This window comes from Papaver somniferum, chromosome 4, assembly GCF_003573695.1.
Source record: "Papaver somniferum cultivar HN1 chromosome 4, ASM357369v1, whole genome shotgun sequence".
Lineage (NCBI taxonomy): Eukaryota > Viridiplantae > Streptophyta > Magnoliopsida > Ranunculales > Papaveraceae > Papaver > Papaver somniferum.
This window is the reverse complement of record NC_039361.1, coordinates 36,071,516-36,143,604: the sequence shown is the minus strand read 5'-3', so window position 1 is coordinate 36,143,604 and position 72,089 is coordinate 36,071,516. Positions and strand designations below refer to the sequence as shown.

The following is a 72,089-nucleotide window of genomic DNA, read 5'->3' as shown; positions in this document are numbered from 1 at the left end:
CCACAGGAGAATAATACCACCTGCCTGATGTTGTAGTAATAATATTGCGATAAGTAAGGGTTTTCGTTGCTCGGACTTGAAAAGATTTTTAAAACAAAAATATATACAAAATATTTGTCACAGGATCAAGAGACACTGGGACACAGGATTCCACCATTAATCATTCACACAATTCATATATTTATTCGAAACAATTATAGCTCAATCATAAGGAATCTCATTCTTGCCAAGGTAGATTTTTAGAATATTTATTGTATATCACTAGCATGAAGCATCAAAAGCACTACGACCAAGCATGCATCATCATACGATATCACAACCAATTAAGAAAAATCATAAATCGATTAATAAAAAGTGCAAGTAGTCAAAAAAGAAAGAATTAATATAATTATCATATGCGTAAAGAACGTCTTCCTCCATCATCCTAGTGTTGGGGTTTAGATAATCATAATAATCATGTTCTCAAAATATATATTTGATGCTCAAGGTATGATTAAAAGAGTCAAAAGTTACAAAACAGTGGTTCTGTGACCCACAAAATACGTCCAGAAAGAAACGATACCAGGGAGCTGCTGTAAAACAACGACACACCGCTGCTGCTGTTGACGCTGCAGAAAATAAGACTGCTCTGTGCAGTCCGTTCTTCGTGTTCTTCAAGGTCCTCTAATGGCAGCAGCATCAGCAGGTGGGAATTGCTGTTAATCCTTCTTCTTCGCTCCTCTGCGTCCCAAACCTTCCCCCCAACTCTTGATCCCCCTGGTAGTCGACCCAAGGAGCCTTTATATACTCACATGCACGCTGAAATCCCTCACAATAACTCGAAATAATTCTTCTTTACTCGGGCAGTGAAGAGAGAATATTTTGAGATATTTTATTTCTCCACGCGTTTCCAGCTCTGATTCTTCCCTTGTTTAGACTTTATACGCATCAAACAATAGTTATAACTCTCCCAGATCATCTCAGCCATATGCAAACACAAGAAATCCCGTGAATAATTCTTCTCTGCACGTTCTCCCCTGTTTCCATTTCGTGGCTTCCCTAGCCAATTCTAGCCAAATTTAATCGACCACAACACTTGCAATAGATTTCTAAATGTCCCAGGAACAATACCACAAATTTTCAGCGATTTAATCTCCCTATAACACCTTCATTTTGTTGATTGAAAATCTGCCAGAGAGTAAAAATATTTTCCCGCCAAAAAGTTTATTTGAATTTGAGAAGAAGGAAGGGTGTCCCCCTATCCTAAACTGGGATGCGAATAGCAGGTGTCCAACTGAGGTGCCCCTTAACCAATAGTGAGAGTCCGAATAACAATTGTCCTTCAAGGTTGCCCCGGGAACTTTTCGAGCTGATTTTTCCAAAATTGTTTATTTTCAAAAAATACCTAAAAACACACAAAACACCATAATAAGGACAAAAACAAGTACTAATAATACGAAACATTGAGGACGAATTAGACACAAAAATGCGTCTATCACCTGACCATTGGAAGGAACATAACATCTATTTGGTAAGCCTAAAAATCTTGTGAGTTGAGAGATTCTATTATCATTAATTTTGGTTTCAGCTAGAAAGATGATGTTTGGAGAGTGCAGTTTATTCAGGGAATCGAGATGAACCCTAGTGTCTTTACCAAGGAAACCTTGGCAATTCCAGCTTAGTAGTTTCATGTTTAAATTCAAAGAAGTAGAATGAAACTCGATACTCAAGTCAAAAACCCTATTATACATGGAAACAGTCAAGCAAAACAATAAATGAGCGGAAATACTTTGCAAGTATTTGTAAAAAATTTGGGTGCTAAACTTAATAAGGATTAAAAAATAAGAATTATGAAAATAAAAAATAAACTGAGGTTGAAGAATTACAAGAACAACAGCAGCCTCATTCATCTCATGGGAATCCTCTTTTGCTTCTCCTTCTCCTTCTTGTTCAACAAGATCATGTTCCATGTCTTCCATTTCAGAATTGGAGGTTATCTTTTCAGCATTACTCTCTGTGTTGAGTGCAGTTTTTACCTAATCTATAGTGATTCACACTAAAAATTTGCTTAAAAAAATTTGAGCCCACGTACATGGAAGATAGAAGGCTTCCAAAACAGTACAATTATCAAATTATCCTTGCTATTAAAAGTTAAACCAAATCTAATTGGTTTTCCCTATTTCCCATCCAACTTTTCCTGTTCCCTATAATTTTTGTTCCACTAATACAAGAAATAGGAAAAATAAAGATTGGAAACACGGAAAACCATTTCCTCCCTCTCATGATTTATAAAATCAATTTATTTTTCAATTTTGTTTTTTTTATGTGCCACCTATAAAAGTCAAATAAGTTTGACTATGACTACTACCACTTGTCTTCTTCTTCATTAATTTACCATTTCTCTTAAAAGACTATCTAGTTAGAAACAGTAGGTAGGTTAGATTTTTATGTAACCATAATAGTATACTTATTCTTCTATTTTCATCATTTGATTCATCGAGAGGTAGATGAATTAATGACCATCAGTTTGATAAACCATTAGAGTCGAAGAATTTGTTATTTGAAAAATCTAGGGAAAATATCCAAACCCCATATGAATCAAAGTACTAAAGTAGTTAGTAACTGATGTTGCATTTTTATATTATTTTTCTGATTTCAAAAAAAACAAAAAAAAAAAACAGTCGACCTATTACGGACGACCATGAGTGATCTCAGTCGTCCAATGGCGGACGACTACAATCTATAAACAACTAACTAGCTAGTTATCACCAACCTCGATCATAGTTTAGCTCCATTTATCTGGCCATCAGCAAGCTTAATACCTAGCCTCCATGACACTTCCAAACTCTCCATAATTTTGACACCCCTACCAACACTCTTCCAAACTCTCCGCAACCAGCAAGTACCAAATTTAACATAATTGTTAGTGGCCTACTTAGGAAAGTTCATGGATCCTAGAATGTATCGCACATTATTTATAATCTGATTCAATAGTTGTGAACACTAAAATAACGAGGGTATCTTCGCGTTCACAATCACTATTCACAGTATTGGATGAAATTTAATAAAGCAAATAAATGACTAATGCAAGGACAAATAAAGATGTACGATAATATGTATAGGCACATATCATCGTACCATAAATTAGAGTAGAACGTATTTGACGAGATAATCATGGTAGGAATGGATAACGAAAACAAGACGACGATAGTAAAAGTGCACAATATAAATGAGACAATGATTTAAGTAGTTCAACACTAAGGCCTACATCCATGGGGTGTTGAGAGGTTTTCACTATGAGTTTAAGGTGATTACATAGTTAAATCAAAAATGACTTTGAGTGGAAGGAAAGATAAGAATATCTAATCGGCGCCCTCATTCGATACTTACTTTCTCTCCTCTAGATACTCTTCTTAGTCTTAAAATGCTAACCCCTTGCCCTTTGGTGAAGTTGGGTGTATATATGATCTTCGTGTGGGTTCCTTTTCATACAGTTGTCGTCCACTCTCTTAGTCTGTGTGCCCGAACCGCGGGTACTCGTCGTGTTCATATGATGCTTCATCGGTGTTATACTCTTACTACGACGGTCCACCGCTAATTCAACAATCCAGACGCTTCCACGTGTTATACGTCAGTTGGTATTTAATGTGGGTAGTTGGCTTATCCCACGCCTAGACAGCTGTACTGCAGACTTTTCTTATCGATGTCAGTTGGACTGATCTTGGCCATTGATTTCAAACTTGTCTCGAGATATGTTAAAGTAAATTTAGAGTTGTTATTGTAGAACGCGCGTGCACTATTTTTCTGTATCAGGCTTCCACTTGTCGGTCTTGATTGACACGTGTAGGGTGGTAAATCGCTACATACTATTTTCCCCCCTTTTTTCTTAATTCGGATAGGGATAAAATAGGAAGAAAACTCCAATGACTGCACGATTTCCACTATCTGCAATATCTTCTCTTAGATTTCCGCGGTAACTTCCAATTTATTGTAGTTATAAATAAGCATGGCTAAATTGGGACCTATAGAGATTAATTGGGGCCTATGACTAAGAAAAAAGGGTCATTAAGAAGTATTAGTTAGAAACCCCTTATCCTCCTATTTATGTTAATGGCTAATATGCCCTTATTCAGTGATGATTAATTAAGTTAGTATTAGTTAAATTAATTAGTGTTTGAGTTTGATTATAGTGTTAGGATTAGAGTAGAAATTCATTTCCTCTTTTAAGGGTAGGGAAAGAAGAAGTAGAGGGAAAAAAAGAAAAAACTAGGGTTTGTGCTTTTCTTAACAAAAATGAAACTTTATAGTGACGATGAAGACTCTAGTAGTGATCAAGAAGTGGGTGCATCAGTTAATCATGATTTCGATCCTACCGAATTGGATAATTTGTTGAATGAAGAAGAGCATGACAACCAAAGAATGCTTGAGGATGTTATTCAAGCACAAGAACAGTATCTCCGGGAAGAAGAAGGTGATAATGCTTCAAATAGACAGGTATGAGTTCTAATGATCCACAAACATGTATTTGCATGTCTAGATCGCTCACAAAGGGAAAAAAATTTCAAAATAAATTCCCAGAATCAATTTATTCGATATCTCCACAGAAACCGATTCTGGGTAAAATCTCCAAATTGGGTATCATAATCGGTTGTTGTTCATCACCATATAATCCGATTGTAGTAAATTTTTGGCGCGATGGGTACGTGACCAAAATCGGTTTTTATTGGTGATGTACATACGCCGATTCCTTCACTTGGATGTTCAAGTAAAATACACGAAGTTCACAATCGGTTCATTTGCATATATATTTAATCCAATTATGGAGACGAAATGATACAGAAAAAAAAGATGAGCAAAATCGGATTACATGTTATGCAACTGAACCGATTGTGAAATATGGAAAATTTTCTCTGAAATCATCAAGTCCTTAATTAGACTTTATAATCGCTCGTATAATCCGATTCCTGACAATCGGTTGTCTCGACTGTGACACATAAACCGATTCTAAATCCTCAACTTGTCAATATATGTTGTAGATTGTTTTGGAGTTCGACGAAGATCAGCCCAAAGCCGTATCTTTGCTGGATCTTGATACCCTTACCCACTATTTCACCTATTTGGAATGGAAAAAAAGAAACGATGCAAAGCAATGGTTTATAGACAAGGGCATAGATATCAAATGCGCATTAGTTTTAGGTCGTCGTTCAAGCCAAGATCTTTTTGAACTTGTTTGTGAGAGAGGTATGAATGCAAGAAAGTCACTGGGTAAAGAACATACCATATGTGAAGAAGACGACAAGGGAATACATTACTAAATTCAAGAAGTATGATTTCATGTTTAAGATTATAGTTAATAGACCCAGTGGGCCCAATGGTAAGGTATACAAGCTCTATAAAGTGATGAATGGTTGTCATAATCATGATGATCCGGAATCTCTTATTGGACACGCGTCCGTTTGTGGGTTGGAACCACATCAATTGGAAACGGTAAGGTCGATAAAAGCGTGTAAACCAGTGACATCCTTAGGAAGATTAGGGAGGATGATAAGGATAACTTGTCCACTTTGAGGCAAATTTACACGGGAAGAGCAACCTTTAGGAAGAGGGAATGGGATGGTAGATCAACACGGATACACAATGAGGAAGCATCTATTGGAAGGAAAAGTGACTCGTATTTTCTTGGCGCATCCGTAGATGATCAAGTTGGCCCAATGCTTCTATCAAATTTTGTTAATAGGTTGTACGTACAAGACCAACAAGTACAACATGTCGTTGTTAAACATAGCTTGACATACTTCTGACAAGCAAACTTTCACGGTAGCAAGGGGGTTTATGGATCGGGAGAATGATGTGAGTTTTACTTGTATGCTAGAGACCTTGAAGGAGATATACCGTGGCGATCAAACTCCTAGGATCAGAGTAACAGATAAGGACCAAGCACTAATGAATGCTATATGAGTGGTTTTTCCGGACGCTAAGCATTTTATTTGCACATGGCACATACAATGCAATATTAGAAGTAATTGTAGGGGTCATATCCAAAGGCCAAAGCCACAAAAAGGTACCGCTCGTGAAAAGGAGGAAGATGAGCGTATTCAAAAACTAACTCCGGAACAACGAGAGGAGGACAAGAAGAAAAGCAAATCAGAGTATGAAGCGAATGGGTTACTATGGAAGGATTTTCAACATCATTGGGATTTAATGGTACACTCAATGTCCGTGGCCGAGTTCGAATCTTATTTGGAGAGTTTTATTGGGCTATGGAAGAAGGATTACGAGAAATGTGTGGTTTATTGCTTGAAGGAATTTTTGGATCCGTACAAGGAAAAATGTGTCTATGCTTACACCTATAAACATGCATTACAAGAAGGAGGCGACAAGTATCGCTGAAGGATCTCATGGAAGTTTGAAGAGCTTGCTCCGAGGGAGCCAAAACAGGGTGGTTACGGTACAACAAGCCATCCATGAATACACCGTCTGATATCCTCAAGATAACCGCGCAAATGGAAGAGAGTAGGATGAAAATCATCACAAGCTACAAGGATTACCATTCATTGATTAGACGTTTAAACTATAGGGTGTCTCACTGGGAAATCATTTCTATGATCAAGGATTACAAATATTATGTGGAAAACGAGATGGGGAGAAGGAGAACTGTATGTTCATGTATGACGATGACGGCCTTGAGATTTCCGTGGCGTCACATGATTTCGAGGTACTAACAAGGAATTCCTTTTGAAATCATTGATTCATTTTGGAAGCAACTAACTTTCAAACCACCCCCAACCGAAGAACAACTCGAATCCTTTGTGGACACGGATATTGGAAGAGAAATCATCGAGAAATTCGCAAAAAAAAAAATGGCTTGGCACGACAAGTTTTGATGTATGACACGACTTAAAACTAGCCGCTAACCCCCATATGGTACCGATCGGAGAACCAACGGTGCTACCGCCGACGGGTAGACCACCTACCAACATGGATAGGAAGGAAGAAATGAAAGAGTTTAAGGTTGCAATGAGTACCGGAAAAAACCCGTTATTGAGTCATAAAAGAAACTTTTCTCAACATGAGTATGAAGACGCTAAATATGAAGAGGCGCAGGTTCCAAAGAAAAGTGGTCGACCAAAGAAAGGGGAAAGAGACACAAGTAGCGCACAAGCCAAGACAAATGTTCCAAACATTCCTTCACAAATTGAGCATGAAGAGGCACCGACTAAGAGGAAAATGGGTCGACCAAAGAAGGGAGAAAGCGGGACAAGTAGAGCACATATGGTCCTTTCAAATGACCAATCGCTCGTACGCAACATGAGGATCCAATCGATTCTTCTCAAGAAAGTCAAGTGGAAACAATAAAGGATGAGCCAAACGATCTAATCGTTCCTTATCAAGAGAGTCAAGCGAGTACAACACGAGTATCAAGGATACATGCATGGAAGGGACAAGCAAGACAAATGGGTTCTACGGTGACTCTAAGGTCCGCTCATGGTGATGGAAGCACGCCTAGGGATGAACGAGGTAGACCCCATCAAACGTGTTACACCATATTCGAGGAGTATTATTCGAAACTTCCTGAATTTATTAAGCCCTATGTATTATGTACCGACGATGTGGATGCGAATGGGAATTGTGGTTATCACATTGCGTCGGAACAAATAGGTCATTTAAGTTTGGCGGACGATGAGAACCTAACCCAATGCCAATATTTTAGAAAGACGATGGCCTTGCGCATACAAGAAGACAAGAATTTTTACATTTCAATGATGAAGGAAGGATCAAGAAAGGATAAAGAAGTGAGATTTGATGAAATGGTTTCTAGTGTACAAGGGCCAAAGGTGAATGAACCAATTACCCCAGAGTATTGGATGAGCATGCCTCTATGTGGTCATCTTCTGGCAGAAATGTGGAGTTGTGTTGTTCATTTATTTGGTCAGGGAACATATTTTACATATGCCCCCAAGTACACCATTTGGGATGAATTTCTTAAGGATCGGAGAATTGTTTTATTCAACCCTAACAACATATATTATATGGGTCTCAGGCTACATGAAAATTATCCATTACCACCGTTGTGTAGGTTACATTATGACTCAGAGATCACCAAGAAATGGCTTGAAAAATACGAGCCCAACATGAAGCGTTGGGAAGAGTTAGTCGAGCCGGATCAAATGAATGGTCTCCAAGTGTTGGAATGAGTATTTTCCTTTTGTTAAGAACTTGAACTATCAGATGTTTATATTTTGTCGCTTTCGTATATTTTATATTGCAAACTGAAGCAAGCTTAATGAATGAAAGTGATTTGTATTTTTTGGGTACGTTGGACTCATGAAATTTGTAACGTAATCGGTCTTCTAATACGTTTTTAAAGTCCGATTATGGAGGTAGTTTGATGCAGCTTTTTCAGAATCGGTTTATACTATAACTGTTATAAACTGATTTTGAATTCAATCAAGAATCGGTTTAGGCATGAACTATTATAAACCGATTCTGAACAAAACTTGTCTGGGATTCTTTTAGAATCGGTCTTTGAGGACGATAATGTAATCCGGTTTTGGGAAAAAAGAGTTACAGAAGAACACACAATTTTTAACTCAATAATCAGATTACATGTGGTTTAACATGATCCGAGATTCTTTCATAATCGGTCTTTGTGGACGACAATGTAATCCGATTTTGGGAAGAAAAAGTTACAAAAGAACAGACAATTTTTAACTCAATAATCGGATTACATATGGTCTAACATGATCCGATTGTGGACCATTTCCACTTTTCATAAACTTTTAAAATTCAAACTATCACGGTTCTATTTCTTAGTGTGAGCTTCAACTATCAATGCCGCTTCAAAATGATAAAACAGCTCTCCTCTCCAAGCGGTATATTCATCCTGTGCCGCGAACCTATCTCCTTTGTGTCTAGCGACAATCTCATTGTACTTGAGGCATATCCTAACATGATGTGTCCTTGAACAAATGTGGGTTGGTTCATAATTATAGCGTAGTTTCTTGCTTGTCTGTTTAACGAAAGGACCCCAACCAACTTGAAGCCAACATATACTTTGATATTGATGTTCTTTGGGAAGATCCTTGACTATGTAATAATTTTTAACCCATTCGGTCTCTTCCTCAACATCTTTCATTCTTCCCATTAGTTGGAATTGCTCTTGACCTCGTTTCTTTGCCTTGAGTTTCTCTTCATATTTTGTCGCAGCCGATGATGATGATATGGTTTCTTTTGTAGTTATTTGTTTTCTTAACACTTCTCCATTACATTAATATATTTATTAGGTGATGAAGACGAAGTCGCTTTTGTAGCTATTTGTTCGCTTCTTTTGCGTATCTCTTCTTCCATTCCCGCAATTGATTTGGTTGTTCGCTTGCATCTTCTAAGTATGTGTTCGATTGAATTGGTAGTTGATGATGATGGACTTGACATCTTCTAAGTAGTGTATGACAGAGAATAGGCTATCCTATTTATATACACAAAGTACCAATGACTATAATTTCAATTTCAAAAAATAGTCGTTAACAGTCACAATCGGATTATATAGATGCACTAATAATCCGATTCTTGATTTCTGCAAATTCAAACTTGAACCCCGAATCGGTTGATGTGTGTTTTAGCGTAAACCGATTGTGGTAGATGTTCACCCAGAATCGGATTAATATGGTGCACACATAAACCGATTCTGGGTGGATTTTCAGAAAATTTGATGAGTGATTTCAAAGATTTAGAGGTAAATCATTGTAGAGTACCTCTTAGAAGGAATGAATTAAAGGGATTTAACTCAATCACTTGAATTTTTTGTTTTTGAGTTTTTTTTCAAGACCCAAAAAGAAATTAGATTTCAATTGTTGTTTGTGACATGATTAGGTTTTAGTTTTGATTTTGATGGAAATTGAAAAAAAATTGAGTTTTGATTAATCATTTTTTTATTTGTTAATTAAGTGATTTGTATTTGTATTTGTATTAGAATAATTAAAGTTTCTTTCAAGGTTAATTTAGTATTTTTATCATCATTTGGACAGTCCATATCCTACTCTCTTTAGGTTAGTTGAAGTAATTCATAGGTCCCAATTTATCCAGGTAAATAAGGGAAAAGTTAATGACTGAGAAACTTTACTTTCGTTCTCTGTTTTTTTCTTCCAACATACGTTTTCTCAGAGAAATAACTTATCTACTCTTGGTCAGGCCTTCATTCTTTTTCTTTGTTTGTTTCTTCTTTACTACTTCCTTGTATCATCAAGGATTAATTGATAACTTTTGTCTTCATATTCTACATCTCTGTTGGCGTGAACTTTCTTGATTCCGGAACTTTAGATCTTCCAGTGGTGTTAGGCTGAGTCTAATCGTGGTGCAAGATTCAACTTTCTTGTTGAATCCACGTCACCAAAAACCAACGCCCAACCGCAATAGAAATCCAAGATTCTACGTCCATACGCGGTTTGAAACTGCGCGACACGCAGTTAGAAACGGCGCATCATTTATCAACCATTAGATCTCCAATAAGACTAGGAATCAAATGGTGTATATGGTACTGATAATTGAGTTTCTATAAAGTAGTGACAATACGCATTTAGGAACCGCGTATGAAGCTTTTTTGATACGCAGTTTCAAACCGTGCGCCTGGATTACTTCCATCTTGGATCCAAGCAAAACGAAGCACTCTCTGGGAATCAACGAAACTGTAGCACTATAAACGACAGTTCAATAGTGCGTAATCTTGGATCTTGGACATCATTAGATCCATCCTTAGTTCTCTGATTCTACCATTGTTACAGGTATGTAAGAGCTTTTGTATTTTATTTTTCTTCGATCTCGCTGTGTTCTTATCATCTCTAAAAAAAAAAAAAAATTTATCAATTGCATATGTACACAATTAAAATCCCATTTCATGTTCAATTTGACAAAAATATAAGCATAACAGTCATGTTGCTAAGCGATCTCTCTTCTTAATTGACCTTCGCCAACTATATGGATCTAGCTAGAGCTAGAGAATTTTAATGCTAAGGTAATACCCTAGAGCCATTACTAGTGCCAAGTTTGTACCCTCTTAGAAAAGCCAACCTCAATCCTGAGATGGAGTTGGTTACTAAATTCAATCGAGGAGCATAAGGAAACTATATAAATTGAAGGAGAATCTACAAACTGGTCATAGTATTAGGACACGATTCACGAAACCATTCTACTACAAATTATTAACAAAATGGTTATACTTCTATAGTACAGAGTTAAGTGGTGACTCACAATTAAATATGTTAATGAAACCTATGTATCCTTCCTATTTATCCCTCCATACATAATTTTAAATTTTGTCTTCATTATAGTTGTTTCGACGGTGGTGGTGTCGAATAGCGTACATATCGTTAAATCGCGTTCAGGATCGTTACACCGAATTCATACCCAAAGGTTCACCACTTCCTCTCCAGGGTTTAGCGAAATATCTTAAGCTTCTACCACCATATCACCACCACCTTAACCATTTAGTTAAATGAGGAGTGTGTTTTGAGGAGCGTATTTTGAGGAGGGTATTTTAGGAAAAGTTGACACTGTATTATTCAAAAGTATTAAATCGGGTGGAAAATGATCATTTTGTAAGTTTTAAATTATGATAGCTCTGCAAACCAATTATAAAAAGTATGACTATTTTGTAGAGAGAAAGGGTACATGGACACTCTTAGATGCACATTATCATACATGATTTGCGTCATTTTCTCCACAAAACCAAAACGACAATGAATTTAAATCTAATATTTTGATGATACGGTCGTATTATAAGACTCTACATTCAACGGTTAACTTTTAACGGTTGATACTCAAAAGGGTAGATGGTGGTGTTATACGTATCGAATTGTGCTCATTTTCTGGCAGGAATGCAGAGTCATATAAGAGGAACGTATAATCAAAATATTAGATTTAATTTCATTATTTTTTGATTTTTGTGGAGAAAATGACGTAAATCATGTATGATAGTGTGCCTAGAGTGTCCACGGATCCTCCCATTTTTGTAAATGGCCCTAAATTGAAGTATGTGCTAGAGATTGAAATCCTCCGGTCTTCCCTGTGGTTCATGATACATCGATCCTTTTTGATGGAGCGCTCTCCAACGAGGAACGCAACATCATAATTATGTGCAGGCAAAGAAGATGGCAAGTTCTTTAGCTCCTCATTGATACATAAGTGTCCACACCATTTCATAACCATAAAAATTACTTTAGTGGATGTATAAGTATTTTGGTTTTATATGGGTTTTAAAATTCCCATGACTGCTAGACTTGGAAAATACAACAAAGGATGTGAGAATTGGAAAATACTGCTCATAGTATTAAAAAAAATTCTTTTGCTCAGTGTGTGAGGAGGAGTTGAGGCAGTTTCGCTTACGGTAAAAAGACAAATATGTGGGCTAAGTAGTGTGCCTAAAAGTTAACTTAAAACACTGTTTGTTTACCCAAAAAAGAAAAAGTTCCCTGATCGTAGAATTTTTCGTTTCATACGCAAAAATGGTTGTCTGGTGGTGGAATAGTGGGGTTGCGTGTTGTCGTTAACTTTTGTTTGGTAACCCATCATAAAGGAGTTAATGGTTTCTGTAATCTTCGAAGGAGAAGTTGGAACTTGGAATACCAAAGCATGGCATGGCATGGCATTAAAATGACGTTAGGAACGATGAGACAAGATTTGACTACTGAATTAATTTGGTCATGAAAATCGAGGATATAAAGCCAGCCAAATCAAACGTACTGTATCAGTAGCAGTATAAACTAGAAACTTGTAAAGTGGAAAGAAATATTGAATGTTAAATCTCTTTCTCAAGGAAAGAAATGTCATTTTGTGTTTTTAATTTCTCAAGGAAAGAAATGTCATCATAGTCTTGGTTTCTCTATGTTTTTAATTTCGGGTTAGTGATCGCTTTGGTTATATCTAAATATTTGATTCATTTGTTATTGTTGCTGATCATCACATCAGGTATCGAAATAACAAAGAGCAAACCTGTAACCCACAGGTTTGACAAAACAACATGAAAATTACGCGTTACCAGGTTTGTAGTCAAGACTTAAAATACTACTATATTTTACACAAAAAACAGTGCCCTGATTCTGCAATTTCTCGTTTCATACGCAAAAACGGTTGTTTGATGGTGGAATAGTGGGGTTGCGTTTCGTTTGGTGACCCATAAGAAAGGAGTTAATGGTTTTTATAATCTTGGAATAAGAAGTTGGAATATCGAAGCATGAGCATGGCATTAAAGTGACGTTAGGAACGATGAGACATGATTTGACCAACCAACTAAGTTTGACATTAAAATGTAGTAGTACAAGTACTGGTAGTAATTTAGACATCACTTGCGGTTAAGGAAATACATATCGACTGCTGAATCTCCATCCCAAGAGAAAATAAGAAGCGAAGAATGTCGTTTTGGGGTAAGGTTTAGTCCTACTTTCTCTTCTTCTGCTTTCTATTTTTGATTTCGTGTTTGTGATTTGTGTTTCGACTATCAAGAATTGAAATAACAAACAGTAAGCCTGTAACTCATAAGGTTGAGAAAGAGAATGGGAAGTTACGCGTTACTCGGTCAGTACGTAGCCAACTAAAAAACAAATAAAAATTGAAAAATAAAAAGGATTGATGATGATATTTGTTTGTGGTTTATGAAATATTTTGGGGTAATAAGTTCGCTGATATTGTTGCAGGATTCATGTAGATTAGTACCTTCAGAGTATTATCAACGTTGTTGTGTATTGTGCAGTGTTGGAGGTAAAACTCCGATAACTTTATGCATGTTGAATTCTTCGACGAATGATTCATGCCCTCTTGACATTGAGTTCAACGAGAAGGAAGTGGTTTTCTCAGTTGATTACAACCATAGTCAGGATACAAAAGTTCATCTCAGTGGATATTACATTGAAAAATGTAGTAGTTCCGATGGTAAAGACCATAACGGTAAGTTTATCAGGAGCTATTTCTTTTGTGTGTACTTGGTAATAATTGAAATATTGTATTTCTTCTTGTTGGTAATTTGCTCATCTAAAGTCAATAAGATTAATGAACTGACTGAACTAATGCAGCTACAGTAAATGAAATTGAAGATAAGGAATCAAAAGCTGGACTTGTTAAAGTACGAAAGACAGTTAAAACGATTATAAAATATAGGAATTACTATTTAATCCAGTTTTTCATGACCCAGTTAATGGCTAGTACACCCGTGAAAAACATTTACTCCCTAGTCCAAAAACATGTTTTTGGACTAGATTATTTACTCGCTAGTCCAAAAACTTTGTGGAGATTATAGAGTGTATTTTCTAAATGCCTAAAACACCCTTCCAGATCTAATTAGTATCAACACATGTAAATGTTACTAGTAGTATGTTACTACATACTAGTAGTATCAATATGGTGATACTACATATTAATATGTACTATATTAGTAGTAACAAAAATATGTTATTAGTAAATTAGGTAACTACTTTACTAGTATACTAGTAAAGTAAACTAGTATACTAGTAGTAATATGTAGTAACTAGTATACTAGTATACTACTAGCAGTAATATGTAGTATCAATATGTAGTAACTAGTAGTAATATGTAGTAGTAACTAGTAGTAATATGTAGTATCAATATGTAGTAACTAGTAGTAATATGTAGTAGTAATATGTAGTATCAATATGTAGTAACTAGTAGTAATATGTAGTAACTAGTATACTTCTAGTAGTAATATCAATATGTAGTAACTAGTAGTAATATGTAGTATGTAGTATCAATATGTAGTAACTAGTAGTAATATGTAGTAACTAGGATACTAGTATACTACTAGTAGTAATATCAATATGTATTATCAATATGTAGTAATATGTAGTAACAAGTAGTAATATGTGGTAGTAATATGTAGTATCAATATGTAGTAACTAGTAGTAATATGTAGTAACTAGTAGTAATATGTAGTATAACATAACAATATTAATATGTAGTATCAATACATAACATAACAATATTGATACGTAGTACATAACATATTGATACTACATATTGATATGTAGTATCAATACATAACATAACAATATTTATTTATATGTAGTACATAACATATTGATACTACATATTGATATGTAGTATCAATACATACTACTAGTAACATATGTAGTATGTAGTAACATACATGGTGTTATATGTTAGGGTTAGTAGAGTAATTTTACTTTTTTCAAAACTTTTTTGGACTAACGAGTAAATATATTTTCCCGCTGGACTAGCCATTAACCCGGGTCGGGTTTAGTGGACTAAACAACAAAGTTCTCTTACAGAATACGCATATCCAAATGCATGAAACGGGTACATGATTCCGAATCCGAACTGGTAGTTGCTATTTTTGGGAGGGCTGCTTTTGTTGCAACAAAGTTTGGTTCAGCCTACTTGTTAATATCCATATTTCTAACGGACAAATGTTTTATTTCTTTCCTTCATCTTAATAGATCATCTGAACAACCACTTTGTTAATCTTAGTTACTAGTATCTGAAAGTGGAACATCATGTGTTTTCTTTATATTATCTTATCTTGTTAAGTGAGATTTATTATCTAGCAAGTTATCCTGCGAATCAAGGTCATATCAGGGAACAAATGCTTAGTCTCTAGGAAACACGATTATTTAGAAAACATGCAAAAACAAATTTAATTAGGGAAAAAATGACCAACTTAATTATCTGATTTTTCGTTTAAGTATAAGTATTGCACACCGTTAGTTGTTGTCTAAATTTCTAGTAGGGACCTTTAGACCTTTAGTTAGGTGAGTTACACAGTAGTCTACCAGTACCAGATATGGTGAGATAATTCGGGCATTTGGATCATTGGATGTGTACGTAAATGACTATTGATATTGGGTCTGTTGGAGGATGCTATATGGAGTGGGCTTCAGTAAACACTAAACACATATATATTGTATACTAGAGTGTAAAAGCAACTCCGATTGGACTAGGAATCTGATCGAGTAATGCAGATGATTTTCATGAGCATCTCTTTCTTGATATTTTATTCAAAAGCTGACTGGTTGCTTTAATTTGCTATGTTATATGCTTCCATGCTTTTGCTGGGGTCTATAATGCAAGAGCAAGATTGAAAAAGAAAAAAATCCGCTTGTTGATGCGGAACTTGACCGGTTGAATATTGCGTTCATGTTTTAAATACAGTGTCTTTACTTGTAAGATTTTGAGCAGTTTCATCTGTTAGGCCTTTAATCATCTACTTCTAGCTGTTAAAAAGAAAGGTAGTTCCTCAGAGCAACCACAGTGGACGATCAAACCTATAACTATGATCCAGATATGAGACACAAAGGGACGGAGTAAAGACTAAAATCTGGACCAAAACCAAATTCCAGACTATATTTGGTCTGGGACCAAGACCAAAACTATATATAGTCGAGCAAACATACAATGTTCGTTTGTCACCGGGCGTGTGTATAAACTACGCTTCACATGAAGCGCATGTATAATCTTCATCCCACGAACAAGCGTGTATATAGACTACGCCTCAATGGAGCGGTGCTGAAATGTACGCCCCTTCGGGCGTTGCTGAAGTTTACGCCCCATGGCAGGCGTTGATATAGTAAACGCCCCAGTCAGATGAACATTATACGAACCCTCAATCATGCGTTGATATAGTAAACGCCCCAACCCGGCGTTCATATAGTTCACGCCTGAAGTTGAGCGGGACTTTTATCTCCGCCCACAGTTGTAGCTTCCATTTTCGAATTTTTAAAATGTTAGAATTTTTTTGAACGTGACCCTTAAAAATTCTTAATAATTAAATCAATGGTCAAAGAACACATGTAGTGGCCTAAAATGGACTTAAAGTTCATAAATACAACAGGTTGACTGAGATTAAAATTTCTTTTACCTTTTTTATTTGAGTTTTCCATGTGAGGGCATTTTTCTTTTGGTAATATAGGGCAGTTGAATTCATGGCATGCCCAAAGCCCATATTCACGAACATATCCAAGATGTCACGAACATATTCAAAAGCTGAGCGGACATTATAAGTACGCTTGAATGAGGCGTTTATTTACCCATTCGCCCGATCAGGCGTTGATTATACGTATGTCCCATCTCCCGGCGTAAACTTTATGAACGCCCCACAACCCGCGTAATCTTTACCAACGCCCCATAACCAGCGTAAAATATATCAGCGCCTGAACGGGACGAACTTTATACCTACGCTCCACAGCCGAACGTAGATTATACATCCGCTCGACTAAATATACTCCCCTATCCTACTGTAGTTGCAGAAAATCCCACAACACACCCCTTATATTATCATGACTATAATTTCTAGATCTAAACTTATTTTATATGGAAATAAAGATAAAATAATGGAAATAGAAAGTAAGACACAAGATTTACGTGGTTCGATCAATTTGATCTACATCCACGGGGTTAGGGATCTTCACTATGATCATTGAATTACATATGAATTACATTGAGACTCCATTAATGAGTATTTTGAGCTCTCTTTCTCTGGTTTTTTGGGAAGAATAAGAAGATAATAATACAAGTTCCTTTTCTCTCTCCTACCTTTCTCTTTATATAGGATGCTACCTAGTGGATGACAGCTCATATTTTATTTTATTTCATATTTCCTTTTATTTCCTATTTCCTTTTATTTCATATTCTCCGTGCGACATTATCGCACAGCCTTTTATGAATCTCGCACACTTACAAATACTTGAATATTGCTTGAAGAGCGATCTTCAGGAAAAAATCCGTTGTTGTAGTTGTTGGAGCGAGATACGTGTTGTTGGAGTAGTCTTTGATCTTTGTTGATGAAGGAACGAGCAAAAGAATACTGGATTTGAAAAGTACGTACTTGCCTCTATTCTTTTGTGAAGTTCCGGAATGTTACGAAGTAAATAAGAAGTATCATCTTTTGAAGTATGCGAAGTATGAAGTATCCTTGAAGAAATATAAGAAGCATGAAGTATCATTGATGAAGTATAAGAAATATTCAATTCTCGAAATGTAAAAAGTATCCGTCCTTGAATGAGAATAATAAGTATTGCCTCTATTCATGCGAAATTATTACTCCATTTTGGTGATTCTTGCCGAGAAGATAAAGAACATAAAATGTTTTCTTGGTAATCCATAGTTGCCTCTGTTCTTTATCTATGAGGGTAGAATCTTTGAGAAAATGTTGAATGTGCGAATTGTTTCTTCATTCTCATCTTTCCTCTGTCTCATGTTTTTTGCTCATGCGATAGTATAATCTCTTCAAGTTGCTTATAATTGTGCGTAATAATTGAGCGAAATGATCATATCGTTCGGAATAATCACATTCGAAATAATCACATTCTGCAAAATTCTGACACATTCTGAATAATACTACGGAATTCTGACACATTCTGCGAAATTCTGAATAATCCTGCGAAATTCTGAAAAATTCTGAATAATTCTGCGAAATTCTGAAAAATTCTGCGATATTATTGCGAAGTTCTACAATATTATTGCGTACAGTTTGGTAAAGTAATTATGCGAATATAATGCTTATGTGATGATTATGTTATGAAATGTGTATGTGATGTTTATGCTATGAAATGCTTATGCAATGCTTTTATGATGCGAGTATGATGCTTGTATGATGATAATGCTTATCTATTACAATGTATAGTTAATGTTTGTGTTACTTAGCTCATTTTGCCGTCTAAAATTGATGTAGCTTTAAATTGCTTCCATTCTTCATTTCTCTGGCTTTTTCTTTAGTGTATGCATTCCTATTCGTGTAGTTATTGTTCCTCACAAGTTCTTACTTGTGTTTCATCTTTCCTCTTTCCTGCACTATTAGTATCTCACAACAGTATGATCATAATATCAAGTCTGCGGCATTTTCACTGCCTCAGTTTCATTTCCATGTACATATTCGCAAGCTTGTTTGCTTACATATTATCATTCTCGCAAGATTACTTGTTTACTCATTTTCTTATGTGGTCTTATTTTGCCTTCCTAGTTAAAGGTCTTATTTTGCCACCTCTTGTCATTGCAACAAAATCGCAGGACGTCTTTGCACTTTCATGCAAAAACCCATTGATCTTGCCCTAACTTTTTCTTTTGTATTATTGCCTCTTCAGGATTGTTGCAATAATATGACAGGCCTAAATATTCTTGCGAAAATAAAGCCCCATGACATTGTCGTCTTGCGACGAAATCGCAGGAGGTCTTCACACTTTCATGTAATGACCCATTGATCTCGTCTTATCTTTTTCTCTAGTATTATTGCCTCTTCAGGATTGTTGCACAAATATGACAAGCCTTAATACCCTTGCGAGTAAAAAGCCTCATGACATTTGCGTCTTAAGACACTTATCATCTCCCTAATGGAGGGTGACGCCCTTATCTCCCCCCTGGTTGCCCCTTCAAGGAGGCGTACTTATACCATACAAGGTTAGCTCCTCCCATCCGATCTTAACAACAACCAGTTGTTTTCGCAGCCTCTTATCCCTTTTACCTATATGGCTTATGATTACGAGACTGCACCCTAAGTGGGGTTTTCTTCGGGCCGAGTGCAGTATAAGCCAAGACTTTTCAAGAATGGCAAGGACGCTTCAAACGCCCCTGGCACTCTTGACTCAACCGTGTACATCATCGCCTTGATCATATTCCACACTCCTTGGGAGAGTCCTTATTACCTTAGTCGCCCAACCTAAGTCATATGCTTAAGCTGAGAATCCAAGGTGCCTCTCCCGGATGGGCTTTATTGACCCCAAATCTCTATGACTTAGGTTCCGGGGGCGGTGTAACCTTTCCCTGAGCCATGCAACAGGTACCCCCTTATATGACGTACTTTAGGTCTTACATTTGCCTCTTGCGAAATTTTATTCGCGAACTAGAGTGTACGCCATAAAGGTTCACCCCTATCTGCGAAATTTTATTCGCGTTTCTGCGAAATTTTCGCGTCTCTTTGTTTCTGCAAAATATTCGTGTTTCTTTATTCTCTCATTCCTCTTTTCATTTTTGTCATCTCTTTCATTCTTTCTTTCATTTCTGTCATCTCTTTCATTCATTCTTTCATTTCTGTCATCTCTTTCATTCATTCTTTCATTCTCATAATATCATATCATTTGAATCAAAATAAGTATTCAAGAGAAATTCTAATACATGATAACTCTGAAATCTTTGTAGTTGTGAAATCTTTGTAATTCTGCGATTCTATCGCGTTTTGTAAATCAAATCAAAAATCTTTTTATTCTCTGCAAAGGAAATATTCTAGAGAAATATGTAAATTGAATTTTCTCAGTTTTCTGTAATTTTGAAATCTCGCAATCTTTGTAATTTTGAAATCTTTGTAATCTTGAAATCTTAATAATCTTTATAATCTTTGAAATCTTGAAATCTTTGTAAATCAAATCAAAAATCTTTTATTTTCTGTAAAAGAAATATTCTAGAAATATATATAAATTAATTTTTATTTTTTTTAATCTTGAAATCTTAGTAATTTTTGTAATTTTTGAAATCTTGAAATTTTTGTTATCGTGCGATTGAATCGCTTTTTGTAAATCAAATCAAAAATCTTTTTATTCGTTCTTAGTATAAAGTAAAATGTTCAAGGAAGTGGTACTTATCTTTCATGTGAGTCGCTGTTGTTATCAGATAAGTGAATAAATGCCTTGAAATATATGAATTTCGCGCAGCAAAAAAAAGTGTGAGAAGTGAGATTTGAACCCTTGATATGCTTCTTGGATTTTCTCGCACCATACCAACTGTGCTAAGCCTCTTTTGCGAAATAATCAAAGTTCTTGCGAAGCAATCAAATTCCAACTGCTGCTTGCATTCATGCCTCCTGACCAACTGTGCTAACCCTCTCTTGCGAAAATTAAAGTGTGCGAAGCAATCAAATATCAACTCTGCGAAATGAATATTTGCGAAGCAAAAATTATTTGGTCGCAGGGAGAATTGAACCCATGTCCTCTAGTTTGCATACTCCTTCTCTAACCATCTGCGCTACTTGTTTCTTGGGAAAGAAATACACAATGTTGTACTTTATTCCATTTATTCGCCTTTAGGATTTCAAAAATGTGCGAAAAATTAAGCTTGATGAGGGATTCGAACTCGAGTCTTACAACTCACTCTAGCGAAGCTTGACCAACTGTGCTACCTCTTGTTTGTAAACTAATGAAACAATATTGCGAAATTATTCATTTTTTCGCTATCTGTAAAAAAGAAGAAAACTATGCTCGCAGGGAAGTTCGAACTTGCGACCACCAACTGTTCAAGAACCTCTTTGCGAAATACATGCATAATTTTTTTCTCTTATTCTTTTATTCTCCCATGCAAATGAGAAGAAAATGAAAAATATGTGTCTCTGCGAAATTCGAACCCGTGACCTATCGCTTACTCGCTCCAGCTCAAACCATCTGTGCGAATTTCTGTTTGTGATAGAAATTGCAGCATCTACCTCTTATCTTTTCTTCGTCCTTCCTTAACTTCTTTCACATTTGCCTTCTTCTCCTGAACATGAAAATCTTCCACTGAAACTTCCATTTTCTCCTTAAATTTCACCACAACAACTAATTTTTTCTCTCACTCTTTTCATGTCTTTGAATTGTTGACGATGTTTACTCCCTGAAAGTGTGATTTCTTCCATAAAATTTCCATTTTTGAACCTAAATTTTGTAGATCTAGAAAAATATGAACAATAGCTAATTTTCATGAAAATTTCTTGAATCAACAAGTTACAGGAAGGATAAATTCTTTACTCGTTCCCTGTTTCTAGCGCCATTATGTAGTTGCAGGAAATCCCACAACACACCCCTTATATTATCATGACTATAATTTCTAGATCTAAACTTATTTGATATGAAAATAAAGATAAAAATAATGGAAATACAAAATAAGACACAAGATTTACGTGGTTCGATCAATTTGATCTGCATCCACGGGGTTAGGGATCTTCACTATGATCATTGAATTACATTGAGACTCCATTAATGAGTATTTGAAGCTCTTTCTCTCTGGTTTTTGGGGAAGAATAAGAAGATAATAATACAAGTTCCTTTTCTCTCTCCTACCTTTCTCTTTATATAGGATGCTACCTAGTGGATGACAGCTCATATTTTTCCTTTTATTTCATATTTCCTTTTATTTCCTATTTCCTTTTATTTCCTATTCTCCGTGCGACATTATCGCACAGCCTTTTATGAATCTCGCACACTTACAAATACTTGTGCGATATTTGGATCCTACGCCTAGTGTCACACTACAGACTAAACTCAAATTTGGTCGTTCGTTTTGGTCTTTGATCTTTGGTTATCGTCGTACCACTGTAGTTGCTCTCAGGGGATCATTCAGGGTTTTATAATAGCAGACGAAACTTTGTCAAATATATGCCGTTTTGGCATTAAAACTCTGAAGGAGTATCGATCATCCTGACTTGGGGTTTTAGCATTGATCCATTGGGTCACCTTGTCAGAAGTTAGATCCGTATACGGAAATGACTTTCTGGGGTAAGATTTAAAGTGGTATTATTTTCGTGATTTTTAGATCTATTTTCATTTTTTTTCTTTTGAATGAAATTCAATTAGCTGAAGTGTTTTTTTTTTCCATCCTTACTGCTCATGATCAGGGGTCGAGTTAAAAAAAGGAACATCTGTGATTTAAGATCCGAAGTTTCACAAAGTAAAAGGAAAATTACGTGTTACAAAGGTTTATATTTGAATACCAATGGCAATATATATGTTCTCAATATATATTTACATATATAGGGTGTTGTTAATTTGTTAATGTACAAGTTACAGTTTAATAATAAGAAAACAATCTTATAGGGGTACATGTAAGTCTTATCCTGCATTTGAACTCTATTTTGTGATCTTAGTAATTTTTTTATTTTTTTTTGCTGCAGGCTTGTTTTGGGGTTGGTATTATTACATCTAGGTTTCTTGTAGAGTGCCGTCTTAGAGGTCAAAATAGTTTTATGCTGTCTAGATATGCCTGGTGCTGGTCGAAGTAATATGTGCTCTCTGGATATTGAGTTCGGATTGGACGATGGGGAAGTCCAATTTTCAATTAATGATGACTGTGGCAATTTTAACGAGTCAAACAACGTTTTTCTATCTGGTTACATTGTCGAAAAATGAAGTTGGTCCTGCACTACTAGGAAGAAGTTATAGTTTTATGGAGATGTTTATTTTTCATGTTTGGAATGTATGTTGTTGAGTTTGACTTTGATACTTGTACCGCTAATAAAATGTGTGAGCTATGTCCAGTGTTCAACTTTGTTTGTCTGGCTATTCTAGTGTTGCCCTTAATTATCGCTGAACAGTGATTTGCAACACTAATGATCTAAATTGAGGTCACTCGTGGATTTATGTCGACTAGTAAAAATGCATGAGCAATGCACACGTAGTTAGGGCTGTCAACGGTGTTTATCGAAATGGGAAGTGGTTCAGCCGGTATACCGATGATTTTTGTCGGAATTCCGATACCGATAAATTCTGACGAAATTCTCAAAATTCTAGCCGATATCGTTTCATTAAGGTTATTGGATATCGGTAATATTATCGATAATTTTCCTTATCGGACAGATTTACATAACCTATTTTTTAGACCCAAATTCAGTTCAAAATAAGAAGTTTTCAGTTCAAAATTCATGCCAAACACAAAATAAACACATACAAATGTTTCAAATTGCTTAGTTACATGTTTTTACAAAAGAAAACACGAAATGTGAGTTTTCATGTAAGTTGTAAGTAGCCTGCCTACAACATGCATTCCTCCTTCCTTACTCCTTAATCCTTATACATTAAACTTCAAAGTATTTGTACATCTGCATTTCAAAGAAAGTGAAATGTGTTAGTTGGCAGTGCAATAAATATGAAGTAAGGAAAGGAAATGAAAATTACTAACCAGTATTAGCATTATCATTGAGATCTGGCAACCAATCACTTAAGAAAAGCAATGCTTGAACAACTTTTGGAGCTAATGAACTTTTTTGTGTTGTAAGAACTCTACCACCAGTACTGAACATGGATTCTGATGCTACACTTGTCAATGGTACAGTCAACACATCTTTTGAAATTGCAAGAGTTGGGTACTTAGGTTCATGATTCTTCCACCAAGTCAATATATATCAAACCTCAATTCTTCTATGGGTGTGCCTTTGGGAAGCACTGGTTCCTCTAAGTATTTCTCCAACTCTGACTTCTGAACCTCAACCTCGCTGCTTTCCATCATAAATTTATTATACTCAAATCACTTCTAGTTATTATAAAAGTCTCAATTTCAGCTGAATTACCAAAATAATCTGGAGTTGTAGAGTTGCTTTGATAAGAAGAAAAATAATGCATTGAGTGATATCTGAAATTTGAGAGTACAACAGTTCTGCACACCATGTAATCTCTTTAAAAAAACTCTATCCATCTAGCTTTATACCTAGGATCTAAAACCACTCCAATGCCCATCAACATGTTACATTCTCTTCAATAGCTATCAAAGTTTGACCTCATCTTCAATCTCATATCTCTGATATACACATGATCACTAGTTTCCCATCCTTTAATGCATTTATTGATATCATACACCCTATTGTAATACATATTTGTTGTTGGATACTTAATCCCTGCAAATTTGGTTGAAATCACATCAAACACTTCCAAACACTCACATATATGTATTCCTTGTTGCCACTCCTGAGAACTTTGTAGTACAGTGAAGTCAGAATCTGAAAAAGCGGGGGTCTAACAACCACACCCAATATTTCGTTCAGCAATATGTATGGACTAACTCCAATATAATTCAAGAGAATCAACTAGACACTCAGACTCAATCAAGGAAATATATCCAAGAATTATATCTCAATTTCTCAATACAATCTGCAATCTAACTGATAGAGTTCTGAGAGTCTGATTGATATGAGAAATAACTTGAACGGTACCAAACACCAATGTTCAAGTGTCAATCAATTTCAATCAACAACCAAAGTTTGGATTTACCAATTGATTGAACTACACACAACCTGTGATATTTTAATTATATAAACAAATATAATGTGGGAAAGAAATAACAAAGACACCAGAAGTTTTGTTAACGAGGAAACCGCAAATGAAGAAAAACCCCGGGACCTAGTCCAGATTTGAACACCACACTGTATTAAGCCGCTACAAACACTAGCCTACTACAAGTTAACTTCAGACTGGAATGTAGTTGAGCCCTAACCAAGTCTCACACCGATTAAGGTACAGTCGTGTTCCTTACGCCTCTGAATCCCAGCAGGACTCTACGCACTTGATTCCTTTAGCTGATCTCACCCACAACTAAGAGTTGTTACGACTGAAAGTCGAAGACTTTATAAACAAATTTTTCTCCCACAGAAAAGTCTATTATGATAGATAAATTTGTGTCCCACAGAAATACCTACGAAGTTTTTGTTCCGTCTTTTGATAAATCAAGGAGAACAGTAACCAATTGAAAATTCGGTCTTATATTCCCGAAGAACATCCTAGAAATATAAATCACCTCAAAATAACTTGACTATATGGTAGTAGAAGAAGTTATTGTAGAATCACAAAGAATGAGACGAAGAGCTTTGTGATTACTACTTATATCTTACCTATCAGAGATAAATCTCGAGCCAATCTTAGAGAAGATAGTACTCAATACGATAGAACAAGAAAGATCAGAACACGCAACTACAGAGAAAATAGTTGGGTCTGGCTTCAGAATCCCAATGAAGTCTTTTAGTCGTTAACCTATAATGGTTTTAGGAAAAACTTAGTTAACCGAAGTTATCCATATGAATACTTTTCTATTAACCACATTCATCTAACACTTCTAGATCAAATGATAATCAAATGAATCTAATTGTTTTACTCATAAAGTTGTTCAATTGTTTATATTTTCATAGAAGTATACAAGACACAATTGAAACAAAATCGGATGGATTCAAGAGAATCAATTCATGAACATTTAGCCAAGGTTTGCTAAGATTGAATTCCTTAATTTATAAATGTATTTGTTCATGAGTATGGAATCATACTTAACCGAGTTTAGAACTTTAACCAACTTAGTTTGCAAACAGGTACACAAACTTAAGTTTCGGACTTTGGTCTTGTCCGACAGTTCGCAAACCGATATGCATATTGTCGTTTCGGACCTACCTCAGGTAGAACCGTTCGGATACTGGTATGCAAACTTGGTTCCCGAACTTTAACAGTTATAAGCATTTGCATACTGGTATGCAAACTTGGTTTCCGGACCTGAATCATAACACAACAATTTTCATACTGTGATATATCCAAACAATGGTTAATTGTTCTAAACTCCTATTTCAATCATTGAAACATCCTTAGAAGACGACAATAGCTGTCCCACACAAACCATTAGCTTATAAGTAATTTTCAAGTGATCGAATGATCAATACGAAAACTAGCGGGATCAAAATGAAATTCTCATATGCTTCCTTTTTCTCTTCAAAGTTGAAGAGGAATGATATTTATCTTTTTCCTTCATGATTGATGGCTTACCAATCATATTAACATCTTTTCCATCAGAAGATATGATGCTTGGAGTCTCCATCAAGATATGGAATTGTGAAGAAAACACAAAACTAACTCCATAAGCAAGTTTTTGATAAAAAGAGTTTTAGAGAAGGAAAAATGAATTTAGGGTTTCAGAACCTATATACTGAGTAAGTAGGATTCAAGTACAACCAACTCATAACCCTAAAAAGGTAGAATTTTCTATTTTAACCCTCTTTTAATAATCAAAACAGGGTAAACCTTTTCAATATCAATTATGAAAAAATCAACATAATTCCAGAAAACAAAAAGAAAAATAAACAAATTTTCTTTTCCTAAAACCCGACTGTACATAAATCTTGTCTCTTTTTAAATTCGGTTACATGAGACAAGATGCACCTTCAACACAATTAAGCTGTCTTGGGGTGAACAATAATCTGTCCACCATACAATTCTTGTACGGAATTCTTAATACCCTTTTTCATAGATTGTTTAGACCTTGTTATTTTCTGTAGAGGTCTATCTTTTTCTTTAGAAATCAACTTCTTCGGAGATGAGTTGAAATTACATAATTGAGCTTGTTTGCTAATCGATTTGCTCTCTTTTGAAGTTTGTTGACATATCTTATTTTATGTTTTGTACTTGAAACAATTAGAGAGTTCATGAACCTTAAAAGTACAATAAGAACATGTCAATGTGGAGGACGGTTCAGACACCATAGATAAGCACGATGCTAAACAAATTGAAGTACCTGAAACATGTGGAATAGAATTTTCAGTAGATAGAGATAAATCCATTTTATCCTCCAAAGTGGTTGAAGAAGTTTCTCCAGGAAGAATATCAAGATTGATGTACGTATTGCTACAGTTAACAAAATCAATATTTTCACCAAGGAGTGCAACACTTGAATTTTCATCTTCATTTGAATCATAGTGATCAGACATTTCATCAAGAGTTGCAGCAAGACCTTTGCTTCCCAGTGTATTTTCTAAGATTTGGACACTCATTAGCAAAATGATCAAAACCTTTACACTTGAAGCACTATGGCATATCCCCATCATCAGTATCGACGGTGTCCCTGTTTTTATGAGGGGCACAGTCATGATGTTTGAATGATGACCTGGGTTTATCTCTAATGAAACGTTTACTTGTCTTCAAAAGAAGATCTCTAAACTGTCTTGTGATCGGTGAGACTGAATTATCAAGATCTTCATCTGATGAATTGGTCTCAATAAGATCAACTACAGAGTTGCCAACACTTTTACTTTTGTCAAGTAATTTAGTGTTCTTTTGTGCTTTGAAAGAAATATCCTTTCCAGATTTGGATGTATGCTCATGATCAAAGATCTTTAACTTCCCAACAAGAGTATTTCTGGAAAGTGTATCAAGGTTATTTCTTTCAAAGATAACATGTTTCTTAGAATCGTATCTAGCTGGTAACGATATGAGAATTTTCATCACAATGACGTCCTGTTTAGGAATAGTCTTACCCAATGCAAAGGATACATTAACAATTTCAGACACTTTGTGATTAAACTCATCAAATGAATCTTCATCAGTCATACGAAGGTTTTCCCAATCATAATTTAGGTTTTGAAGCATGTCTTCCTTTTCAGATGTATTCCCTTCAAATACAGTTTATAAGATATCCCAAGCATATTTAGACCGAGTGCACGTAGACACATGGTGCTGAAGATATGGGATAATGGCATGTATGGTAGCATTTAAACCGTCAGAATTATGCTTTGCAGCGAGAATCTCCTCAGGATCATATCTACCAATATCCTTTGCAACAGTTACACCGTCTACTGTAACCATTGGAGGATTATGGCCATTAAAAACATAAACCCATGATTGAAAATCACGTGCTTGAAGAAAGGCACGTATAAAAATTTTCCACCATAAATAATTCGAGCCATCGAAGACTGATGTTACGTTTATAGAGATAGCGCTTCTGTCCATAGAGTCAGATTGCTACAAACACATAATTTTGAGGTCTTTAACATATTTGTCTGCTCTGATACCAATTGAAAAAACGGGGGTCTAACAACGACACCCAATATTTCGTTCGGCAATCTGTATGGACTAACTCCAATATAATTCCAAGAGAATCAACTAAAAAGTCAGACTCAATCAAGAAAATATATCCAAGAGTTATATCTCAATTTCTCAATACAATCTGCAGTCGAACAGATAGAGATTTGTGAGCCTGATTGATATGAGAAATAACTTGAACGGTACCAAAGACCAATGTTCAAGTGTCAATCAATTTCAATCAACAACCAAAGGTTGGATTTACTAATTGATTGAACTACGCACAACCTGTGATATTTCAATTATATAAACAAATATAATGCGGAAAAGAAACAACAAAGACACCAGAAATTTCGTTAAAGAGGAAACCGCAAATGCAGAAAAACCCCAGGACCTAGTCCAGATTTGAACACCACACTGTATTAAGCTTCTACAGACACTATCCTACTACAAGTTAACTTCGGACTGGAATGTAGTTGATCCCTAAACAAGTCTCACACTGACAAAGGTACAGTCACGTTCCTTACGCCTCTGAATCTCAGCAGGACTCTATGCACTTAATTCCCTTAGCTGATCTCACCCACAACTAAGAGTTTCTACAACCCAAAGTCGAAGACTTTGTAAACAAATATGTCTTCCACAGAAAAGTCTATTCTGATAGATAAGTCTGTCTCCCACAGAAATACCTACGAACTTTTTGTTCCGTCTTTTGATAAATCAAGGTGAACATGAACAAATTGATAATCCGGTCTTATATTCCCGAAGAACAGCCTATAAATATAAATCACCTCACACTAACTTAACTACATGGTAGTAGAAGAAGTTATTGTGGAATCATAAAGAATGAGACGAAGAGATTTGCGATTACCTATAGGAGATAAATCACGAGCCAATCTTAGAGAAGATTGTACTCAATACGATAGAACAAGTAAGATAAGAACACACAACTACAGTGAAAATAGGTTGTTCTGGCTTCAGAATCCCAACGAAGTCTTTAAGTCGTTAACCTATAATGGTTTTAGGAAAAACCTAGGTTAAAGGAGAATCGACTTTAGTCGCAACTAGTATCACACAGAAGTGTGGGATTAGGTTTTCCAGTTGCTAGAGTTCTCCCTTATATAGTCTTCAAATCCAGGTTTGATAGTTTATAAACAAAGCAATCAATATTCACTGTTAGATGAAAACCTGATTTAAAATTCAAGCTAAGTTTGCTTAAAACCAAAGCAATATCTCTCCATCGTTAGATGGTCTTAGCTTGTTACACACAAATGAGATATACTTTTATTTATATATGGGTAACCTTACCTAAACATGTATATTGAGTTGTCTCAACAATAGTTAGCCGAAGTTAGCCATATGAACACTTTTCTATTAACCGCATTCATCTAACACTTCTAGATCAAATGATAATCAAATAAATCTCACAGAGTTTTTTAATTGTTTATATTATAATTGTGTTACTCATAGAGTTTTTCAATTATTTATATTCTCACAAAAGTATACAAGACACAATTGAGACAAAATCGGATTGATTCAAGAGAATAAATTCATGAACATTTAGCCACGGTTTGCAAAGATTGCATTCCTTAATTTATAAATATATTTCTTCATGAGTATGGAATCATACTTAACCGATTTTTAGAACTTTAACCAACTTAGTTTGCAAATGGGTATGCAAACTTAAGTTCCGGACTTTGGTCTTGTCCGACAGTTCGCAAAACGGTATGCATACTGTCATTTCGGACCTAACTCGGGTAGAACTGTTTGCATACTGGTATGCAAACTTGGTTCCAGGACTTTAACAATTAAAACCATTTTCATACTGGTGTGCAAACTTGGTTTCCAGACCTGAATCATATCACTATAGTTTGCATACTGGTATGCAGAGAATGGTTAATTATTCTAAACTCTCATTTCAATCATTGAAACATCCTTAAAAGACGACAATAGCTGTCTCACACAAACTATTAGCTCATAAGTAATTTTCAATTGATCTAATGATCAATACGAAACATTCCGAGTCGACATCAAATGACTGTCTCACACAAATCATGTAAGATGTTTCAAGGCAATTTCACGTGATCATCTTTTGACTTATTATTTAGTTTCCAACTAAACTCGTCAAGAATAATGATGAACATAGCTAAAGAAAAAAGCTTCCAACACATATTTAGAGAAAGATATAAGCAAGATAAGCTCAGCCCTAAATATCAAATGTGTATAATGTAAAATTCTATATAGTTGTACGACTTAGTCTAAATAGGAGATAGAATAGAATAGACTTCTGTGTGGTAGATAAGTTTTAGTTTCCACATACCTTTTGTTGATGAAGATCCTCCAATCTCTCCTCAGTAGATCTTCGTCTTCTATCGATGAACGCCGTGAAGTCTAAATCTCAACTACACATTCTATCCTAATCTGAGACATAGCTATAAGTAGAATAGAAATCAAGACTTATAGTTTTGATCACCTAAACTTGACAAACAAGCTTGAGATAGCAACGCTTGCGAGTTCGACCGAGCAACGGTCTAACAGAATCCAACTCAGCTAGCCTAACAATATCTTGTCTCAAATCAATTGCATCCTTAATTATCTTAAAGTTGGAGTTCAATCTGGTGTCCAAATCTAAACTAACATACCTTCCAGGAAGCATAACTAGTGACATAGCATTTGCAAACCTCTATTTTCTAGTCTGTCTTGACTTGACATATTTCACACACTCTCTAATTACATCTATAAATGGAGTAACTACTTTTATCTCACATAACAAAATTAAATGCAATACATGATTGCTACAGCTCCTTTGAAACAAATCCCCCTAAAAAGCTAGACAATCCTTGCTACTAAGCCAAGTCTTCAGATTTTCCATCATAACATCATTGGATTTAGCATTGTCAACAGCTAAAACAAAAAGCTTAGTATCTATATTCCAACCTAGAGCTACTTATTTCACAAAATCTTCTAGAAATTCTCCAGTATGTGGTGACGGCAATAAATTGTGTGTTAGTGCTTTCTTAATCAGTTTCCATTCATCATCTATGTAATGCATTGTCGCACAACAATAACTATATTTTGTATGTTTACATGTCCACATATCTGTTGTTAAACTACATTTAGATTTTGTTGTTTCAAATTGATCTTGTAATTGCATATTGAACTCAGCATACAGTTTCATGATATCTTCTCTAGTTGTATTGCTACTGTGACACTTAGTAGAAGGATTCATACACCTAACAAACTCTCTAAAATGCGCATGCTCCACCATATTGATTGGATAATCATGCTTGGTAATCATCTGAGAAACAAGTATTCTAGGAGAATCATGATCATATTTCCAATTAGCTAACTTAGTTTGTGTATTACCTGTTTGATTGCAATTATTCATGCTGATTTTCTGGCTTCTTTTTGCAGGTATTTAGATGAGATCTCAAGCCACTGGTTCCTTTTGCACTTGGTGCTTCAATTCTGTAGAACTTCTCCAGTATGTGGTGACGGCAATAAATTGTATGTTAGTGCTTTCTTAATCAGTTTCCATTCATCATCTATGTAATGCATTGCCGCACAACAATAACTATATTTTGTTTGTTTACATGTCCACATATCTGTTGTTAAACTACATTTAGATTTTGTTGTTTCAAATTGATATTGTAATTGTACATTGAACTCAACATACAGTTTCATGATATCTTCTCTAGTTGTATTGCTACTGTGACACTTAGTAGAAGGATTCAGACACCTAATAAACTCTCTAAAATATGCATGCTCCACCACATTGATTGGATAATCATGCTTGGTAATCATCTGAGCAACAAGTATTCTAGTAGCATCAGGATCATATTTCCAATTAGTTAACTTAGTTTGTGTATTACCTGATTGATTGCAATTATTCATGCTGATTCTCTGGCTTCTTTTTGCAGGTATTTAGATGAGATCTCAAGCCATTGGTTTCTTTTGCACTTGGTGCTTCAATTCTGTAGAACTTCTCCAGTACGTGGTGACGACAATAAATTGTATGTTAGTGCTTTCTTAATCAGTTTCCATTCATCATCTATGTAATGCATTGTCGCACAACAATATCTATATTTTGTATGTTTACATGTCCACATATCTGTTTTTAAACTACATTAAGATTTTGTTGTTTCAAATTGATCTTGTAATTGCACATTGAACTCAGCATACAGTTTCATGATATCTTCTCTAGTTGTATTGCTACTGTGACACTTAGTAGAAGGATTCAGACACCTAACAAACTCTCTAAAATATGCATGCTCCACCATATTGATTGGATAATCCTGCTTGGTAATCATCTGAGCAACAAGTATTCTAGTAGCATCATGATCATATTTCCAATTAGTTAACTTAGTTTGTGTATTACCTGTTTGATTGCAATTATTCATGCTGATTCTCTGGCTTCTTTTTGCAGGTATTTAGATGCGATCTCAAGCCATTGGTTCCTTTTGCACTTGGTTCTTCAATTCTGTAGAACTTCTCCAGTATGTGGTAACGACAATAAATTGTATGTTAGTGCTTTCTTAATCAGTTTCCATTCATCATCTGTGTAATGCATTGTCGCACAACAATAACTATATTTTGTTTGTTTACATGTCAACATATCTGTTGTTAAACTATATTTAGATTTTGTTGTTTCAAATTGATCTTGTAATTGCACATTGAACTCGGCATACAGTTTCATGATATCTTCTCTAGTTGTATTGATACTGTGACACTTAGTAGAAGGATTCAGACAGCTAACAAACTCTCTAAAATATGCATGCTCCACCATATTTATTGGATAATCATGCTTGGTAATCATCTGAGAAACAAGTATTCTAGTAGCATCAGGATCATATTTCCAATTAGCTAACTTAGTTTGTGTATTACCTATTTGATTGCAACTATTCATGCTGATGCTCTGGCTTCTTTTTGCAGGTATTTAGATGAGATCTCAAGCCATTGGTTCCTTTTGAACTCGGTTCTTCAATTCTCTTGCTACAATGCTTGCATTAACCTATAATTAGGTGCACCTTCTTCCCATCTGCTCCAAGCTTTGTAGTAAAAATTCTTTCAAATTCATTCCATACATCTGACCTTATTGTACGTAATTTCTTCTTTGCTTCAGTTACAACTGGATCTTCCTATTCTTCTTCCCTTTTGTGACGAATCACAGATGTTGTGCTAATTTCAGAACCTTGAACACTTGCTTCTTGTTCTTGTAACTGTGAGGCCACTGAACTTGATGGATGGTTTAAATTCGAGGTACCAACATGATTGGATGCTCTTTGACCCTGTGATATTATTAGTCTAATTTGAACAATTCAGAAACTCTAAATTGAATAATTGAAATACTAATTTTAACAATTGAATAGAAACCCATATTTGAATAACTGAACAAATATCCTGATTTGAAGAATTGAACACAAACCTTAAATTGAACAAAAACCCTAGTTTCTAATGCCTAAATCATTGATTCACTACTGCTAGAGAAGCAGAAAAATAAGGAGATGATGAGTGTAAGCGTTAATGGGAAGAAAAAGATGATTCAGAAGAAGATTCATAAGAAGCAATACAGACTAGGGGGTTTATGTTCATGGATTACTCGATTTAGAAGAGAAATTGAAAAGGCGGGGGTCTAACAACCACATTTCGCTTAGCAGTCTGTATGGACTAACTCCAATATACTTTCAAGAGAATCAACTAGACAGTCAGACTCAATATTCAGAAAAGTATATCAAAGAGTTATATCTCAATTTCTCAATTCAATCTGCAATCAAACAAATAGGAATTTGCGAGCCCGATTGAATATAAGAAATAACTTGGACGGTATCAAAAATCAATATCCAAGTGTCAATCAATTTAATCAACAACCAAAGGTTGGATTCACAATTGATTGAACTTATGCACCACCTGTGATATTTCAATTATATAGAAAATATAATGCGGAAAAGAAATAACACGGACACCAGAAGTTTTGTTAACGAGGAAACCGCAAATGCAGAAAAACCCCGGGACCTAGTCCAGATTTGAACACCACACTGTATTAAGTCGCTACAGACACTAGCCTAATCCAAGTTAACTTCGGACTGGAATGTAGTTGATCCCTATCCAATCTCACACTGATCAAGGTACAGTTGCGCTCCTTACGTCTCTGAATCCCAGCAAGACTCTACGCACTTGATTCCCTTAGTTGATCTCACCCACAACTAAGAGTTGCTACGACCCAAAGTCGAAGACTTGATAAACCAATCTATCTCACACATAAAAGTTTATTGAATAGATAAATATGTCTCCCACAAATAAACCAATGAGTTTTGTTCCTTCTTTAGATAAATCAAGGTGAACAAGAACCAATTAATATACCGAACTTATATTCCTGAAGAACAGCCTAGAAATATCAATCACCTCACAATAATATTAATCGTATGGTAGCGAAACAAGATATTGTCGAATCACAAACGAAGAGACGAAGATGTTTGTGACTACTTATTATCTTTCCTATCAGAGATTAAATCTCGAGCAAATATTAGAGAAGATAGTACTCAATCACGATAGAAAACAACAAGATCAGAACACGCAACTACAGATAAAATAGTTGGGTCTGGCTTCACAATCCCAATGAAGTCTTCAAGTCGTTAACCTACAGGGTTTTGGAAAAACCTAAGGTTAAAGGAGAATCGACTCTAGTCGCAACTAGTATCACATAGGAGGTGTGGGGATCAGGTTTCCCAGTTGCTAGAGTTCTCCTTTATATCGTCTTCAAATCAGGGTTTGCAATCAATGTTACCTTGGTATCAAAGTATTCAATATTCACCGTTAGATGAAAACCTGATTAGACTCAAGCTAATATCTTTCAACTGTTAGATCGAACTTAGCTTGTTACACACGATTGAAAAGGGACTTCATTTATATATGAGTAACCGTACATAAACATGTACACCTTTGTTGGCTCAACAATAGTTAACCGAAGTTAGCCATATGAACACTTTCATATCAACCTCATTCATCTTAACCATAACTAGTTCAAATGACTCAAATGAAAACTAGTTCTAGAATTGTTCAATTGTTTATATTCTCGTAAAAGTATACAAGACACAATTGAAGCAAAATCGATTCTGATTCACTTGAATCAAGTCATGAACATTATAGCCACGGTTTGCAAAAGATTGCATTCCTTATTATATAAATGTATTAATTCATGAACAAACCGAATTTAGAACTTAACTTACTCAAATATGCATACGGGTACGCATACCTAAGTAGCCGCACTAAGTTTGGGTTCGCCAATATGCGAACGGCTACGCATACCACCAAATATAAACCAAACTCAGTAGAAAATTCCGGAACTTGAACTTACGCGAGTACGCATACCGCTATGCATACTATAGTTCCCGGAATTTCATTAACCAACCAATACGCATACGGGTATGCATACTATGGTTCCCGGACTTGGATTACACAAATGCAAGTACGCATACTGTGCTTATATCCAATTGTTCTAAACTCTCATTTCAACCATTGAAACATTCTCGGAAGACGACAATAGCTGTCTAACACAAACTAAATTAGCTTCAAAGCAATTTCAAGTGATCGAATGATCAATACGAAGTATTCCGAGTCTACATCAAATGACTGTAACACACAAATCATGTAAGATGTTACCAGGTGATTTTCACATGATCATCTTTTGACTTTCGTCAAGAATATAAGATGAACTTGGTTAAAGAGAAAGCTTACCAACACATATTTCGAGAAATATGTAAGCGAGTTAAACTCAACTCAAAATATCAAATGTGTATAATTGAAGTCTATATAACTATACGAATTTTGTCTCAAATAGGAGATAGAGATAGACTTTTGAGTGATAGATGAGTTCAATTCTCCACATACCTTTTGTTGATGGAGTTCCACAAGGTCCCCTTAGTAGTTCTTCGTCTTCAATCGAAGAACGCCGTGAAGTCTAATGCTCAACTACACTTTTTATCATAATCCAAGACTTAGCTATAAGTAGGCTACAAATCAAGACTTATAGTTTTGGGAACTAAACTTGACAAACAAGGTTGAGATAGCAACGCTTGCGAGTTCGACCGAGCAGTGTTCTAACGGAAATGAATTGGCTAAAGGTGATAACAACTAGATAACCTTATATGCTATCAGTATTGGTAGTTAACCAAACAGAATGTGCCTCAGCCGATATTGTTTCATTAAAATAATATTACCGATAAAATTCCATTACCAACTTCCAATAACTGTTATGTAGGAAAATTACCTATAAGAACTCGGATCATCAGTAACGGCAATCGGAATTCGAAATCTCATTGATGGCCCTACCTGTAGTTCTTCTCTTTAATATTTTAAGAAATTTATCATTTTTTAAGAAGTTCTTCTCTTTAGTTTCTTTTGTTGCTTCTTTTTTAGCTTTTATGAAATATGGATGGTTAATTGAACATCTCTCTAGCGTTGTCGCTCATATACTCAACTTCTTCCACATGAAGTTGAGCTTGTTTTATGACTGACTACGAAGAACCAAACCCACCATTAGTATAACATTGTTAAAAGACTTTTTTTTTTATATTAAAAAGATAATACTGAGATCAATAAGCTATTATACTACCATCCAACTCATAAAAAGAAAAAACTGCTTTCTCTAAACGTTATTTTTTTATTATTTTTTTCTTTTTTAAGTTGTCGTGTATCAGAATTTAGAATCCAACTTCTTTACACTGGGTTGAAAACTCATATGGTGAGTAAAGTATCCTTGTAATTCTTGGTCTAATTATCAACCAATCCCTTTCTACATGAGGTAAATAATAAAAAAAAAATGAATAAATTTTATTTTCCATTACAATATTTTCGAACCCCTAAAACTTCCAAACAAGTCGTCAATACAGCAAACTTTGACACCCTTAGTCAAAAGAGATCACTCTTAAAACTTCGAAAGATAATCCATCGATACAACGAACATTTGACACACTTCTTCGAAAGAGATCATACAATACCTCACAGTCGCCACTGAGCTTGCAAGTAATTTTAGATAGGAACCATGCAGGGAAAATTAACTTCAACAATATCATGTTTAAAATCCGTTGGCAGTAATTATACTATCTCGTCCGCCATGCGTCCAAGCTGTTACAAATAGGTAACATGACCAACGACAAGCATTGATCCACCCCTTATCCGTCAACCTTAGTTAGAAGCTCTTCCATCAATAAACATAATTTTACAAACATTTAGTTCAATCACTGCATATATAATATAATCATACAAACACTTAATTTAACTACTACATATATTGTTAATTATAAGCATTTATGGTGTTTTTCTTTTTATCGGGAAAGAGTTTGTTGCTAGCGAGTTTCGAACTCAGGTCACTGGTATCGTTATCAGATGAATTTACCATTTATGGTGTTGTTCCATATATTGTCCATTCTCAACTATTTTCACGCAACGGAATAGTTACATATATAACTTGTTATTATTGTTGAGAAACAAATTCGAAAACCTTCGAATGAAGTTCCATATTTGTTATAACTTTGATTTTGATTTGAGGTAGCTTGATTCTTAAACCTTGAATGTACGGGATATAAAAAAGAAATTTAGTTCGAATTTGGAGGATGTAATAGGGATTAGGAATAAGAATTTAGGTTTAGGTGAAAGTTGTGTATGTTTGTACGAAAAGTCGAAAATCAAATTGCATTCAAAAGAAAAGGTTAGATCGTTTGTTGGGGCTTTTTAGGCATTTCAGGTACAAACCAAAAAAAGGAATCCGGTGAAAAACAACTGTTTTCTTTATATAAGTTATTAGATAACAAAAAAAGGGAAGGATCCGATGACATGGTAAGAATAACATTGTCATGACATGGTGACACAATCTTTTCTACAAAATCTAATCGTGATGAATTTCAAAATAATTTTCCGGTGTCATGTTCCTCTTATAAAGATCTACATTCCTACCTAAGAGAGTATCCTAAAATACGAAACTTCACCATCCATAAATTCTAATTTTAGCCGTTAATCTTCAACGACTAGTATTCAAAATGGTAGATGGTAATCCTATAGGTCTCGGAATCCGCTCATTTTTGGTTAGACTGTAGAGATTTATATGAGGAACTTGTCACCGAAAAATTAGCTTCAAATTCATCGCCATTTGAGTTTTGTAGAAAAAATAGCGTCACCATGTCATGATAATATCATTTTAACCATGTCACCTGATCCTGCCAGGGTTTTGTTATCTTGTGCATCCATGCACAAGATAACACCCAATCATTACATTTGGAAAGTGCAAAAATAATTTTTTTTAAAAAGAAGAAAAATGGTATTAACTTGTATCGGAGAATGCAAAACCCCATTCTCAAAAATAACTATTGTACCCTTTTCGATAACAAAACCCAACTTATAAAGATTTTTTTGTGAGATGAATCAACAATCAAAGCTCATCGTATACAATCAAACAAAAGTTAAAAAACTATTGAAAATCAAATAGCCATGTGGAGATATTATTTATGTTTACTACTTTCGGTGTCTTTAAAATTAAACAAAAAATCATATCGAAGAGTTTTGCATGGTTTATATTAGTTTCACTTTAAGAGTGCTTCCGGCTAAAAAATTATGATGGAGCGGGATTTTACAACTCCACTGGATACCGGGTGTAGTTATGATTTTCTCCTGCTAAATTTGGCAGAAGCCAAATTCCGCCGCCAAATCTAATGACCCTTTTGAACGCTTTAAACTTATTGCTTTTATGCATATCAACGTTGCGTCTCGATTCTTCGGTTATGGGCCGGGACTATGGATAATTTTAGGCCAAGTCTTATAAAAACTTCTCATTGGGACTTCGACTGTGCTGCCACGTAGAATTGGGGGACCGCGCAAGTCTTATGGTGTTATGAACCTAGATGAGATTCACAACAAGAACAGGATAGAGATAGTAGTAACGTCAAGATCCTCCCGGATCAAGCCTCCCGGTTCAGCGAACACGGTTTGATCGATTGAAACGATCTGATTCTTTTCATTAATTTTTGATCCTTCTCTCTTACAGACTCTGTAGCATTATAAAACTAGTCATTACCAAACTATCCTAGATCTAACGGCTACAATGCCATCAAAAGCTTACATCTAAACCACTCAATACAAGGGATGAAGACACCCCTACAACAACTAAAAGCTACCAACTTTGCTGATTACGCTAAATACCGTCATCGAAATGATATGGGCACCCTCTTCCAAGGCTTGGGACATAACAAATACCATCCCCTTCAGAACATCCTTGTCCTCGAGGATGAAAGTCGAGAAAAACAAAGGCTTGTTAACTTGACAAGGGGAAGATTGTTGCTGGCTTTGTGTCATCGATATGATATGGGCCTGCTCCACTCTCATCATAGGGACATGATGACACCTTGTTGTCTGTTGCCTTGCCAACATTTCGTTTGTCGTAGCACACTGAACTCTTAGTTGTATGTAGTCCGCGCTGTTCAGGCAAAGATGAACCGTCAAGCTAATGATGACCAATGTTGCATAGTAAAACTTCTTATAAGCCGTTAAACTTCTTGCACTCGATACGCCCAGATCAAACAAGCTGAATTCCCACTTCCAGTAATCAATCCAGATCAACATCTGTAAAATGTGAAGCACCATGAATACACATTTGGCCCCAAGGATAAAGAACTCCTCTTTAAGGTCCTGAAGTACTTCAACTCCCAGTTTTGTAGCTTCCAAAAACTCAGTTGGAACCATTATCACATACTACACTGTAACCCATAAGTAGTCTTCGAAAAGCGTGAAACTTCTTAGAAAAAATGTAAGACTCACCATAAGAGAAAGGCCATGGATCCCCACATAATAACCAGCTGAATTAAATACTCCTATCAATAGGTAAGACAAGTTATGTAATGTCATACAGACCCCCTTAAGCTCGAGGAAACCAGAATGCAATGAGAAAATCTGTGCTTCTTCCTGAACAGGCACCAGACCAAAAAAATTAAACGTCTTGCTAAATTTCATCACTTCTATCCATTGCGATGTGAAAATACTCGCACGTCCAATATATAAGTATGAAATTTCTAGAAACAGCCTAACACCACCACCACTACCACCATAATTAACCAACAGAAACACAATCAGAAACCGAAACTGAAATTCTGAACTGTACCCTGGTCTTAAATCCAGCTCAGAAACAAGGCTTCCATTATCATACCTTAAATCTGAGTTAGCAAGCCGCTTCCCACGGTCAAATACGGAATAAGGATAACACAAATAATTAAAGAAACAAACAGCACTAGTCAAAATCCACATCCACACACAAGAGTTAGAATCATGTTGAGTGTATGAAAGGGATTGGAGAACAAACTTGACAGAATCGAAGTGCAACTGCGCTTCTTCTTCTCGAATGGCTAGGCTTTCATAATTCTCCGAATTAAGTAATTTATATTTCCAGCTTAAGTAGACCAACAATTTGACCACAACTAATTGTTGATTCACTATTAACACGACCTGAGTCCCCAACTTTCTTATAGAAATTTTAGTCCAGCTATAACCTTTCCATGTATGATATACCCGTCTCCACATACAAATACAACGTGGAATTAGGCACAGAGAAAAATCAAAATCGTACATACCCAACAGTTGGTTGCAACCAGAATTAAGATGCTGAGCAGGGTATGGCATGTACACACAATTCCAATAGGGATGTAGAATTTCCTCAAGAAAAACCAATCTCTCAATTGCTTCACATCTGAGAAATGGAGAGTGCTGACAAAAGACTGTGTTCTAGAGATAAGAATGAAAACTAACCACTGTGGGAATGGAGAAATGTAACAACAGAAGAAATATAAACTCCCTCAGTGGAATTTGCAGCACAACATGCTCCTGTCCATTGATTAGAACTCGAATTGCTTCAATGCAGGGAACAACTTTTCGAGCCGGTAAAAGACGATGAAATTCCATCGCTATATCATCTTCACATTGACTCAAACCCCAAAGTAAATATCCAAGCACACTATCCAACAAATCGCGGTACTTTGCAATACCGACTACTGTAGCCAACAAGAGTAACAAAAATTTATTTCTCTCAATCAGTTTAACAACCAGTTTACAACTAATATCATCGTTACCAGTTGTCACAAATACCAGTAGAACTAAATCGGAAATTAAGAATTCTGATTCACACCCATGGTTACTAAGGAGCACATAGACCAATTTCTCTTTGTAATTAGCCATTAGTATGAAACCCATACGAAGTATAAAGAAATCAGAATGAACTGTATCAACATAGAAGCTATACTCAGTAGCAAAATACGAACTTCCCTTAATGATGTCAAACTCGTTTGCAGGATCAAACAAGGAACACTTAGAAGCAAAATACAGATATAAACAAATACTACCAATCAAATCCCTCAGAACACAATCTGCCATTGCACCAAAAAATCCATGTACCTTCTCAATCTCACACACCAATATCAACAAAAGTATCGAAATACTATTTTCATCGGACATTTGTAGAACCAACTTCCTATAGCCACTAATGTCAGCCCCATTTATACACATAAGGACCAATGAATTCATAAATTGAAAAACAGGCGGATACCCAGGCATTGAAATCAACTCACAAACATAATTCAGAAAAACAGGCGGATACCCAGGGAATATTGAATCTGAGGCATACCCATAAAGTAAAAAAAGCTCCCGAACAGATTCCCCAATAAAATCAGAAAAACCCTTCCTAATTTCAAACTTTTTTTCCACGATCACATAAGTCACGAAGAGAATTGGTAGGAATGATAAAACCATCAGAAATCAACACGGAGTAGTTAGTGGGTAATATTACCTGTAAGCTCATGAGTTTATCCTCAGTAACCTTATCACTCAAAACCTCTTTTGGTTGAACATTCAACTTATCATGCCAATCCTTCTCGTGGAAGAAAAACAAGGGAATGAGCGAATCGACAGTATCTGCATCGTTTTCTTCCTCAAAGAAGTAAGAAGGAATCAATTCCAGATCTATAGAGTCATCTTGTTCTTCAAATAAATAAGGAGTAATCAACTCTAAATCATCTTCTGCTTCGTCTTCTGACGGAATGGAAGAGCTCTGAGTGAAATTCCTTACTGAATCTGCATCAACTGGGGTTGATTCTGTGTTATCAGGTTCAAGAGGTACGGAGGTGAGAGGAATAGATTTTTGTAGATTTATGTTAAGAGCATTGATGGTAGCAATCAGTGAGTTCAATATTTCTGTTTGAATCTTGGCAGCTGCAATACGTTCTTCAGAATTGTTGATATGAAGGTTCGTGAGCCTCTGTAGCATATTTTTCAGCTCAACTGCTTTATTATCCACATCTTTAATTGTTGCAGTCATTGTAGATGATGAAGAAGATCGTCTGAGTGATACCAATTGTTATGAACCTAGATGAGATTCACAACAAGAATAGGATAGAGATAGTAGTAACGTCAAGATCCTCCCGGATCAAGCCTCCCGGTTCAGCGAACACGGTTTGATCGATTGAAACGATCTGATTCTTTTCATTAATTTTTGATCCTTCTCTCTTACAGACTCTGTAGCATTATAAAACTAGTCATTACCAAACTATCCTAGATCTAACGGCTACAATGCCACCAAAAGCTTACATCTAAACCACTCAATACAAGGGATGAAGACACCCCTACAACAACTAAAGGCTACCAATTATGCTGATTACGCTAGATACCGTCATCGAAATGATATGGGCACCCTCCTCCAAGGCTTGGGACATGACATATGGTGTCGGTGGGAAGTGAGATTTGAGCGAGGTTCCAATCTTTGTCGAAAAATATTTTATTTAGATAAAATATTAAAATTTGGATCAAAATCTGGTAATAACATGTTGTACTAAATTTTTTTTTTTCAAATGGACTTCTATAGTAGGAAGTGAATAAACAAGGATACATACTTATTTTTTTTATTTTATTTTTTTTTATTTTTTTTACATTTTTGAGCGAGGATTTAATCATCACTTGTATTAATCTTTCCACCACCGATCCCTGTTTTTAAGGAGTGAGAAAAAGAATCAAAGTTTCAACTACGGTTTTATGCCGTTATCATCATTCTATGGAGGTGAGATCTCTAATCTTATGTTGGGCTAGTGCTGTAGGTTGAAGAGTCCGTCTAAACTATGCAAGCTCTATTCTTAACAACTGGGAAGCACTTTTTGTTTGACTAGAATGTAATTTTGGCTTTCTGTTATTATACTTTTGGTAAATCTCCCGTACATTCTCTTATTTTCAATAAAATCTTCTCTTCTTATTAAAAAAAATAAATCATTCTATGGATTTCATTAAGACTTAGAGATTCTCCAATGGAATGTATGTGAAGATAAATGTCTTAGTCCATATAGGATAAACATTCATCTTCCCTAAAATTCTTCTCCAATCTCAACTTCTTAAATCAATGTGAAGATGACATGGATTAATTTTTGTTAGACATTGTCAAGGTGAATATCAAGTTTTAGACATTCACCTTGACAATGTCAAGCTATCCTAATAAGCTTTTGCTTATTAAAATTAATTCCAATATATTAAATAACCCTTTTTAGCTCTAATAAAATCTAACAATTACTAAAAATAAAAAATACATTTAATCAATAAAAAAATGACAAACAACAGCATTGGAGATAAACTATTTTCTCCCCCTAAACTTAAGGAAAAATTGGAATGGGGATGTCCTATTTCCGTTACCACCTAGGAAACAAACACAACCATCATTGGAGAAGCTCTTAGCCTTAGAGGATAAAACAATCTGAAATAATCGTACAATTAAATTTTTGTTTTATTTTTGACCAAAAAAGAAATCTTGTTTTATCAATTAACGAGATAGATGGCTTCTGCGGAGGGGGCATGAGTGGGTGTTTATCTTCAAGGGCTTTCTTCGTATCTTCATTTTACTGCGCCACCCCGGAAGAGTTAATGGCTTTAACCGCAGCAGTAAAATGTCCATCTGCTACTTTGCGCAAGCAAGCAGAAATATTTGTACGTTTACTGTCAGGTTCCTCATCCTCCTCCTCTAACTTAACGCATCCAATTCGCCGCACCTATAGAACCTCTTTAATAAGCTGTTGGACTCCGCCAGTTTCACCCCAAATCGCCAATGCTCTTAGAATTTGTTTCTGCTGCATAGATTTACGACTCCCAGATCTACGTTCCATCCGATTCTTGGGTCTGAAGACGCGCAATGTACAGCGAGGTAGTATCAATAAGCAAACCTAGTTCGTACTGAATTAGGCTCTACTGCCACTTTCAAAAGTGCTGATTTCAAAACCTGTGAAAAGGCCATCCTACACCCTTTAGGAATACTCTTCACCGTACTCACAGGAGCATGAAGAACTGCATCTAGTGTCTCAACAGTTAGCTCAAAACCATTTTCTTCCAACTGTACAAGAATAGAGCCAGGCTGAGGTACTCCAACAATCAATTCCGTTACTTCCCCATACACCTCACATATTGCAGGTCTAACGTCAATCTCTTCATGTTTACATGCTCTTTTCCATGTCTGGATACTCATACAGTCAAAGCATAGCCATTGTTTCAATGTCTTCAAGGTTTCTTCCAAGGTACTAAACACATCCAAGTCGCTTCCAATGGCCTGTTGAAGAGCATTCTTCCTATCTGAGTTGCAGAGATGTAACCTCTTCAAATGGGGCACTAAACAGGCGAAACCCTTGCTTCCCATCCTCCCATATGGGCACCCATGGAAGTATTTGAAAGGGCAGAACAATACTCCCTTCTATGCAATCGTCATTCAGACAAAAAAGCAAACAGGTTAGGGAGGTACAACTTGACTGTCGAACACAACACAAACCAAGTCTGAAACCACCAGTGAACTCGCACAGTGTACCGAGGAAAAACAAAGCAACACTGTCAGAGAAAATGAGTGAAATTGTACAGACTATTATCTAGGAAGGAAAGTAATTCTCGAGCCGGGAATCCAAAGAAAAAGGAAAAATGAACAGCAAACCTCAACCCTCCCACCACCCTAACCCACGAGATGATGTTGGTGGTGATGGGAGAAAAAAAAAGTGGTTTACAGGCGGTGGTTCTAGGGTTTAGGTCTGTAAAAGAGGTTTACAGGCGGATCCCGTTAACTGAGACGCCTTTACTGGCCGAAGAGGGAATTGTCCTAAGCTGCATTAAATCGTTTCCTAACGGGACTTCATGTGGAAAGGATGGCCTCCGGGCACAACACTTATTGGATGCCTTTTGTGGGGAAGGCTCTTCTGTGGCTGCTGACCTTGTCACGACAATAACAAGGGTTATTAATCTGTGGTTGAGTGGTAGATGTCCACTTATTCTTGCGGATTTTATTGTGTCAGCACCATTAACTCCCCTTCTTAAGCCAGACAAAAGTATTCGTCCTATCGCTGTTGGGACAATTTGGAGTCGTCTTGTATCAAAGGTTGTTATGAAGGGAGTTGGCAAAGACATGGAAACCTACTTGCAGGACTTTCAGTTCGGGGTGGGGGTTTCAGGAGGTGCGAAGGCAATTTTACATGCAGTGAACAGGTATGTTAGTAAGCACCATTTAGACCCTAGTCTTACTATGTTAACTGTAGACTTCACCAACGCTTTCAACCTAGTTGACCGCACAGCCATGCTTCTTGAGGTTCGTAGACTTTGTCCATCTATATCTCCATGGGTAGATTTTTTGTATGGTCAACCTGCAAGATTATATGTGGGAGATTATCATATCTATTCTTCGACAAGGGTGCAACAAGGTGACCCGTTGGTTGGTGGAAAGGAAAAGAAGTACCTAAACTAGCCTGCAAGTGCACAGGGAAGTTGAAGCAAGAAAAAGTAAATAAGGGTTTGTCCACAGGGACTTGGAGGATTTGCTAAAGTTTTCTAAATTTCTAAAGTTATCTGAATTCAAAAGAAGGTACTAAGGTTTTTGATTCCACTACTTGACCCTAGGCTAAGGAAATTATGATGCAATGTATGTCTTGTTCTTTCATGAAAGACTACAATGAGGATTCTACTAACTATCCTAACCAAATTACCCCTAGCATCAGTTGTCTTTAATCAGCACAACTAATCACATGCATTTAGCTTCTCTAGCTAGTTTAGCTTAAGGAAATCTCTCTAGTGGATTGAATTCTTGGCCAAAGACCTAGCTCCACTCCTAGTATCAGCTGTCTTCTAACAGCACAGGTGATCACAAGCAGGTAGCCCAAATGGCTAAGCATTCATCCTAAGGCAATTCAGCTCAATAAAAGAACATACAAATACATTAACATTCCTAGCATATGATCAAGAGCTTCCTCTAAACCCTAGCAAGTGAATTAGAACATGGACATGCTTGTAATCATGATACTAACAGGTATAAACATGCTCCACATTACACAGCATACAATTCACATTCAACCTTTATGCATAAGAGAGATTCAACATGAACTGAAAATGAATTTCGAAATTAATATTGAACTGCAAATATTGCTCACTGGCTAGCCCAGAGATGCTGAATTTTACAACCCCTAACACCCTTTTATAGTTACAACAAAAAAATTCCAAAATCCCCAAATCAGTGAAATTAGGGTTTTACAAAAAATCCTTACCTAATCTCTGAAAACGACTGATAGTTCTCACCCATGCTTCCTTCTCGTCTGCTGATGCTACCCATGCCTTCGATTTATCCTCTAACCTCACCTATTCCATCAACTCCTAACCTAGGGTTCCTGTGAGATGAAATGATTAGGAGGTGATGTAATAAGTGGCTAGAAAAGTAGGTCTTGGTTGTTAGAAGTGATGATGGCTCGAGTGGTGGTGATTGAGTGATTTGGGGGAGAAGATGGTTGAGTGATTTGGGGGAAGAAGATGGTTGCAGAGAAGAAAAAAGGGATGGAAGAGAAACTCGATGGAATTAGGAGAAGGGTGCGTTTGGTGCGGGTTATAGGGTTAGGTTGCTTAGGTGTTAAACGGGATCATCAAATTTGATGTTTTGTGAAGGGAATCCGTGGGATGATAACTTCTGAAACGGATCTAACGGCGAGATGGAGACAGATTATGAGCGACCGTTGGATGCAAAAATACAACGAAACTAACGGCTCAAGATGGAGTTAGATGCTGTGGTGTTGGTCAGGTGCATCGAAATCTGATGCATGATGACGCAGCGACCGTTGGATGATGGAATGGATCCAATCTTACGGTTAAGAATGAAAACGGGTTTGGGTATTGAATTTTGGGTTTAGGATATGGATTTGGGTTTAGGAATTGGATTTGGGCTTAGGTAATCTTGAGCCCACTTCTTCTTTAAGAACAATTTCTTCCTTTTTAAGCCCATTTTTATCCTTGAGTCTTCCATAACACATTCTTCACTTCTTTTCCGCTAGAGTTTCCACCGGCTTTCTCCCGTGTCTTTGCTCTTTTGGCTCCGCAACTCATCTAGTCTTTATTTGGTACCTAAAAATACAAAATTAAACAATATTAAGTCATTATCCTTGAGGAGAGTAAAATACAAAATTCATTACAAATGGGGGAATTATGGCATGCAAAATGGGATAAGTGCCAATAAAACGATGATAAATAATGCAATATTTGGCGCCTATCAAATACCCCTAAACCTGAATTTTACTTGTCCTCAAGTAAAACAGAAACTAAGGAAATCCTACCTATACCACTGTCGCTGGTCTCTCGAATGCATTTAGCGTATGTACTAAGCCTTTTAAACCACTAAGTGTCCCTAGTGGACGAGTGAAGTCTCGTGAAGGTTTTCTTAGAACGTACCTACAAAGTTCTAGGCCAAAATATAAGCTCATATTCCATCAAATGTGACATGTGCAAGACAGTTTAAGCTCACAGCAAAATGGAGATGTCAATCTAGCTATCTAAGGCACAATCCTAGCACTGATAACAAATAAAGACATGTGATAAGAGTGTAAAGTGTATCTACACATGTGTAAAGAAAGATCGGATGTTATGACTACTAATCACCAAGAGATAGTTTCTCAGGCTAAGAACTGAGGTCGAAATCTAGCTAGCTGTCCGGACTTTACGAGAATTGTGAATGAGTTGGAGGTATTTCACAATTACTCGCGTTGTACATCAATGGCATACACCCTTCCTTGCTTATTACAATAAAACAAAAGATGACTCTTTACATGACTCTTATTTACATTGACTACTCTCTTTTATTTTTGGAACAAGAGAGATGGAATTGATAAATACTTGATTGATTTTTTCATTTTTCTCATTTTTCTCATTTTTTTGAATATATACATCATTCATTTTTTTTTTTTGATAAGGAAACACTTTTGATACATGAGCAAAAAGAAACAAAAAATTACATGACACTTTGCAAGAGGTAGCCCTTTTTGATGCACCCAGTTAAATTCGATGGTTGTTTTTCTTAATGTAACCTCCACCTTCTATCCCAACCAACCAAAGAACAAGCTAGTCAAGTTTCGTTCAGTATTCTAAAGTGATTGGAAACTAAAACTTTCGATAGAACACCTTGAAGATCGAGGCTATACATGTATTGGTAGATCGTGCGCGTGCAAGTTTCTTATCACTATGTGAATTGTGCTAGAATCAGGGTTCCTAAATATCTAGACTAAGACTCCTAAAAATTACATATTTGCACAAGAGTCAACATTTCAAGGCAAATGAGCTCCATTTTTATGTTTTTTTTATCACTTTTTAATTTTTTATTTTGATTTTTCATTTTTTCAAAAAGAGGGAGGAGTTTTGTTTTCAATTATAGCATGTTATAAGGGTATATACTGATTATCACCCCTAAACCTAAATTAAACAGTGTCCTCAATGTTTAAAAGTGCAAAAGAAAGAACTGTACAGAAAAGGAAAAACATAAAATAAAATGGAACGTTCAACCTGGTTTATGTACAAGGGTGGACCAATCAGGACGCATAGACGGGATCCTCCAGATCGGTTGCCTCAATGTCAGGCGGAAGTGGTTCAAGGAACGGTTTCAATCGCTGCCCATTCACTTTGAAAATGTTCTTGTTGGAGACATCTTCAAGTTCCACAGCTCCATGAGGGAATACCGTGCGTACTAGGAACGGGCCGGTCCATCGGGACCGCAATTTTCCTGGAAAAAGATGCAGCCGAGAGTCGTATAACAAAACTTTCTGACCCGGTGTGAATGACTTGCGCAGAATACGCTTATCATGAAACAACTTCATCTTTTGCTTATACAGCTTGGCACTGTCATAAGCCTCATTCCTTAATTCTTCTAACTCATTGAGTTGAAGTTTCCGTTGTGCACCCGCCTTGTCGAGAGAAAAGTTAAGTTTCTTGATAGCCCAGTAAGCTCGATGTTCTAATTCCACAGGAAGATGACATGGCTTTCCATACACAGACGATAAGGGGACATGCCAATTGGTGTCTTATAAGCTGTTCTATAGGCCCACAAAGCATCATTCAATCTCAATGACCAATCTTTCCTTGACGGGTTGACCGTCTTCTCCAGAATGTGCTTAATTTCCCTATTAGAAACTTCTACTTGTCCGCTTGTCTGAGGGTGGTACGGAGTTGCAACCTTGTGGGTTATGCCATACTTGCGTACTAAAGACTCAAAGTACTTGTTACAGAAATGTGAACCACCGTCACTGATTATAGCTCTAGGGGTACCAAAACGTGAAAATATGTTCTCCTTCAGAAATGAGAGTACCACCTTGTGGTCATTCGTCTTGGTTGCAACAGCTTCAACCCACTTCGAAACGTAATCAACAACAACTAGGATGTATAATTTGCCTTCAGAAATAGGAAATGGACCCATAAAGTCAATCCCCCACACATCAAATAGCTCAACGATCAAAATCGGATTCAACGGCATCATTTCTCCTCGAGATACTTCCTAGTTTCTGACAGCGCTCACAAGCAATACAATACTCATGGCAGTCTCTAAACAGCGATGGCCAGTAAAACCCACACTGCAGGATCTTTGCAGCGGTCTTCTTGGCACTGAAATGCCCTCCACATGCTTGGTCATGACAGAAAGATATCACATCTTTCTGTTCCATGTCGGGTACACATCTCCTAATGATTTGGTCTCGGCAGTACTTAAACAAATATGGGTCGTCCCAAAGGAAATGTTTAACTTCAGCCAAGAACTTGGAGCGGTCTTGTCTCGACCAATGTGAGGGCATTCTACCTGTAGCAAGGTAGTTAACAATGTCGGCAAACCAAGGAAGGTTTGACACAGACATCAATTGTTCATCAGGGAATGATTCTCTAATCAGCTCAGATTCATCAATAGACTCACTAGTTAATCGGGACAAGTGATCAGCAACCACATTCTCACAACCTTTCTTATCACGGATTTCGATGTCGAATTCCTGTAATAAGAGTATCCATCGAATAAGGCGAGCTTTAGCATCCTTCTTAGAAAGAAGATACTTCAAAGCCGCATGGTCAGTGTATATGATGATCTTAGATCCTATCAAATAAGATCTAAACTTGTCTAATGCAAATACCACGGCAAGTAACTCCTTCTCGGTAGTCGAATAGTTGAGTTGAGCATCATTAAGAGTTTTACTAGCATAGTATATCACATATGGTAGTCTATCAACACGCTGTCCTAAAACAGCGCCAACGGCATAATCAGAGGCATCACACATGAGTTCGAACGGTAGTTCCCAGTTGGGTGGTTGGACAATAGGAGCTGAGGTGAGGAGAGTCTTGAGTTCTTCCCATGCCTTCACACAAGCAGCATCGAAGTTAAAGACAACATCTTTGACAAGTAGATTACACAAAGGTCTTGAGATTTGGCTAAAGTTTTTGATGAATCGCCGGTAGAACCCAGCGTGACCTAAAAATGATCGAATCCCCTTCACAGAGTGGGGTTGTGGTAAATGTTGAATGAGGTCGACTTTAGCTTTATCTACTTCAATTCCTTTTTCCGAAACGATGTGTCCTAGAACTATGCCGGAGTTTACCATGAAGTGGCATTTTTCCCAGTTTAAAATCAGATTCTTTTGCTTACATCTAGACAACACAAGGACCAGATGGTCCAAACATTCATCAAAAGAGGAACCAAACACAGAGAAATCATCCATAAAGATCTCGAGAAAACTATCTATCATGTCTGAAAAAATGCTCATCATGCAACGCTGAAAAGTAGCAGGTGCATTACACAGCCCGAAGGGCATACGTCTAAAAGCAAATGTCCCAAATGGACACGTAAATGTAGTTTTTTCCTGATCTTCCGGTGCAATGTGAATTTGGTTATAACCGGAAAAGCCATCTAGAAAACAGTAGTGACTGTGTCCAGACACACGTTCTAGCATTTGGTCTATGAAGGGAAGGGGGAAGTGATCTTTTCTTGTTACTGTGTTCAACTTCCTGTAGTCGATACATACTCGCCATCCTGTGGTTGTACGTGAAGGGACTAACTCATTCTTTTCGTTCCGAACTACAGTAATGCCTGACTTCTTAGGCACAACTTGAATGGGACTAACCCATTTACTATCTGAAATCGGATATATGATACCCGCATCAAGTAGCTTCAAGATCTCACTCTTAACAACGTCTCTCATGTTAGGATTAAGTCTCCTTTGCATTTCCCTAGATGGTTTGGCATTCTCTTCAAGATTAATGGTGCATGCAAATGGTGGGACTTATCCCTTTGAGATCTGAGATGGTCCATCCTAAGGCTTCTTTCTGCTCCTAAGTACTCTAAAAGCTTGTTTTCCTGTTCTATGTTTAATCGTGAAGAAATGATAACAGGTAAAGTATCAGAAGGACCTAGAAATGCATACTTCAAAGTATCAGGTAATGGTTTCAATTCCTGTTTGGCCTTAGGAGACTCATCCGAAGATATAACAGACTTCTCAGAAAGTGGGAGTTGTTCCACTGTAGTCTGCCATTTAGTGATGTCCATTTGAGGTACAGATTCGAGCAAAGATTGGACTTCACCAATGTATTCATCATCATACAACTCCAAGTTAACATCTTCCAAACATGCTTGCAAGGGATCTTTTGACATAATGCCAGTCAATGAATCTTGTATCAAACTCTCAATCATATTGACCTCATGTACATCCTCATCATCAAGATTCACATGCTGTTGACTAACATTAAACACATTCAGCTCTACAGTCATGTTTCCAAAAGACAGCTTCAACACTCCATTACGACAATTGATGATCGCATTAGACGTCGCCAAGAAAGGACGTCCTAAAATGACAGGAATGTGACTATCCGGGTTTTGTACAGGTTGAGTGTCTAAGACAATAAAGTCTACAGGAAAGTAGAACTTATCAACCTTAATAAAACATCCTCAATTACACCTCGAGGGACTTTGACGGATCGGTCCGCCAATTGGAGAGTTATGGGTGTTGGCTTCAATTCTCCAAGACCTAACTGCGCATAAACAGAATATGGCAGGAGGTTCACACTTGCACCTAGATCTAATAAAGCTTTATTGACCATGTGGTTTCCTATAGTGCAAGAAATTGTTGGACAACCTGGGTCCCTAAACTTAGGTGGAGTTTTGTTCAGAATGATGGAACTCACCTGTTCAGCTAAGAAAGCACGTTTGTGCACATTAATCTTGCGCTTTTGAGTGCACAAGTCTTTGAGGAATTTGGCATATGCAGGGATTTGCTTAATTGCCTCAAGAAAAGGAATGTTGATGTTGACTCTTTTGAACAGTTCTAACATCTCATTGTAGTGGGTGCTTATCTGTTGGCGAACTAACCTCTGAGGATATGGAGCAACATGAGCATTAGGAGTTAGAGGGATATTCACAACAGTGGGATTGTCGGCTTCACTAATGTGCTCAGGCTCCTTTTCTAAGTTGGAGGTGTTCTTTGGTGGTGCAGGCAATGATATGTTTGGCTCAGATTCATTTGATTGTGGTATGCCTACATTGTTCTCAACAATCTTACCACTTCGGAGAGTGGTGATGGAATGGACTTGATCGGGTGAGGTTTCATTGCAAGATGATGTGCCTGCTTGAAATATCCTCTTTGGATTTTGTTGGGGCTGGCTAGGAAGTTTACCCTTTTCTCTTGTATTCAGTGCATCGCAAATTTGACCCATCTGTAGTTCTAGAGCGGAGACTCGTTGATCAGTTGCTTTCTCATTTTTCATCAGATGTTGGGTCAACTGATTGATACTCTCTTCGATGCTAGACAATTTCTTGTCAGCAGTGTATTGAGGGTACGACTGCTGTTGAGGATTTTTAGGGTATTGATAGCCTTGATTGTTTTGATAGCTTTGAGTGGGTTGAGATGGTCCTCCTTGAATGGGTCCTTTAGACCATGAAAAATTGGGGTGGTTCCTCCATCCTGGGTTGTAGGTCTGTGAATAAGGGTTATGCTCTTGTTTTTGAAACATAGCATGTGCCTGTTCAGCCTAGATTCTTGGAATGCATGCATTTCCGGACAATCACTGACCTGATGGTCAGAACCGTTACATATATCACAGATAGCCATTTCGACATGTTCACAGAAAGCAGTGGTAGAAGGTTTTACGTTTTTCTGAAGTTCTAACGCTTCTATTCTTCTTGCTAGTGCTGCCATTTTTGCATTTCCCTCAAAATCAGACTCAATTCTATGGACCTTATCTACAGGTGTAGTCTTTCTAGGTTCACGAATGGACTCCCACTGTTGAGTTTTTTCAGCAACTTCAATTAGGAAAGCCCAAGAGTCATCAGCACTTTTATCTGTGAAGAGTCCATTGCACATAGACTCTACAATTGTTCGGGTGGAGACATCTAAACCTTCATACAAAATTTGCACAAGTCTCCATTTTTCAAAACCATGATGGGGACACTTAAGCAACAATTCATTGAATCTCTCAAGATATCTAGCTAAGGTTTCACCTTCTAATTGTACAAAGCTGTTCAGACTTTGACGAATTGTCGCAGTCTTGTGATTAGGGAAGAACTTTTTGAAAAACTCTTTTGTGAGGTTGTCCCATGTCCTAATTGACTGTGGATGTAAGCATACAGCCATGACTTGGCCTTTTCCTTCAAAGAGAAAGGAATAGTCTCAATTTTAGGGTTTCGTCAGACATCTGAGTGAAACGTATAGTTCCACAAATCTCCTCGAATTCTCTCACGTGATGGTAAGGGTTTTCATTTTCAATTCCTCTAAACACGGGAAGCATTTGTATTGTGCTCGATTTTAGCTCATAATGACCAGCAGCTTCTGGTAAAACAATGCACGAGGGTTGACTTGTCCTTGTGGGATACATGTAATCCTTGAGACTACGGGGTTCTTCCATTATCTCAGGTTGGTCCGGTGTGTTTTCCTCAGAAGATGTGGGTATGTCAATTGGGTCTATTGGATTGACTCTAATTAGTCGGTTTGATTGGTCTCTAAAGGTCACAACCATATCCTAATAAGATCATTGATCGATGAAATAACATCTAACAAGCCCACAGTCAATGAAAAAAAACACGACCTAAAATTTGGTTTTGTTGGGTTTTGGTTTCACAATGGGTTTTGGTTTATAAAATGTAGAGCCCAAATTTTTGGTTTGAAAGGGTTAGAAACTTTGGTTTAAAATGGGTTTAGAAAATTTTTGGATTAATTGGGACAAAGCCCAACCAACTAAAAGGCTTTTGGTTCTTGGGTTCTTTGAAGAATTTTGGTGAGAAAAATCTTAACTCACGGCCCAACAGAATTTTGTTGCCTCTAAGCCCAACAGAATTGTTTTTGTAAGGTTAGGAGCCCAATGGATGGGATATAAACCTATAGTCCAAATTAAAGTGCAAGCCCACAAAAGAAAAGAAAAAATAACAAACAAATAATTACAAGCCCATAAAAGAAAGAGAAAAAGAAAAAGAAAATAAAAATTATTACAAGCCCAAATAGAAAATAAAGAAAAAGAAAACTAAAATTATTACAAGCCCAAATATAAATACTTAAATACAAGCCCAAAGAAATTTAATGAGGCCCAGTTGGGTTAGCTCATGGGTTAGGCTTACTTGATTTTTGGAGGGAAGCCCAAATTTGGGCTTTTTATCCCTTTTTGTTGCACTAGCCCAGTTGGGCTTGGATCTTCCTTAGCAACCTTAATCAACAGCACAGCAGCAGCACAGCAGCTTCACAGCAGCAGCAAGCAACAACAGCAACAGCAGCTTCACAGCAGCAGCAACAGCAGGAACTTCAGCTCCACTGCAGTTCCAACAGCAACAGCAGCTTGGCAGCAGCTTTGGCTCCACAAAGCTAACAGCAACAGCAGCTGCAATAACAGTCAGTGCAAGGTAGTGCAAGGCAATGCTCTTAGTGAAGCGAGAACAAGAGCAATGCAAGAGCAGGAGCAAACAAGGAAGTTGCAGGTCAGGAACAAGCAAGATTAGCAAGAAAGAAAAAAAAAAAAGAATAAGGAAAACAGAAAACAAGCAAACCGCTACCGAGTCCCCGGCAGCGGCGCCAAAAACTTAGGGAAAGAAAAAGTACCTAAACTAGCCTACAAGTACAGGGTTGAGAAGAAAAGTAAATAAGGTTTGTCCACAGGGACTTGGAGGATTTGCTAAAGTTTTCTAAATTTCTAAAGTTATCTGAATTCAAAAGAAGGTACTAAGGTTTTTGATTCCACTACTTGACCCTAGGCTAAGGAAATTATGATGCAATGTATGTCTTGTTCTTTCATGAAAGACTACAATGAGGATTCTACTAACTATCCTAACCAAATTACCCCTAGCATCAGTTGTCTTTAATCAGCACAACTAATCACAGGCATTTAGCTTCTCTAGCTAGTTTAGCTTAAGGCAATCTCTCTAGTGGATTGAATTCTTGGCCAAAGACCTAGCTCCACTCCTAGTATCAGCTGTCTTCTAACAGCACAGGTGATCACAAGCAGGTAGCCCAAATGGCTAAGCATTCATCCTAAGGCAATTCAGCTCAATAAAAGAACATACAAATACATTAACATTCCTAGCATATGATCAAGAGCTTCCTCTAAACCCTAGCAAGTGAATTAGAACATGGACATGCTTGTAATCATGATACTAACAGGTATAAACATGCTCCACATTACACAGCATACAATTCACATTCAACCTTTATGCATAAGAGAGATTCAACATGAATTGAAAATGAATTTCGAAATTAATATTGAACTGCAAATATTGCTCACTGGCTAGCCCAGAGATGCCGAATTTTACAACCCCTAACACCCTTTTATAGTTACAAAAAAAAATTCCAAAATCCCCAAATCAGTGAAATTAGGGTTTTACAAAAAATCCTTACCTAATCTCTGAAAACGACTGATAGCTCTCACCCATGCTTCCTTCTCGTCTGTGATGCTACCCATGCCTTCGATTTATCCTCTAACCTCACCTATTCATCAACTCCTAACCTAGGGTTCCTGTGAGATGAAACGATTAGGAGGTGATGTAATAAGTGGCTAGAAAAGTAGGTCTTGGTTGTTAGAAGTGATGATGGCTCGAGTGGTGGTGGTTGAGTGATTTGGGGGAGAAGATGGTTGAGTGATTTGGGGGAGAAGATGATTGCAGAGAGAGAAAAAGGGATGGAAGAGAAACTCGATGGATTAGGAGAAGGGTGCGTTTGGTGCGGGTATAGGGTTAGGTTGCTTAGGTGTTAAACGGGATCATCAAATTTGATGTTTTGTGAAGGGAATCCGTGGGATGATAACTTCTGAAACGGATCTAACGGCAAGATGGAGACAGATTATGAGCGACCGTTGGATGCAAAAATACAACGAAACTAACGGCTCAAGATGGAGTTAGATGCTGTAGTGTTGGTCAGGTGCATCGAAATCTGATGCATGATGACGCAGCGACCGTTGGATGATGGAATGGATCCAATCTTACGGTTAAGAAGGAAAACGGGTTTGGGTATTGAATTTTGGGTTTAGGATATGGATTTGGGTTTAGGAATTGGATTTGGGCTTAGGTAATCTTGAGCCCACTTCTTCTTTAAGAACAATTTCTTCCTTTTTAGGCCCATTTTTATCCTTGAGTCTTCCATAACACATTCTTCACTTCTTTTCCGCTAGAGTTTCCACCGGCTTTCTCCCGTGTCTTTGCTCTTTTGGCTCCGCAACTCATCTAGTCTTTCTTTGGTACCTAAAAATACAAAATTAAACAATATTAAGTAATTATCCTTGAGGAGAGTAAAATACAAAATTCATTACAAATTGGGGAATTATGGCATGCAAAATGGGATAAGTGCCAATAAAACGATGATAAATAATGCAATATTTGGCGCCTATCATTGGTTCATTGTTGTTTGCTTTGGTGCTTCATCGGCTTATAACGAAGATAAATGAGAAATGCACATTATCCTTACAGACTTGGTATCTAGATGATGGTACTATTATTGGTGACACTGTCGAAGTAGCGCAAGCACTCACTGTCGTTCAGACAGAAGGGCCTCGGTTGGGACTTATATTGAATATACATAACCCGAAATCTTTTGGCCCTCTTGTGATGGAAGGAAGGTAAGGGATGAGATGTTTCCTGCTGAGATCTCAAGGCCTGACAATGGGGTCAAACTTTTAGGTGGTGCAGTCATCCTTAATGATAAGTTTGTGAAAGGGCTTGTTATCAGGAGAGCAGAGAAGGTAGTGGAGTTAATGCAGATCTTGTCCAGACTACGTGATCCTCAAAGCGAGTTATTACTTCTGCGTGCATGTATGGGCATTTCTAAGTTGCTCTTTGGGCTTCACATTTGTTTCCCGGATACACTACAGAGGCAGTAGATATTTTTGATAAAGACTTAAGGGAGGCGATAGAGGGAATTGTTGTTTGTGGAGGCCCGTTTTTCGGGGAGCTGCAATGGAGACTAGTTACACTTCCTATTAGATATGGAGGCCTTGGGTTATACATGACTAAGGAAGCATCACAATACGCTTTTCTTGCATCACATGTGCAATCTTGGGGGTTGCAAAATCACATACTCGGGGATAGTGGAGTGGAAGGTATGGACGATAATTTTTATATGGCATTGGAAACCTTACAAGAAACTCTGCCCGACCAAGACTTTAGTAGTTTTACCAATAAAGACACCGCCCCCTTAAAGCACAAAGTAACCTGGCGAGTGCTCTTTTTGGTAAAGTTGTTAAAGATATGGATATGGTTTATGGGTTTTCGGACAGACATAAAGCAGTTTTTGGTTGCCTACAAGCAGTTTATGGGTTTTCTTCTTGCTATCCCGATTGAGGGCCTTGGGCAGAAGATGTCCCCCTTGGAGTACCGGTCCATCCTTAAATACAGGTTAATGATTCCCCTATACCCCTTTGATTCTCGTTGCCCTGCTTATATTACAGGATGCTTAGACGCATACGGGGAACATGCAGTTCATTGTAAGGTAGATCCTGGTTTTAAATATAGAAATGATCACGTGAGAGATATCTTATATGATGTATTATGGAGGGCTGGAATTTCAGCAAAGAAAGAGGCGTCGATCAACTTTTTGACGGATCCTCTTGAAGGGAGATCAACACTCAGGCCAGCAGATGTTTTTATTTTTGGATGAGCCAACGGAAAACATGCGTGTGTTGACCTTATTGGGGTCTCTCCATTAGTAGGCATCGGACAAAGCTCTTTCACAGTTGGACAGGCAGCTTCGAAAGCTGCCTCGGGTAAGATAGCGAAGCATGAAAAGGCGTGTATTGATAATGAACATGCTTTTATTCCCTTTTCCTTTGACACTTTTGGGTATTTAGCGCCAGAGGCAGCTGGACTTCTAGCGAGAGTTCATAGAATCATGCACGGTAATGTCATGACTCCTGATTCGAGAGAGTTTGTGTTTAAGAGGATAGAATTTTCTATTCAAAAAGGGCTTGCGGCGCAGCTTGGTGCTCGCTTGCCTACTATGTAACAATTTTAATTATTAATTAAATTATTGTTTGTAAATAAAAACATAACTAAAAATTGAAATTGACATTTTTATCGATTAAAAAGAAATCTAGAATGGATGAGAAATGTGAATAACCGATAGCACTCAAACGCTCGTAACCATGAGGAACAGGCTTTGCCAAAGCCGTTTGGGTGTATACGTATATGACTTGGTATGATTTGCTTGGGGTAAAATGAAAAGTTTGCGAGTCAAATGTGCTTGCAATGAGATTGTGTGGGGGATAGCTTGCAATGATAAGTTTGACGCTTGACCTGACAGTTGGTGGCATCTAGTTACTCAACACTCTTTTTCTGATTGTAGAGCTTGTGGTATAAGATGGAGTGTCCAAGTCTCATAATGCTGTAGAACCATAATCACCGAACTTATTCTTCCGTCATCTATTTCAAACTTAGAAGATGACTAATTTGGAACTTGGCAAGTTAGAACATGATCTTCACCATGAGAGTCTGAGGCTTGCACTGAGACCATTTGTTATATGCTCCCTTGCTGGAAATAGCAGGGTGTTGCTGTTTTGTTTTGTTTGACGACCATAGGGACAATTTCTGTCATTTTTCACAAGGAGGAGGAGTTGGAATCTCGAAGCACAGTATTAAAGTGACGTTAGGAACGATGAGATAGGATTTGACTATTCATTTTTCCTCTCTTTCACTGACGACAGTGACGAGACAACTTTTTCCAATAGAACTACTTTGGCCTCACTTTGGGCATGAGTACGGGCCCGAGACTAAAGGCAGTCCAATTAAATTATATAAACTCGTTAAACTGACAGTCAGAGACACCATTTGGGGTTCAAAGAAATATTGACTGTTAGATTTCTTCCTCAAGGAAAGAAGAAAAGAAGAAGAAAGAAATGTCTTTCTTTGGTATGGAGATTTATTTTTTTCTCTTTATGTGTTGATTTGGGATTAATGACATTTGTTCGTATCTAAATTATTGATTCATATGTTATTTCTTCTGATCATGAGGTATTGAAATAACAAAGAGCAAACCTGTAACTCATAAGGTTGACAAAGCAAGAGGAAAATTACGTTTAACCCAGGTAGGATGGATGATGATGTTTATTTGCGGTTGTTTGCTTAAGTTAAGGTAATTAATTTGGGTGATATTGCGCCTGCAGGCTTCTTTACAATTCGTTTCAGAATATCATTGGCGTTGTGCAGTATTGTGCAGCGTTGGAGGTGAAACTCCGATAACTTTATGCATATTGAACGGTTCATCGAATGCATCATGCCCTCTCGACATTGAGTTCAATGAGGATGATGATGAAGTGGTTTTTTCAGTTGATCAACAAGATTATGATCCAGAGATGAGAGTTAACCTTACTGGATACTACACCGAAAAGTGTGGTTATGGTAGTGATCAAGAGTAACTGTAAGTTAATCAGTAACCATGTACTTTGGTGTGCACTTATGTTAATTATTGTAATTTCTCTTGTTGGTGATTTACTTATATCTCAAGTCAAGAAGATCGATGGATGGATTAGATTGATGCAGTTAGAGTGAATGAAAAATGAGGATCAAGATCCAAAAGCTGGACGTGTTTAAGTGCGAATGACAGAAGTTAAAACATTTACCGGATGTGCATCTCTGCTACATTATATGGATGGACAAACGGGAGGATTTTAATTTTTTCTTCCATTTTTATATCATTTGAAGGGCTGCTGTCTTGTCTTAGTCATTATCTAAAAGAATAAAAGTGGAAGATCTTGTATTTTCTACATGTTAAATCATGTGTAAGGTCTCTATTATCGTTAATTAGAAGCTATTTGATGATGCTTGCTAGCACGTTTTTCTGCGAATTGCTTTAGTCTAAGCCAATTTTAACAAATAAAGAAAATGGAAAATGCTAGTGTAGCACAGTGGTAAAGTCGTAGGGTGATGATATTAATGGTTCTTGGTATGTATAAGATGTTATGCAGTCAATATTGGATCTGCATAAGATGTTATGCAGTTAACTAAAACAGATTAAAGAAGAAACACAGTTTAACGTGGTTCGGCTATAGCCTACGTCCACGGGAGAAGAATGATTAGGGTTTCTTATTATCAATGGAGGTTTTACAAGACGTGTATATATATATATATCCTATACATGCCACATATTCGTATAGATAGCAACATATCTAGAGAATATTTTCTTGCAGTGTAAGCCAATCATAAATAGAGAAACCAAATATTCTCCTTTGATCCAACACTCCCCCTCAAGTTGGTGCGAAGATATCAATGGAGCCCAACTTGGATAGAACTCCATTGAATTGCTTGACAGGTAAACCCTTAGTAAAAACATCTTCCAGTTGTTGATGACTACGAACGAAGGGAGTGCATATTACTTTGGCCAATACCTTCTCTCTAACAAAATGACAATCCACTTCTATGTGCTTTGTACGCTCATGAAAGGTGGGATTTGATGCGATTTGTATCGCTGCTTGATTGTCGCAAAACATCTTAGCTGGCTGAGGTGACAAAAAACCCAAATCTTTAAGCAATGCTCGCAGCCAAACAATCTCACAAGTTGTTGAAGCCATGGCTCTGTATTCTGCTTCAGCACTTGATCGAGAAACAACATTTTGTTTCTTGCTTCTCCATGTAACCAGATTACCACCAAAGAATATGCAGTACCCTGTTGTTGATTTACGATCAACTGGACATCCAGCATAATCAGCATCTGAATATGCTGTTATACAGTAGCTAGAAATTGAATAGGCTTCATTCTTTGTCATCAAAACTCCTCTTCCTGGTGATCCTTTTAAATACTGTAGAATCCTAGTTACTGCATTTAGATGTTTAACACGAGGTGTATGCATATAACGACTGACTAAGCTTACTGCATGTGCTATGTCAGGTCTGGTAACAGTGAGATAAATTAACTTGCCTACTAACCTTTGATATGACCCAATATCACTTAACACATCACCATCATTATCAAGTTTGTTGCCGATTTATGTAGGAGTATCACAAGGCTTTACTCCCATTTTTCCTGTAGCCTTCAGCAGGTCCAACACATATTTTCTTTGATTCAGAAAAATACCCTTCTTTGAGTAAGCAACTTCTAATCCCAGGAAATACTTCAGTATTCCTAAATCCTTGATGTCAAATATGGAATGAAGCATTGCTTTAAGATTTCTAATTTCTTGTTGACTGTCTCCTGTAATCACAAGGTCATCAACATACACTAGAACTATAGTTGTACCAAGATTACTTCTTTAATAAACAAGGAAGAATCGGCAGAGCTCCTTTTGAACTTATTTTGGATGAGTACTGAACTTACCTTTGCATACCATGCACGTGGTGATTGCTTTAAACCATATATTGCCTTCTTAATCTTGCAAACCATATTGCTCTCTCCTTCTCGAGGGTGTCCAGGTGGTATACTCATATATACCTCTTCTTCTAAATCACCTTGTAAGAATGCATTCTTCACATCCATTTGAAACAATTTCCAATCTTTATTAACTGCAAGAGACATAAGAACACGAAACGTATTCATCTTTGCAACTGGTGCAAAGGTTTCTGTGTAGTCTTCTCCATATCTCTGAGTAAAACCTCTTGCCACTAATCTTGCCTTATAACGCTCAACAGTTCCATCACTTTTGTATTTAATTTTGTACATCCATCTACATCCAACAGTCTTCTTCCCGGGAGGCAACTTGACAATACTGTATGTATTATTTACATCTAAGGCACGTAACTCATTCTCCATTGGTGCCTTCCATTTTGGATTAGACTTTGCTTCATTGTAGTTTTTAGGTTCTTGATGACTGGATATAGCACTTAGAAATGCAGAGTATGAAGAACCTACATGATCATAAGTTAAATGTGCTTGTATAGGATACGCAACAGAATGATATGTAAATAAATCTTTGTGTTTCTCGGGAGCCTTCTTCTCAAGACTTGAGGTTTTGAAAATTGGTACCACTGGTTGATGATCTTGTGGAACCATAACCTCATTTTCTGGAACTTGATGCGGCACATCTTGCAGTCCTGTATTATCATCAGTAACACTAACATTATTGTCTGAAGCTTCTTCATGAACTGCTTCATTATGCACATCCAACACTGCATTAGATACGTCCACCAACTCTACCCCATCACCATTATCTCTGTGGGAATCTGTTGCAGTAGGTATCTCATTAATAACTGGAAGTGGTGCCAAATCTGTATAACACTCCCCCTGAGACCGACTGCCAGAATCACACTGAAAATAAGCCACTGTTTCATCAAACACAACATCACGAGAAATCTGGAGCTTTCTAGTGGGTGGATGATAACAAATATATCCTTTCTTTGTAGATGAGTAACCAAAGAACACACACTTAGTTTCCCGTGAATCCAGTTTATCACGATGCTTAGCCTGTAAATGTACATAACAAACACAACCGAAAACTCTGAGATGAGAAATGCCAGGCTGATGATGTTTTAAAACCTCTAATGGAGATTTGAACTCAAGCACACGACTAGGCAGATGATTGATCAAGTAAGTGGCCATCAGAGAACCATGAGACCAGAATTTCTTTGGAACATGCATCTGAATCATAAGAGCACGTGTTGTTTCCAGAATATGACGAAGTTTCCTTTCAGCAACACCATTTTGCTGTGAAGTACCAACACAGCTAGTTTGATGGATAATACCATGACTACGCAAATAACCTGGAAGAGGGCCTTTGACAAACTCAGTGCCATTATCTGATCTAAAAATTTTAACCTGTGCATCAAATTGGTTGCGTATCATACAATGAAAATCCGCAAATACAGATGAAACTTCAGTTTTGGATTTGAGTAAATAGATCCATGTAGCACGTGACCAATCATCTATAAAGATAACAAAATATTTATACCCATCATAAGCATCAATTGGAGCAGGACCCCATAAATCAGAATGAATTAATTCAAAAGGCATTGTAGCTCGAGTCACAAAGTTAGGAAATGGAAAACGGGATTGTTTAGAAAACTGGCAAACATCACAGACTTGAGACTGAACAGAAAATGTGGGAAAAATCCTAGACAAAACACGACTGGAAGGATGACCAAGTCTTTGATGATAAAGAAACTGCGGAGTTGATCTTTGAGTGAGACATGCCATGTCACTAGAGCGTAACAGGTACAATCCATGAGAAAAGATGCCTCTACCAATCGTCTTCTTCGTCTTTCGATCCTGAAAGATGACCGAGGTAGGGGTAAATGTAACATCACAATTCAGAGAATTAGTGATTTGACCAACAGATAACAATTTAGTAGGAAACGAGGGAACAACAAGTGCATTAGATGGCGGACAATCTGGAAAAAAATGCACTTTCCCACTGCCCAGCACAGGAGCAATAGAGCCATTAGCAACAGACACATTTTTATGAGAGCTGCGAATAAATGCATGAACTGACGAAGGATCATTTGCCATATGATCTGTAGCTCCTGAATCAATAATCCAAATGTGACGGTTGGAAACAAGCGTAGTAAGAAAGGCTAGCAGGTTACCTGAAGTATGGTTGTCCTTGCGCTCATTCTTATTACTCAACTGGTGAAAGAAATCCTTCAACTGGTCTATGGTAAAGGATGAATTGTCAGCTACAGCAGCTCGAGCAAGCTTATTTTTGTCAAAATTAGCTTTAAGATGAGGATAAATATCCCAACAACGATCCTTGGTGTGACCAGTTTTATTACAATGATCACAATGAAAAACTTCTCTCTTACCCTAAGCACGAGAAGTCTTGTCCTTATCAAATGGCATGGCTCTTCGTTTATCATCTCTGGAGCTCAGAAGAGCACTGGATTCAGCAGCATCCAGGTCTACAATGCTTTTAGAAACAGGATTCATAACTTTCTTGCGTGTCTCTTCACGTTGCACAGTCGCACAGACACTAGACAAACTTGGCAATTCATCACTCATGATAATAGTGCTTCTAAGAGATTCATACTCTGATGTGAGGCTACTGAGCACATCAAAAATTTTATCCTCCTCAACCCTCTTTAAGAGAATTTTGGCATTAGTTGTATGAGGACGATATGTATCCAGTTCATCCCACTTCCTTTTTAAATAACCAAAATGCTCAAAAACTTTTCGTACCTTGTGCAGCCTCAGCAATCTCACGCTTTAGCTCAAACACCCGAGCAGCATTATTCCGTAAGCCATACAGACTAGCAACAGACTTCCACAAATCGTTTGCAGATTCTGAAAACGAGAAAATTTCCGAAATATGTGGTTCCGTCGACTGGAGAAGCCACGTGCGAACCAGTTGATCATCAGCAATCCAATCTTCATACTTTGGATCTTTAGCATCTGGACAGGTACTATTCTCACCAATATACCCAGAATTTCTTTTTACCCCCAAGAGCAAGAGCAGCAGCCCTAGACCAGCTGACATAATTGACATCATTCAGCAAGACAGAGGTTAAACACAAACTAGTATTATGATCTGATTGTGCCATAGTAAACACACAGAGACGAAACTTGATTACAGAGAAACGGCCAGGATCGTTAATGATCCCCTGATACCATGTTGGTATGCATAAGATGTTATGCAGTATGCATAAGATGTTATGCAGTCAATATTGGATCTGCATAAGATGTTATGCAGTTAACTAAAACAGATTAAAGAAGAAACACAGTTTAACGTGGTTCGTCTATAGCCTACGTCCACGGAAGAAGAATGATTAGGGTTTCTTATTATCAATGGAGGTTTTACAAGACGTGTATATATATATCCTATACATGCCACATATTCGTATAGATAGCAACATATCTAGAGAATATTTTCTTGCGGTGTAAGCCAATCATAAATAGAGAAACCAAATATTCTCCTTTGTTCCAACAATGGCCTAAGTTCGAAACACGCCAGCATCAAATTCTGTTGACCGATCAAATATCCGGAGAAAAAAAAGGACTTATTAGACCATGTCTTCTATATATGATTTGGATCAAAGATGATGCTCACATAAATCTTGGGTTTTTATCCTTTCATTTCCCCACTCGCTACATTTTGCTCCGATCGTCCCGTTAATTTCTGTTTCAATCGGGAACACAAAATAGTGCAAAACCGTTGGGTTGTTGTCAAGTAGGAAAATTCAAACCCAAGGTGTCAAACACTGGTAAATGGACTACCAGAGTAACCAGAGTAACCAGATTTGTGAGTGATGATTTGCAAAACTGCTAATGGGGGGCGCCGTTTTGTTTGGGGGTGTACCAATATGCATATAGGACAACAAAGCATTTGCCTTTAGGTTGGTACATCCCCAAGCAAAACGGTACCTATTAGCAGCGTTGATGATTTGGGCACAATTCGTCTTACACCACTAGTGCAGTGCTTGGTTTTTGTAATGGAATTTAAATGAAATTCATGAAATTTAAATGATTAGTGGGAATCTTATCGAATGATATAGCATCTTCATGGGGTTCTCTTTCTCAAAGTTATATTCAAAGGCGGACTGATCACTTCATACTTGAGACTGGTTGCTGTTCATGTGCTTTTTTTCTTTTGCTAGGCATGATAAGGAAATTTTTCCTTGTTGACTTAAAGCTTTTCTTGTTAGAACTTGGAATGGCAGTTGTATGATCTAACTTTATTTGTTATTATGTTTTCCTGTTAGAATGGCAGTTGCATTCTGGTAAACTTACGAATGTATAATAATAATATTTGGTTTAATTGAGTTCGGATTTCAAAATCGTGCAATGGGTTACAAAAAGAATTATAGTATACAACATAAATAAGGAGTCACCAGTCATAGCATGGGAGAATGAAGGCATTCTGCTTGATGCTTTACTTGTTTTAAAGTCGGTCCATTGCTGGGAATGCAAGTACATTCCCAGAAAATGTAATAAAGCAACTGACAAATCAGCTAAATTTAGTAGGAAATTCAGAGTCAATTAAGTTTGGTCAGATATCCCTCCTGATATTATAGGAGATCAATTATTGTCGGACAATTTACATCTTTTGGCTTAATAAAATTCTCAATTGTTTGCAGCAAAAATATAAAATAAAAAAGTATACAACATAAATTAGTTGTTGGAAATTTGATATTCATGTGTATGTGTATTTTATTTTATTTTCATTAGCAAAATAAATTAATTATGTTGTTTGGTTCATGGGTTATCCTGTTGAAGTCCAGCAGGACCTAACTAACTCTGATAGTAGTTAACAAGATAAGGATCTCCTTAAGCTTGGCTCTTTACTGAAACCTAATGTAAAACTCCGATAAATTAATATTAATGAAACTGTTAAATTCTATTAATTTAGCGAAATATTATTTTTATACTAATGAAAAACTAATATATAAAAATGTACCAAAAAAAATTTCAAAAATAAATGTGTTGACCGTTTATATATAATAAAAAAATTAGAGATTTTATTTTCAATTCAAATTATATTTTAGTGTCTTATGGCATAATATAAGATAGCGGATTACATATTATTTGTGTAAATATATATACTTTGATGTTAAAACTAAATTAATAAGGAGAACAACACAACAAAATCATTCTAGAACTTTTTAATAGATTACAAAAGATTAGAAATGAAGTTCAATGTTATATAAAATTATAAATGTGAACAAGAAACAAACAGGTTTAAATTCATATTTGAATAAGGCGCCATAGTGTAGAGGTTTTATACTGATTATTGATTTGTATTAGTTGAAACTTATTGTAAATTTCAAATATTTTAACGGGGTTATTAATTTAGTACATTGGCCCAAATCAAAATTGACAAACATATTATCTTAATGAAGTTATTAGTTTAACGAAGTTCTACTGTTGAAAGATGTAGAACTATTCTCAATAGTATGTTCGTTTTTTTTTAATCCTTACTTATTGCATTGGCAAAAAAACGGTTTTAATTACCTCGTTTGATTGGGGGCCAAAGAAACTAATTGGGGACCATGACATTTTATTTGCACCCCAAAATTTTCAGGGGCGTATTAATCCGATCGTGAATATACTGTTTGACCCTTGACTATTTTATTTTTTTTCAAATGACGACACTAACTAACGACCCTTCATAGACATTAACGACAGTTTAAAATCGTCATATACATAATTAAAACAATAACGACTCTTCCAAAGTGTCGTCAGCGAATTGATTACGTATATGACGACTCTAAACTATCGTACATTTCCGCCATTTACGATGAAGATAACGACTCTTTTTAGAGACTAACAATTGTTTTTAACGACACTTCTAAAACATTAACGATTGTTTACAGTCGTCATATACATAATTAAAACAATAACGACTCTTCCAAAGGGTCGTCAGGGAATTGATTATGTTTATGACGACTCAAAACTGCCGTACATTTCCGCCATTAGTGAATCTTCGACAGTTTAGAGTCGTTACTGAAACAATCGAAAAACTAACGACTGTTTAGCGTCATCACTGAAAATTTTCAATACCATGACGACTTTTCATACAGATCTGGGCAAAAAAAAAAAAAATCAGACACAAAATTGCAGACAAAAAATCTGGAAAAAAATATTAAACTCTAATTAAATCAAATTATCACTAATTAATTAAGATTATCATTAATTAATTAAGATTATCACTAATTATTTAGGGACATTTTAGCCATTTAGAAAATATTTTTTAATGAGTGACCCAAATTAGGATTGGATGATCTTTTTTGTCCTCTAGTGCAAGCTCCCCATTAAAATGTTTGGCCCCAATTAAGCTAGGTTTAATTAGGGTGGCTGCGGCGGTAGTGTTTTGTTTTCAAACGGACCTTATCTCTAGAATGTTTAAATGGTCGGTGAGAATCAAATTAAATAATATTAGATTATTTTAATGAGTTTTATATCTCGTTTTTTTCTGAAAGGTGATTGATCAGTTAATTTAGTTTTGAGACTGGTTGGTTAAAATCTTTTATATGCTTTTTGGCTTTTGCTAGGATCAAGAGTGCATGATGATACATATAAAAAAGAAAGAGATTCCCTTGTTGAAGCGTAGCTTGACTTGTAGATTATTAGGATGTTTTAAAAAAGGTTGTAACTAGTAAGCTTTCAAGTAGTTTCATCCATTATATCATTTAACCATCGACATTTCTTTAATCATCAACATTTTTGAAACTTGTTCTCCTAGGGAGTATGAATCATCCTCACTTGGGGATTCAACATTGAGCCATTGGGTGTATAAACAAAAATGACTTTTTGGGGTAAGATTTAAAGTGGTATAATTTTCTTGTTTCTCAAATTGTTTTTTCATTTTTTTGAATAACATTCAATTAATTGAAGTGTTTTTTCTTTTCTACACTAACTTCTCGTGATCAGGGATTGAGTTAAAAGAAGGAAAACTTGTAACTCAAAAATTTCCCAAAGCAAAAGGAAGATTACGTATTACAAAGGTTTGTGTTCGAATCCCAAGTAGATGTTTGCAATACTCCTCGTGTCTTAGTTATAAAGTCGATCTGAAAATATTATCTTTTTAGATTTAAATAGACTTGATTCAATTCTCAAGATGTCATGTTCTTCCTTGACATATGCATCTATCTTTTAAACTTTTGGCTGCATAATTAAAAGTTATAATTGCATAACCAATATGAATTAAGTATGTTTTAACGCAGGCTTGTCTTGGACATGATTCTTTTCCTAATACAACCGCTAGGATTCTTATAGAGTGCAGTGTACAAGGTAAAATTGAAGCTCCAACTGTGTTATGCAGTTTAGAAAAGCCAGGCAAGAGAAACATGTGCGCTTTGGATATAGAATTTGGAGAAGATGATGGGGAAGTTCGCTTTTCTGTTTCTGGTTGCAAATTCAAGGAAATTGTTCATCTAACTGGTTATTTTATCGAAGAATGAAGTTGCACTTGCACTAGTATGAAGAATCTTTCGGCATATGGAGATTTTACGATGAGCTTGTTTGAAATGTATGGTGTTAAATTATATTACTATTACTTTTTAAAAATTTACCGTCATTTTGTTTCTTCTTGTACCATGCAGCCATGATAAAAGTTGGGTTGGTTTGTTTTACATTGCGTTAATTTGAGGCGATAATAAAATGTGAAATGTCAGGTGGATCTCCTGAAATAAGAACAAATAAGAAATAATAAGCTTATTCATGATCTTAAAGTCAATAACGAGAATAATCGATATACCAAATAAAAACTAATAAGCTTATTATAAACACAGTCGTTAGCATAACTCCTTCATTTCTAGTATGTAGTATTACAAATCCATTTCTAAAAACACAAGGCTTATACCTCAGCGTTATTTGTATAAAGAATGAGGTCATTCAGATTATCACCGTGTTATGCGAATCAAACCACGGAAGATTTGTTCTTCGAACACTTTCCTCCATTTGAGGAATAACTCTTCTCAGAATCATGTCTCTAAAGCAGACCAGAAACATGTAAATAAAAAGATGAAAGTTCAGAGATCAAAACTGACAAATCAATCAAGAGAGATGGACAAAATCATATTTGATCTTCAGGAAACTATCCATGTCTTAAGGGGCAAGTTACGAAATATGAAGAAACAAAAAAAAAAAAAAAAATCCTCAAATAAGGCTTCCGACTATACTCTTGATTCTTTAGTTAGTAAGGAAAAACATCATATGAATGTTAGCTTACTCAACAATTTTTCAATTAATTCTTGAACATCCACCTAACTCTCCACCTAATGGGAGGTATTGCTTTGTGCAATGATCCTCTGGTAGGTTCTCGTCTTCTCCCTTGGGTGAGAACTATAATCTGAATATGGTACATGATAGTCTGATTAGTTCATATTTAAAATATACACTGAAGGAAAATACAAAACTGTTGTATTTATATCAATATATAGAATGAAAAAGACGTCTCGAAACTGTTGAGCTCTGCTCATGGGAGGTGTATCCTTTTTCATAGGTTGTCATAATCATTTGTTTGAAAAGTTTTCTATGACCAAAACCTTATTTTGGTATCATCACAATCTTATTTGCAGAACAAAATACGTGTCATTTTTAACTTGGTGCTTTCATATTACCAATACTGAGTCCAAAATTAATGACGATGTGGTATCAACATGCCTCATGCTCTTTGTAGTATTCTCCCCGACTATATGACGCCTAAGAAAGAAACGAGAACATGATCCATGAGAACGACTACAACGCTAGTAAAAGCAGTATACTATGAGAGGATTCTCTCATCACGGTGTTGATATATAAAACTTAAACAACTCTTCTAGACAGACCGGAAACCTAGACTCCACCAAATCCAATAATCACAGCTTTAGTTGTTGGGTTCACCCTACCCCCAAGTCTAGAAAGGGCCACTTTATTGTGTTTGCTAATTATGGGGGAGTACAATTTTGTAGGCCCATAACGCATTTTGTTACTTAAATCAAGAACGATTTTTTGGGACCATGATTTTTTTGGGGAACCGTGGTTTTATTTTGGTTAAAGACATTAGAAGTAAATGTAGGCCATCCCTTATCTAGATATTTATATTAATACCTAAATTACCCTCCTGATTAATTTTGGGTGATGATTAGCTAGTTTTAATAATAGTTAGTGTAATGATTAGTGAGATGATTAAGTTAAAGATAATTAGTGAAATTAAAAAATCAGATGAGTTTTTTTTTAAAGAAGTGGAATTATTGAGAGAGTAAAGTTAGAGAAGATGAAGAAGGAAAACATGAAAAACGATGGATTTTACCAACCACAACCGGAGGAAGGGTATTTGGGTACCCAGGTATGCTTCAAACTTAGATAATGTTGGTTGAATTGCTCCAAACTTTCAAAAAAATGAATTTTTTTATGTAAATTTGAGCCAGTTCGGTTAACCATATGTCAACAACATGTAACCGAACACATCTGAAAGTGTAGTTCGGTTACGTTTTCC

General features: G+C 36.5%; 3 protein-coding genes across 4 annotated transcripts; 2 read left to right on the top strand and 1 right to left on the bottom strand.

The window, feature by feature from the left end:
• Window positions 1-39,472: 39,472 nt before the first annotated feature.
• LOC113275144 lies at window positions 39,473-43,130 on the bottom strand. 2 transcript variants are annotated; one of them, XM_026524587.1, is made up of 2 exons: window positions 42,307-43,130; window positions 39,473-41,515 (listed from the first exon to the last, which is right to left on the bottom strand). In XM_026524587.1, exon 2 carries the CDS (start codon window positions 41,145-41,147, stop codon window positions 40,227-40,229), a length of 921 nt encoding a protein of 306 aa, XP_026380372.1. In that variant the 5' UTR covers window positions 41,148-41,515; window positions 42,307-43,130; the 3' UTR covers window positions 39,473-40,226. Both variants share the same exon structure in this region, with proteins under 2 accessions (XP_026380372.1, XP_026380373.1).
• A 16,956-nt stretch (window positions 43,131-60,086) lies between these two features.
• On the top strand, window positions 60,087-61,083 carry LOC113273737 (peptidyl-prolyl cis-trans isomerase FKBP53-like). Its single transcript, XM_026523364.1, has 3 exons — window positions 60,087-60,162; window positions 60,265-60,338; window positions 60,417-61,083. Exons 1-3 carry the CDS (start codon window positions 60,150-60,152, stop codon window positions 60,666-60,668), a joined length of 339 nt encoding a protein of 112 aa, XP_026379149.1. The 5' UTR covers window positions 60,087-60,149; the 3' UTR covers window positions 60,669-61,083.
• An 8,119-nt stretch (window positions 61,084-69,202) lies between these two features.
• Window positions 69,203-70,244, top strand: LOC113273736 (peptidyl-prolyl cis-trans isomerase FKBP53-like). Its single transcript, XM_026523363.1, has 3 exons — window positions 69,203-69,426; window positions 69,542-69,615; window positions 69,835-70,244. The coding sequence occupies exons 1-3, from the start codon at window positions 69,414-69,416 to the stop codon at window positions 70,069-70,071; spliced, it is 324 nt and encodes a 107-aa protein (XP_026379148.1). The 5' UTR covers window positions 69,203-69,413; the 3' UTR covers window positions 70,072-70,244.
• Window positions 70,245-72,089: the final 1,845 nt, after the last annotated feature.

Bases quoted from the DNA above. Each gene is read 5' to 3' on its own strand.
- LOC113273736 (XM_026523363.1), top strand. The intron at 69,616-69,834 runs GTTTGTGTTCGA...GTTTTAACGCAG, and splicing joins GAAGATTACGTATTACAAAG to GCTTGTCTTGGACATGATTC.
- LOC113273737 (XM_026523364.1), top strand. The intron at 60,339-60,416 runs GTAGGATGGATG...TTGCGCCTGCAG, and splicing joins GAAAATTACGTTTAACCCAG to GCTTCTTTACAATTCGTTTC.
- LOC113275144 (XM_026524587.1), bottom strand. From the start codon at position 41,147: ATGCCATACCCTGCTCAGCATCTTAATTCTGGTTGCAACCAACTGTTG.